Source organism: Varroa jacobsoni, unplaced genomic scaffold, assembly GCF_002532875.2.
Source record: "Varroa jacobsoni isolate VJ856 unplaced genomic scaffold, vjacob_1.0 contig01722, whole genome shotgun sequence".
Taxonomy (NCBI): Eukaryota; Metazoa; Arthropoda; class Arachnida; order Mesostigmata; family Varroidae; genus Varroa; species Varroa jacobsoni.
This window is the reverse complement of record NW_019214679.1, coordinates 1-72,089: the sequence shown is the minus strand read 5'-3', so window position 1 is coordinate 72,089 and position 72,089 is coordinate 1. Positions and strand designations below refer to the sequence as shown.

Here is a 72,089-nt window from a genome sequence, read left to right as displayed (position 1 = left end):
GTCGGAAAAATGAATTAAACCAGGCAAATTTAGGGCTTATATGGCCAACCGAAGTATACCAATCCCGTGTATGCCGTTAGAATGAAATCTGAAGTGTACTGCATCGATGTTTGCTATGGGGATGTTCATGTGCGGTACATAAGCTGTCAAGCATTATCTCGAATGGCCGGCTTCCACCATGGAGCGAAATGTGTCTATGCCTATGTACAAACCTTACATGCCACATGCCATCAAGTTACCCCCCCCCCCCCCCCTGTTGTATAATAGGAATATTTAGTATGAAAACGGAACCCTTAAGGTAGACAACAAATCGAGTTTGGTCATTTTCTGATTTGAGGCTGTTCGAATATTTAGCGGGTTTGTTTAAGAATTCAATTGAAAAAAGCGTCGGTGAAGACCTATGAATACAAAACGTGGTCGATCTTCTAACGCTATATCTATCCGCTAATATTCCTAGCCAACAAGTATTTGCTCCAATATATATCAAAAGCACTACACGTTTTCTAGCTAGACTATTCGACCGTACGGACTATTACAAACGTAGACCTACTGGGTCTAATACCTCATACTAGTAGGTCCGTTTTTCCCCGACATGTCTACTAGCGCAAAGCCTTCCGTATTCGACGTTTTTGAGACTGATTGTCATTAAAGATCGTCGTTTCTTAAAGACCCTTGAAGTTCGAAGCGTATCGAATCAGTTTAGGCGGATTGCTTCACAAGTAAAACCCGCGCAAACTAATCTCGTTGTTTGACAATAACGAAAGTGAACTGGTCGTCATAAGAAGCAAAATAAACAAATCGAACAATAGTTTATATAAAAAAGACACGTATATAAAATTCATCCGGACTTGAACTTTCTGACGCCATTGGATGGGCGTGATACATATTACGAAAAGATTATGCACGAGCACGCACGATTGCGTGATTGTAACAGGGAATGAAAGTATTCTCTGCTTAAATTTAAGTAGTAAATTTGGCGAGTAAAGGCTCTTCTAAGATTATGGCTTGACAAATCGGGTGTACGTTTCGAGAATGTGTATGTCTATATTGTTAGGTCGGGTCCCTGGTCGGGAACGGAATGGCCAAAAATAGTTACACCCTCTGTTTAATTTCTAAACGTACTGTGTTAAGTACTCTTATCCGTAGGCAGAGACTGTGTCCATACCATTGGATGAATAACGGTCCGTCGTCGTTGACTGACGTCCAGAGATGAAATACATTTTACGATAGCTATAGATGCTTACGACATCTAGCTTGTAATAACAACGGATCGTTCGGCTCAGAGTCTTTTTTCTGCCGTACGTGAGGTGTACGTGGGCATGGTAGTCCTCGTGACTTTTGTCTTAAGCCTTTCCTATATATATACATTTAGACCGTATAGATTATATATATATATACACATATAATCTATACGGTCTATGGTTGTGTTTGTAATTTGGACGCTAAGAACGTCGCTGATTAGCATAAAACCATACGACCCGTGTCATGCTTTTACCGTTGTAACTGGTTGAAGGTTGAAGCTGGTCTATCGTCTTATACATCGTCTGCAGTGGTTGCACTGATATTTTCGATGGATGCTTGAAACGATTCGCCTTATCGTACCGTTTGCGTAAAATCAGTTGATGAGGTTAGTTATGCTGGCAAGCGTTGTATAGATATCGCCATATACTCTTCACGGTATTATACGCCTCTGACCCTTGAATATTTTTCTCTATTGATAACAGTTCTCACTCAAAAAGGGGAAAAAGGCCCTACTTTTTTAAAAAATAGTTTTTCTCACACAGTTTCACAGCTCACAGCGAACAATGGTGAACTGTGCTAGCTAAGGAATAAATAATCTCACAGCTGAAGCCGGCGTGGAGTTAGATGCATAGTATTTAAGAGAAGACTTGCTAAAAATTATTATCGTTATCATACTCGTTATTGCTATTTGCGTGTTTCGTTTTGGTACAACTAATAAGCAGCGTGCTGGGTTTCACCGCGAAAGACAACAAAAGTTCTGTTTTTGCCTCCTCCCTATATCTTATCGTCGTATTTCCTAGGCGCTAGAGAGGTAAGGACGACAAACGTGAGGCGCTACAAGAAGATACTGCGGCAAAGTCCCGGGTGCAATTACTTTACTGCACTAGTCTAAATACAACTTATATAGCTAGCATATCGGACGAAATTACGAGTTTTGTTATTTTATGTACACAGATAATCTACAGCAAACCTGAGGGGTTGGACTGTTCATGAGGCACACTGCTGCCACGCTCAAATGATCGAAGATCGACATGATTGAGCCCATCTAGAACTGAATTAAGATGGTAGAATCCTAAAGTCGCTTATCTAAAGCTAAAAGGCTTATCGCAATTTTGGTGTACCTTTGACACATTAAAAATTCATGATTATTAATAAAGTTCAGGACGTGTTTTAACTCATGCTTCAGAGATCACAAAGGCGTATTTAAATCCTACTGATGTCATGTGCCTTACTGGGACAAGTTCACAACAACAGATTTTTATAGAAAAATAATAGCGATGAAAGATTTTTATAGAAAAGCGATGTTTACTCGACTCCCCCTCTATTATCATATACCTATTTATTTAATATAACAGATCAGCAAAAGCTTTTCAGTCATAGGATCACGCATCCAGCGTGTCTTACGTCGAACCAGATGCTGGTGTTCCTTGTCAAGAGAACGTACATTCTCGTTTAGAGAATATCATCTGTAAGGAACCGGTGGCGCTTCGTGGGGGCAGGAGGCGCTGATAGTTAGCGGGCGCGTTATTCCATCCTATTTTCTGGCAGCTATATTCACATACCAAATGGCCAGTATCACAACACAGATTTGGCTTAAAAACAGTAAGATTTCTGAGGACACGGAGCTGCCGCCTATTGAAAGATACCGACTTTCCTGTTTTTTTTTTGCTTTTCTTCCTGTTTTCATATAATTGGGGTTCGCTAGGTAACACGGGGAAAGAACCTCCCCCTACACCGAATACTGGGAGTGATAATGGCAAAGTAGTCGCCACAGCTAAAGAAGCACGGCCGTGATGCTTTCTTGTCCTGAAATAACTCGGCAGGACCCAGTAGTGACGTTGTGCGGATAGGCAGTGAGTTTATGCAGCCTTTTGTTGTCATGGTATCGTGGCAGCTAAGCATTTTGCCAGTTGAGTAGATGCTGCCTTTGGATGGCAGGAGGGGAGAAATTTCAATAAAGACGAACGTTTGACGGGGAAATAAAGCTAATATCGCTTTTATTGGATAGCAGAGCTGCGTACGCCACACATCTAGACAAAAAGCGTGAGTGACAATTAAAGATTATTTAGCTCGCGTATAATGTTTAATATAACCTGCGGCGTCGAGGGTGCAAGCATAACTTTGATTCACATGCGCTGGTTACAGTTTACGTCTTGAGCAGTATCTTAAGAGAACCAAGTAAATTTTGATTGAACGTCTTGAACTTTATTGAACTTCCGCACATAATCAGTAGGTTCGAGGTTACTTCTCAAGAATGACTCGTCTAACTTCGGCCTACCCTTAAACATTTACTGTCGACAAATATTCTTTATCGGTTTAACAGAGTTTGCAAATGGGGTATGCCGTGAATGCCGGCTAGACGAAAACGCTTCGCCAACAGGTATCATACACAGATGGAGCCGTTTTGTACATCTGTTCAACCTGACCGTAGTTTTCTTATATAGAGCTCTGAAAGGCACTCATGTCAAATGAAATGTTTCTAATCTGTTACTATTACTTAATGAATCGCTAGAAGGTGATGAGATATTGGTTTATTATAATAAAACGTCCTTCTCCTATAACCGCAGAACATTGAAAGACAAGCTTTTTGACCGCGAGATCAACTAACATCAATCATATCTTTGTTTACCTAAGGCTTACAAAAACTTCGCACCTTTGTGATCTTGTACTGTGCAAGATAATTTGCTCTCTTCACACCCTGTATAGTCCCTATAAGCACTCTGTACACGCCGGCCAGATTAAGCAACATGTTGCGGATTGGCCAGACCTTACTGCGCTACACCAACCGGCCGTCCTGCTCCTGAGATCTACTAGCCTCTCCATTCAGTTGGCAGCAAGTATCCACAATGGGGGTCTTCACGCGAGGAATGGGGTCGTTACGATCAATGGGGCCCGGTTTGCTCGTCCGGCGCACTGTCATTGCGCGCACTGTGTTGAGCTTTTGATCATATATCATCTAAGGTGAACACGATGAGGGCTCACCATCCTTTACATATACATGGCCTGCCCTTTGAACACAGGCCGTTATCGAACCAAAAGGTGGGTCCCTTTTCCGGTTCTCGCGCAAGAAGCAAACTTAACCGTGTGCAACGGCAGGAGCGTAAGTACGGATGATGGCTTTAGATGAACTTTCCCTTTCGCAAATTAGGAGGATATGGATTAGTGGCAAAGAACTTGTTCGCTTAATGAATGCTCTAGGCAGAGTGATTGAGAAGATCTACTGGGTAATTCTCATGGCTAGATATAGACGCTATATATAGGTGTGGGTTGAACTGCTTAAGGTTATCTAACAGTGTCTTTTACTGGTGAATTTTTTATATCAGTAAGCAAAAACGTAAAAAACGTCTAGCTAGAAATTCTCTTTACGCGGAATTGATGAGAGCTGCGTCGCTGAAACTGATTATGCTTTGACTAGGTGATTGATATATTTTATAATGGTAAATAACCAGTAGGTTTACTCCTCTTAGCTAGAGATATAAATTCTAATAGAATATAGTAATAAGAACTACCGACAATTTTCTGATTATCCTCTGTGTTTATTTTAACTCATTTTTCTTCTATGAAACCGACAGTGCCTTATTGTGAAGCTCGGTTGTTCGTTTCTCCGCAAACTTAAAGCTGCACCAGACAAAAAATACACAAAAGGAAGTCATGTCTGAAACTCAAAAGATGATTTTGCCTTCTCTTTTTTCTCACGTTGCTTTCAGTCTTATTAATGCACACTTACAAGCCTGCCTTTCCACCGTCGCTAGCTGGCCAAAGGATATCAGGATTCATTGTTTATATATCGAATGCGTGTACCATAGCACGTTTATGAACTATTCGAATGTACTTGAATAAGGTTTTTATAGCTAGCAGCGATAGTACATCTCTCTCGTACAAAATCCACCCAAAGAAAGATCCTGACAGCCTCTTTAACCCTATGTTTGTGTGTTCCTATTCCGGCTAACACTGGCTGGGATATGTTCGATGTCTGAGACAAACGCATGTGGGTAGATTGGGCCGGAAAAAAATGGACGATTTACATCAGAGTCGACTTAATCAACCAATATGCTGACCACGTGCTCCCAAAGCTGCCAGTAGGGGAATCTATCTACGTTTAGTAGGCAAAAAAATAAAAAAAAATAGACACAATTTTAACAAATGCATACAAAAAGTGAACTTACAACATTTTTAAAATAACTTGCAAACGTTAATACAAACTATAATTTTATTTTAAAATATATAATACTTAAATTATTATTATTACTTAAATTAAACTTATTAAAAAATTTCAACTGGTTAATATCTATATTTACCGCCTCGAGTGAAAAAGATATTATCACAATCATGCAGCTTTGTTTCCGATTTATGGAATGGCATAATAATTTAGGAATATCGTGAAATCCTCCACTCAGTCCTACGGCGCCAACTTACCACTGAACGTGTCCGAAAAGCGATAGTGTTCTTCTGTAGTGCATACTTGTCTTGCCGGCCGATCAAGTTCCAGTTGCAATAACGTTTGCCTCATTGGAAGATATACGTGTGCTCTGAATTTATCTGAAGTTCTTTCAGCTTCTCTACAAAAAACCGAAGATAAAATACCGTATCTAGATGAACGCGTGTGCATTTTCCTTTTGAAGCTTTGACGAATGCGGGATGCAAACGAAGGAAAGAGATCTAGTTGAAACGGGTGAATTCCTGAGTACAGCGGCTCTCGAAGCAGGTCATCCTAATCGACACTTTTCAGCTTAAGAATGCCCTCTTCTTCTTGCTGTATTGTCCGGCCAATATAATATGATGGTTTAGCCTAGCCCATTGATCCTGCCACTGCCATCGATGAAATATGCCGCCGCGTAGATAAGGTCTATAGTTTGTCTAGAGAACGAAGCAAATCGGGCCCTGTCGACTCCGAGGCTTCGGTGGCAACGATGGCAACAGTAGTACCGTTGACTTAAGGCAATAGCTCATACCAGCGGAAAGTGGAAAAAATAAATGTGGCTCAAAGATGGATACGGGAACAGACGGAGCGTGGCTGCAGTAATACAATAATCATTGTTTACAGATCTGAGTCAAACATACGATGGAGAACGAATTCATATAATATCATGAGAAATGAAACGCTGCGTTTCACGCTTCTGGGAGCATCTGTTAAACTAGATTGTATCAACATGGGTTTTAGATCATAGATTTACTTCAGTGTAAAAAAAAAAATACACCGTAGGTAGAATGTTGTGTGGGGCAGAATTGTCTGCTCCGCTCTACAGTGTAGACCAGGACAACGCCCAACTCCTAGATATTGTAATGGTGTATGGAGTATTGCAATACACTATGACGGTATTGCTTCTCATGTTGTTTTGTCAACATAATCGCTATCTGTTTTGGGTTTCTCGTACAATGTTTGGTTACAACATAGGCCATTTAGGCTTTCGCATCTGTGTGTGTGCACTGCAGCAAAAAGGCAATGACATTTCTTGGTTAGATGCGGCGCATTCAAGCTAGAGAAGGACTACGTTCAATGTTTCGAACTCGTCAATAGTCCTTGCCAACTCCTGTTTAATGAGGAACAATTGTTAGGTAAATCTGAATAATCCTACTACACGTAAATAAAGCAGTCACCGTACCAAGTGCTCAAAATATCCTAGAATGCGTTAGTTACTTTTTTTGACATATAAATAAAGTATTGATCCCTTAAACCCAAACAAGAAACGTTTCCTATCATTTCAACAAACTGATCCTAATAGCCATTGTGAAAATGAAAGGGAAATTTTATGCAAGCTGTGTACATTTTCTATTCTGTGTTTCGTTTAAATGAGTTCAATTGGCCGCTTATAGGTAAGGCTCGGCCTAATATTTTTTCCATTAGAATATATGATTTTCCTATTATGTAATTGATGCATTATTTAAATGATCTTTTATATAATAGCCCTTGCAACAATAGCGCTTTCGAAACGAACAGATGGCATATATATATACCTTATATATATATATAGTATATGTATATAATCTTTCAATAGGTTTCATTATTTCACGTCATCCGTGCAGCAAATCGTAGCTTAAGATTTTTCAAAAGGTGACAAATGCTTACGTCTGCTTTACTGCGGCAGTAAGCGAATGACAAAGACAGCCGTTCCAACCGAGCGGAAGGCCCGCTACGAAAACGCAAAGCTGGCCATACGCACGCGGTGCCTAGAAAGATGATTAATAGTGTTATGAATATCTAATGTTATGGCATTTATATGTCTCTATCTTTCTTCAAGCGTTCCCAGTTGTTTTAAAAAAGCCTAATTTTATGTATACTCAAGGCACCGCATTGGACTCCGACGCTGTCGCTGGCCCCCGTTTCGTCGTCGGCTGTTTAGCTTTTGTCACACGGTATACCCTCAGGCGTAGTTGTCTGTACCGCGTACGGTATCATCGGCCGATACGTATGGCCGCATATTTGTCGGGGCGTACGCGTAGTACTGTCACGTCTGCTAGTACCGACAAAACAAAAGGGTTAGCGACTTCTTATCATGACGATCGCGGACTGCTTTCTATGCATCTAGTTAATGTTATAGAGATAGAAGCTGTCGTAAGAAATCTGAGTATGCCAAAAGGGAATAGGACACGCATTGTTGGAATGCACAAACTGTGGACCTACTACCTGGATGGCAAACTGCTTTGTCAATGAAAAGCCGACGACGTGACTTTTATAGTCGACCCAACATGCTTCTCCCACGAGAACTTTTAAAGGTGCACTGTCCTGAATATGTCTATTTGTTACCCACCTACGAACATGTTGTGTAACATTGAACCCATGTAATGCGCTCATAGAAAAAAGATGATTCGATCTTTGTTATACTATGGGAAGTCTTGAATTTACATCGGCCGTTTTCGTTGGACAGAGAACTAGGCCAAGGACATCATCATCGCAGGCTTATCGTTCCATTGCACGTGGCAAGTTTGAACTTAACGTCTATTTACTGCACAACAGCCGAATAAGGACTATTGATTTAACGCTTAATAACCATTGTTTGACTTCTCTGGAAACACAGTTTCGAAAAGGACCACGGAACAAAACAACGACCAACCTTATGTCTCAATCAATCAAGGCGATCAATAGTTCTGCAGTAAATAATAACAACGTACTTATCATAAGGTAACTTACAAGATCGCATACGGCCAAATTCGGTCACCGAAAGGCCGAATGCCACACAGTTCCCATAGATTCAAATCAAATAGCGCCCCCAAATGGCTTTCTGCCATTTTCACTCAGCCAACAGCAACAAGGCTCTATTGTGTTCATAGAAAACCAATAACATCGACTATTTGTACGTAGTACTCAGAACTCAGACCCGGGCATCACATTGTGGTCACTGTCAACAGTGCTCTATCCGTGTTCGCGTCAGATCAACTGTCCATTCGAAGGTCCGCCGCCATTACGGCCTATGAATATCATAGCCTATGTATATATATATATACATGCTCTGTATTGGCGACCAGCCAAGCGTCCCCGACGTGATCGGGCTCCACCACGCCTGCCGATGGAGTATCCCGTATTAGAGTTATAGTGTATCATATACCGACCGGAAATAGCTTATCGAAAACCAATGGCTTGTGGAAGAATGCATTAAGACTACGACAATAGCATAAAGGCGGTTACACAAGGCCACGAAGGCCTCCTGTAGTCGCTTAAAAATGGCTACGGCAGTAAGACAGACAGGCCGTACATGCATGGTCCGACCTATGGAAGCATGGAGAGGGAGGAGGAGTCGAACGTGAAAATGGCCGCTGCCCTAATGAACTGTTAACTTGCTTACTTGCTTGCATATATTTTTGTAGAAGGACAGAAGGCAATATAATTGCTAGATTGAATTAAGACGGAGTCGACTTCCGGCCGCGAGAATGCGACGTACCTTCATTCTAGCCCTCTCCTAGTCTTTCTCTCTCCCAGCTTCCTCCCGGATCGGACGGGTGCTTCGTATGTTCAGGAGCAACTGTAGTTCGCTGATGACAGGTGTCGCCAAATCTATGGTAGGCACGCCTGTAATTAGTCCACAGTAAAAATAATACACGCTATAATAATGGAAGCATGAAGGGATCCGATATATAGGGCGGATGCATCTGGGTGTTAGTGGAGATAATGAAGATAAGCCTGTTTTGTAATCATTGCAGTTTATCTCATCAACGAAAGACTCATTCGCGCTGATCAACAAGATGGCCTTCTGTTAATACGGATTTGATCTTTGGCTATGCAGTTGTAACCGCTTGCGTATTCAGTTCTTGCTACTGTTTGCTGTCGAATATAGATGTTACCTGGCTCAATCGTTTGTCCGACGAGGGTCCTAGTACTGATACGTTGTGCCTTAAAAAACTTCTAAGAATAGTGTGCGAACACAAGTGTACGGCTAAGTTATATGTACACTTCATAGATTGTGAGGTTTGCTGTGTCAAACACAATTTTCAGTATATGAGGCATACATTCATCGAGAATGGAAGCCTATACTAGGAAAGCAAGCAAAGAGTGTTTTGTTGCTTGTTAATCGCCATGGTAAGTGACCTACTTAATCGTAGTAATATTGGATAAGACACAGGACTTGGTAAAAGTATGTCGAAAAGGGCTAAAATGAAGAAGTATAAACCGGCAACCTGTGCATGGATATCTCAGCTGAAATAGTCGTACCAATCCTGATTGTTTTCTAAGCGACCGAAACGTTTCTTTATTAAAAAAAAAATGAATAACAAATTTATTAAAAATTGTATCTCAGCTCACTTCATAAAAACTTTATCGGAGATCATTAAATAATTTTCCAGTTTTTAGTGAATCTACAAACAATTTTTCTACTGTCGGTAGGATTTTATTTCACTAAAACTACCTAACCTTCTAAATTTGTTGAAGAAAACAAACACGACGTTTTCGGAAACTTGGAATCGTATTTGTGGCCCATGAAGCTGCATCTCATTTCCGCCGACCTTTGAAATGCTCTCGCCCTTAATAGGAAAATATCACTCGAAGACCTACCCTAGCCCGCTCCGCAAGATCATTGAAGAGCGCCTACATTGAGCTTTTGTAGTAAGCTTCGTTCATTGGTTCCAAATCCGGATCACATAGCTGGTTTCTTACTCTCCGACTCTGTCGTGCCGTGAGCGACATTGAGGAGATATGAGATATCGACAATCAATAGCCTTCCTTGTCAAAGACTCTTGCTCATGTCACTCGTTCATGGCACAATCACGGTAGAGAAGCAGACGCAACAGTGGCACCAAACGGCCGGAAATTCGAATAGCCTGCCTGGTCCTATGGACAAAGGATGGCGGCAGATATCGGCATGAGCAGCCTGTATGTGGTTCCGAAACTTCATCACTTTCGACAAGAATGGAAATGGCATGAACTGTACAAGAGTGGAAGAAGTAACTAATAAGCAGAGGGCGAGTGAGAACCAATACGATGTCTAGGCAGCCGTCATGTTTCTGTTGTTTTTCACGCACGTACATGCAAACTTCGACTGAATAGCTCTGTTGTTCGAGCTGGAACATCATTGTAGACCCACCGAAGTAAGCTGAGCTCTATCAACGGATTCGGAAGTATATAAGCACATGTGCAGACCTAAATTACGCTTGTTTTGACGATAATTTTAACCCGAGCTAATGGCTGAGCAAGCTATTGATGGGTGCTATTCTTGTCGTAAAATGTTTGTTTAACGGATATATATATATATATATATATATATATATATACGTATTTAGCAAAAATAAAATGTCTACCAGCCAGAAATGTTAACTAGCGAGGCATGGTCATTTGCAAAGGTTAGAGTATGTACTGACAGACAAGTACATGTACATAGAACAATTTCAGAAACTTTCCATTTTAAGTTAACGTAAGTGAAACAAATAACCTGGATTATTTGCTAGTTCTAGGTAAAACATGCCTCGCCCGAATCTATACTTGTTGAAATGACATACATTTAACATACGTATATATAGCCCGAAACATTTTTCATCTAATCCATAATATGAACGAAGTGAGTCAGTTTGTCCTTAGTTATCATCAAAAATAGTGTTACAAAGCCACACTCGTACTTATAAATAAAATGCCAATCTCTTCTAATGGAACCTTCCTTCAGGTTATTAATGGCGTTAGGTTCATTTCGAAAACGACGTCCAGACTAGTCTCGAGGTCAGAAAAATCGATATTCAGGCACTATTTGTCGTCCGCGCCGCCCCAAAAGGCAAACGTTCCTGTGGCTCGAATTGAAGCACCTTTTTCCCTATATTATTTAAATGAACAAGACTGGATGACGTTTTACGGTAATTTCTCAAACGAACAAACCACTTCTTGATGAAACTGCTAAATTTAGCGGGAGAATCAAGGATCGCTCCGCTAGAGCACTTGGGGTTATTATTTTAAGACGTTATTCAACATCGTGGGATTGTATGGGGCCGGCAATATTTTGTATTATGTAGCGACAATATGAGAGGCGAGAAAAAGGTGAAAGCTTTGGAACCTTGTGCAAAACTAGACTCAAACACGGGAACGAGGTGTAGGGTCACCGCATAAATAGAGAGTAACATACGTAAGAAGTTGGTTAAAAAGTCAACTTGCATTATACTAACAGTTGACTACCATAGTGACAACGTTTTGCTAATAGCAAGATACAAAACGACTATAGTAGAGGGACAATATGTGATCACAAATTGCTATGCCTAGCTTGCTTATCAAGCAATTATTTCCGTGTATAATGATTATTACTTAGCAAATTATCAGCCACTAACTATTACATAGAGCAATAGTTTTACCACCCACTCACTGGTAAGTCCCTTTCAAGTTAATGCAATGCGAGTCGTTAGTAAATCTCAGCTGGAGTTCTTCGAGCGATAGGATTAACTTGTTGTGTTTCAACTATAACATAGTATCCTCTGTAACTTTTAAATTCTTAACTAACTGAAAAGGGCATCTACGATAAACTATTATAACAGTAGACATCACCACAATTATCGTATATTGAAATACTGACGCAGTTCTCAAAAGGTCTTGCCAATACATCTATATACATAGATATCGCACAGCATATTTAGTCGTTCTTTCTATAAACCGAAAGAAGCAGCTAGCCCCGCTGCACTGCCTGTACGTTCGCGAGACCCTTATAATCACTCAGAAGCTGTTTGCGTGTTTATTGTCAGTGATTTCACGCCACTATAAATCGGCGATTCTCAGGTCGTGTTGCTTGACATTTACCTACACGATGACACATATGTTTAACGTCGTCATGGTCGTTGTCGTACTCGAGAAATTCACGCGAGGCAAATCGACTACCCTACTAGGCTTTGCCATTGCTGTAGCAATAGGACATGGTACTCGAACTCAAGCCTTGTTCATTGCTGATCAGAGAGACGGCTCTTGGTTGAGGCCATATCGTCCACGACGCGCCTTATCGACGTTGAACTAGCTTTGTACTCTTTTCTCATTGCTGTGCCCCCTCGATGCTCACCCCTTTGTCCCCTGTCTTTACGTTCTACCCTCTATTGTTCACGCCAAAATCCAATTTAACATACGGCTCGATCGACCTAAAGCAACAACAACAACAACAGAAAACCCAACTTGGTGGATTCGGGCTTATTCATTCGTAGGATACGACCCATTAGTAGATTTTATGGCGTACCGTTGCAGCGGACAGCAGCGGCGGCCATGCTAATGGTGAGGGTACGTATCGCTAACCACTAGCCGAAAGCCCCCAGCGAACAAAAAGAATCGTGAACTATGGGCATAAAGAAAACATGAAGCACAATAAAGAGCTCCATCGAAGAGTGCGAAGAGCGTGACGAAGGGGGGCTGGGAAAGGCGACCATTGAATTTTAAAGGTGTACAGATGGCTTCGGGTCTCGAAATGGTCAGGAATATTAAGCACCAGGGGAGCGCCGAGTGGGAACTTGAACAAGGACCTGGAAATGAGCTGGTCAAGTTCGAACAGGGCAGCTCCGTATATGATGTATCCGGCGCTCTGGAAACACATGGCGCTTATTCAAAGCATGCAAGTAGTGTTTACATTAAATGTGTAAGTTGTATGCAGTTTTACCGATGCAGAACTTGCGTGAATGGCGTTTAAGTGCGATGCTATATATAGACTTTAGCTGGCAATGTAAAGGTCATGAAAAAGAAGGTAAACGATGCGTACGTTGCAGTTCAGTTGATACAAACAGGACAGCGGCAACAGTCACATATAGGCGATTTTGAATAGTTGTAGTGAACGAAATAAACAGAAAAGTAATAAGCTAGGTAGCAATCTGCTTATGCGATCAGCGCAGATCGGGCCCCGATTGCGTCGGTCAGCCTTTAGGCCACACACGAAACACTAAGGCTATATGCATTAGTTCCATTGCGCAGTTGCCCTATGTGTTTGTAATGCAAAAACGGTTTGTGTTTACAAATCAAAACACTGGTTCCCCACCTACTTACCAATCGAATTATCGCTAGCTAGCTAACTGTAATTTTCATTTCTCAGGGCAAAATCTATGTTAAGGAACACGCAGGACTGATTACGTACTCCTTAACATCTCTTAACAGGTGTTAGTTTAGTTTGCTCCGATACTGCCTGTAAGCAGCGTTTTCCTGTTTAAATTTCTTCCAATTGACCGTACGCAAATTTCCATACCTAGTTTGCCATGTACGAAGTATCCGATCGGTGAGCGTGTTTGCTACAAAAGAGATAACAAACTTCTCTTGTACTCAAAGGGTTACATCATATATAGAGCTATGGATACTTCAGAGTTGGTGGAAGGAGACAGGTAGCGCAGACTGGTGTCTTTGCCAGTCAGTGGCTTCAGTTCCGCCGCCAACTATATACAATAACTATAATAACTACACAACATGGATAATGAAGTCCATAACTCTATTAAGATTAGCAGTTGAACTAATAAATTCTACTACCTAAAAATTGAATTAAAAAATGAAATAAGTTCAAGGGTAGAATACGCTACACTTCCGGACCAAATCTCTGGCTAAAAAGGGTCCGGAGTTGCTGCTGCTGCTGCTGCCGCCGCTTCAGGCTCCACAAACTATATAATAACTATATAACTTAAGTGTACCATATTTTATATGAAGAAAATTAGTTTAAAACTATAATTGTTCAAGGATAGATTTTGTTACGCCATTGACATGCTATTGAAATCTTTGTATTTTTACCATGAAAGCACACGTACTACACAAATATATCCAGAAATCAATTTGGTCGCTCACGATAAAAAATGCAAATTCAACAAACTAACGCTATCTAAACGTACTTTAATCGTTACAGGTCGACATAGCTTATAACGCATTTGTTGAAGGAATTGATTAGACTGAGGTGGTTGCTTGAAGACGTCAACCCCGTACTAGACATAGAGCAACAAAGAACGAAAAAAAAAAAGTATCAAAGAAAACACCTGCAAATCCCTAACAATTGTGTTTGTACATAATACGCTCCCGCCAAGAGCAAGACGCCATTCTGAACAAAATCTTAATTAATTTTATTGTGATTTCGAACACTTGCTCAATACAAAATCTGCTTTTTCTAAAAATTTCAATAAGTAGTAATAGTAATTTAAAATAAATTACAATTATTATATTTCATTTTTATTGCTTGTGCCAGCTGAAATGAAAGCTCAATTTTTTGCCAGTTCTCTTAATTATCCATAACTTTCGCCATGATCTAAGCAAGTCCAGTTTAAACATAGCACACCCGGGCTAAAATCATCCTAGTATTGCTTGAAACTGGACTAGAATACAAAAGCACGGTAATATTCGCCAGAAAAGTCTAATTCAATAAATATAAATGCAGTTGTTTCACGCGTCCCGGCAATATATATATATATGGACATAGGCCTTCAAGGTCAAACATGTTCGAGCGGAAACCAGCTGAGAGAAGGTATTTGGACCACGACGTTGTGCGCCTGGTTCATCCTAGATAAATAACAGTACGGGACCCCCCTTTGTCTACTTCTGGCATTTTCTTTCGCCTGGCCTCAGAACATTGTTACGATAGAATTGTACAGGGTGCTCTAAAAAACAGAGTTTGACGAGAAACTCTGTCTTTTATTAACATACAGTTAATATTTAAAGTGAGGAAAATTCTTAGAGAACTTTGCCTGCTACAGTAGCTATTCAAAGGTATTGTTGATAACATTATATTATATATAGATATTATAAGGTACTGCTGATAACAGTAAGCTATGATTCAGCTCGACTTCGGCTTAAAGATAGATTCTTACAGCCAAGTAGTTGTTACCAGTCATCGTACGGTTGGTAGCAGTGTAGACGTTCTTTTTTTTTTTTGCGACACCCTGTATATAAGTGCCGCTTGGTCGTCACTCGAGTTATGAACATAGCATCTTGTTAGCGTCTGCTGGGACGCATTGCGGTCAGCGTCTAATACTGAATTATTCACACTGCACTGATACAGTAACCGGTCATTGTCGTGACTTTCGTTGCTCACCGAACGTTGCTAACTGAAAACCGAGCGCCAAGGGACAGACAATGGTGGAAAGTTACACGTTTCTAAGGTGCTGACAAAGCATACACATAAAACAAAAAAATACTGCTGTTAGAGCTTGATTATATGATCGTAAAGGGAACTATACGTTTATCATTTCCATAAGCAAGCCGTGATATATTGTAAGCAATTTAGTCGAAGAAGGTTGATCTAGCAGGTATTTACATGCCGGCCTACCTCTAATTAGTTATCGAAGTAGGTCAATTTGCATGGGACGGTAGGGCATCTATTTATGTTGATTGCTCCATGGATATTCAACGCTTGTTTTCGAATCATTTTAATAAAAAAAAAAAATTATATAAGGTCAAGACCTAGATATTTGGAAATGTCTAAATGGGTTCAACTTCGTTGAATGCATAAGCATAAGACGCTCGTACGTACATTGAGTACAACTTTTAATCGGCTCGCACGTTTCGCCCTGGACTCACTATACGATATACTATCAGTGTCTCGAGCGCCTCAGGATTCCTCATCGTAGATGGATGAATTCAATGAAATAGATAGAACGTTTTACTAGGTCCTACTGGACCAAACGTGCTAATTTTTTCACCAGAATTGCCAGACAAGCTGGCCAAGAAGCCAACGGCCACGCCCAAAAGAATTCTATGCAAAGGACCTTCAGTTGGAAGACTACGCGAGCGACGAACAGAAATCTTCGTTCGTGAACAAGCTCGACAGAATGCTGTCTCTGCACCGACGTCCACCATCGGAGAAGAAGATCGTCACGCAAAACAGTAACAGGTGTTATATGCGACGACCATTGAATTCTGCCTCCTGCTCGTGGTCTTCATCTGCGACGAAGCATCGCCGTGCATTATGTATACTCTGCTGTAAGATGTTAATACCGTTCTAGCAAGGTTCCGAGAGAATGAAGCAGTTTCGCCATTAAGCCTTATGCTGACAGCTAACAGCGTACTTCGCCGTTTAAGAGTCAGGACCAACGCACGATAATAAATGGTAAACACCTAAGTATAAAAGAGAAAAATTATGATCACTGGGTACAGTTACTGGCCAGTTTAGTGATCGGTGATTGGAGCAAACTATACGAGTTGATAACTTCTACTTCAAGTCAAATCTGCGCTTAAAAATATAGCTATTAGATTGATATTGCGGTAAAATCTGTACTTTGTAGTTACTTACGATAAAATAGAGCGACTTAGACACTCATCTGTCTCTTTTTCAATTTGTTGTCAAAAATTTAAGGCAGAACTTCAGAGCTGCAGTTTGCGCCCATCTGCCTCACGTTGCCACTACGTACCCAGCGTGATTTTAGTAGTCTAAATTAGTTTAAAAAACCGTCAAGAATCTATTGAACCCATAAAGCGAAAAAGTAAATACGTTTTGCGAGCGTCTGTATTTAAAAACGCTTTACTAAAAGCAACCGAAAAGTAATAATAACAACAATATTCAAGGTATTTTAAGTCTGGAACTTAATGAGGAAAACTAAGACAGGCTACAAACAATTTAATACGAAACAAATGAACAATAGACAACTTTGCTAGCATTAGATGCTGTTAAATGAAGTGTGTGAATACATCCTATACTGTCTGGGCTTCTTGTTAGTTCTAGGGAACTTACTCTAGAAAGAACTTACTTACAGGCAGCAATGTTTATGCTGCAGTTATGCACTAGTGCTAAATAAATGGCAGTCTCAAGCAATCATTTGAATAATTCCGGTAGCTTGTAAGGTAATTTTTATTATGAATTAATGTTTAGCATGAATTTTTACTTGCAATAAGGGAAGTATAAATAAAATCATGTCTTTTTCTACCACTCCCAAAATCAGTCTTCATCAAATATCAAGATCTGTTCATTTGATAAAGCGAATAAACGACTATGTTTTATAAACCTGAAGTCCTCAATGACCACTTAAAGTTATGTCTACAGCTTTTCGCCGCTTCTAAGTGCAGCTCTCTTCAACTTTTCACTTGATCACAATCTCATAAGCACTCAAAAGTCAATTCGTACTTTTTGCTTCGACTGCCTGACCTAGCTTTTGGCACAACGGTGCCGCGCTGCGGTCTCTTTACAGCTCACTTTTTCCATACGGATCGTTCTAATGGTTTTCCTTTTCTGCCGCACCTTCTTCCGATACAGTTACGGACGGCCAAGTCGTCCTTTTAGGACAGCCAACCGACTGGCTGCCCGCTTTATTGGTCCTAAAACAGCGGACCTCACCTTCTGCAGGTAACACTATGGGAGAACGTTGAACGCAGAACTGCGCGGCCCTAGAGGTTATATTGCGAACAATGTTAAAGCCCTCGGTCGCTTGTGCGACTGACACGGGATCAGATCGATCCGTGTAGCAATCCCGACGGTGGAGTTCAAATGAACCGAACTGGTATGTACGGTCGATCGGGCCCCTGCTGGTAAGGGACGAATGCTTTACGATGGAGTTGAAAAGGATCAGTGCTGTTCCGGCAAGTATCTGGAAGCAGGTTCATGGCCTAAACTGTTGCCTGACAGGTAGCCATGTTAGTGCAATTAGCAGATCGGCGTTGGGGATGTCAGTTGGTAGCTGGGACAAACAGACACCAAATAGCGGTATGCGTGAGGGTGTTGTTGAAATTCTGCTATTCCGTATTGTGTGTATACAAGTGTGCGTGTATAAGATGTTCAGTCTGACGTATATGGACATGCAGTTGATAGATCTGGAAGTTTCTACATACAACGTACGAGACCGTTATTTCGATGGTTTTTGAAGAGGTTGTACAGGCTGTCAGGGTAAACGGAGACGATGGCCCAGACGGTTCGAAGTTGTATGTTATAAAAAACACTATTTTTTTGAGAGGCGATATGTGAATATATGAAGAGCTAGAAAGTTCGGTAGTGATATTTATTAGGTTGACGTCGAATCGTTGGCATCTGAATGACCTTTTGCTGTGGCCGACCTTATGTATGGTCAACCGCTTGTATATGATTATTGCCAACCTTTTCTGGGTATTGAATGCCTTCTATGTTCGACCCAGGCATTAGCTGATGCCTTGTTATGGCAACGGCACTGCGATAACACTGATACATGTGTGAAATCTCTGAATACGTTTTGACGACGCCTTTTTTTTTGCTGCCTCTTACCCATGACAGGAACACCTCAAAGTCCCCCATACACCCTGCTTCCCTGGGTCGCTATAGTTGGCGCATCATAATTAGGACGGTTTAATTCTTACTAATTTCTTTGTCGCTCGAGTTTGCTCAAATGTCCGCTCGCGTAGTAAGAGTGACTCTTTTAGACTCCTGAGTGATTACCATGCTTTTAATCATTTGCCAAAATTAGAATTTGAACCAGCGATGGCCGTATGTTGACACTTAACGTAACACGCACACATAGCTAAGTATAACAGTAGTTATTATGAGCTTGGTCAACTGACACAAAGTGACTGTTTAGTAGGTACAATACAATGTCGTGCAGTGAGTCGAAACGCCAGGCCGTGCTATTTGGAGAAGTTGTTTGAAGGCAAATTACATATCGTTGGAGAGACTGAAGATCAGTCTTAATTTTATAGAATAAGGACGACACATGATTACAACTTAATGAAAGAACATTGCCTTCTCGAGGCAAGACGCGCGGATAACTAATGTTTACACGTAACTAGTTGATAAGCAGTATTTGGTACAAAACAAAAAGCGTTGAAGACACAGTAAGACGTCACATTGATACCAGATTACATGTCTAGCCTTATTGTAATGTGGTTGTAACGTATTGGCATTGTAAGCTTCGAGACACGTGAACGGGTCTGGGTTCTAACTCAGGCGTAAATGCATTTTTTTTTTGTACTGAGAGCCTGCTGTCCGAGCAACGCTAGCCTCAAACGTGAAACTCAAAGAATGCACCTTTACATGCTACTCGATGAGCGTCGAATGAACAAGATTTAAGGAAAACAAACGAGAAGTGAGCTATAAACCGAATATCTTGTAGTCGAGAGATACTGGCCAGCCATCTCTCCGAGCCCTCCAACTGATTTCGTCTATTGACTTCCGTTCCGTGCACTGACTAAATGTTTTGAGCTTCATGTCTGGCACCGCCATTGGGCATTTCGCCCAACGGCTGGCTCCTGCCAGCGTCATATCAAGCGTGTGCCTACAACCAGCTTTGAACATAGAACAGCAGCTATCTCTAAGAAAGCCCAGTGCTCCACCACGAAGGTTCGAATTCCTGCTTAACCTAGTTCCACCGTTTCGTCAAATTAACGGAGGATATAAGGGACAATTGAGGAAAATGGACATCTGGGACGACAATTTTCGATCGTCACAAGAAAATTTTTGTGACGTAAATTAACGAAAATTCTTTCCGGAAAACATCACCTCAAGGGAAACTCGGAGAGTGGATATCGAGCTTACTTTTTTTGGGGCCCTTAATTGGCTTCTAAATTTATTTTAACTATGTGGTCCACAATCGATATAACTAGACGATGTTAGGATATGAATTGTAAGCGATTGATGGTCAAAAATTACGATGTGTAGGAATGGCTGTTTCGAAAAGATGCTACTAATAATTAGTCATTGAAGAAAAACGTGAAGGCTAAAAAAATCGCATTGCCTTGTGTGTTATTGTTATTTGTCTGCATTTTGTATATCCATAGCCTTATTGTATTAGCGAAGCCTCCTATTAAACTCTACCATTAGGTAAAGCTACGTGACGCAGAAACGCGTTACGTAGAGCAGGCGAGCTGCAGTCTGAAGCTTATTTCCAAAATATCATTGCTTAGGCATAAATCAAATGATACACGTAAACACAGACTATTATTGCCTGTATATTAAAGTGTTTACTGTTTTTAAATATAACTAGCAGGACAAAAAGCTGCAATGAACCGCATAAACTGCCTTAAAATAAAAAAGGGGTTGTAGAGTTTTTAAGGGGGCATCGTTAGCCTACGTATCTAGATAATCACCATTCGAGATTTCAAATTGGTCCGCTACGTGCTTGTAGTTATACAGCTTGAAAAGATGGATTACTCATATGTTCTTTAGGACGGACAAAGTAGGAGCTCAAATCCTCGTTAAATAGCCATATTTAAAAGCTCAGATAAGAATCCGCGATAAGGCATCCTCTGCCACATTCGACAAAAGCAATTTCAAAGAAAACAACGGCTAATAATGGGAAAAATGGCTTCCGCGTTTGCCAAAGCTTACTGATGTCGAAATAATGTTTTCACGAAATGCAGCTTCACAAAAGTAACTTTCGAAACATACATGGCTAAGTTGCTATAAAACTGTTATATTACACTGCACACCTTAAAAGTCTTCAAACAAGAACGATTTCCCCTCAAACAGCATTGCTCTTATTATAATTCCGCATCAATTTTTGAATGTTTTTATTTATTCTGATATAGAAATGCCACACTCTTATACTAAAATCGTCACACTGTCAGTAAGTTACCAAAATAATTTTCTACATCCCTTGTCGTTATCATTATAGTTAGCTCAGCGTTATCGCAGTGTCCTTCACAGGTATGTCCTCTTGACTACATATGTGTTGCTATATATTCAGTAGGAAAGAAAAGGACCGTTTGCTAGATGATATAGAGGACAGACGCCCAGGCACAGATCGAGGTTCTGTTAGAGAAAAACAGCAAAAAGTTTGTGCGCCAGAAGAAGCAATTATTTCGATTCGCCTTCACTTTTGTTTTCCTCTGGGAGAACCTGCCGAATCATCGATCACGTCAGCGTGCTCATTCCTCGTAGGCTAAAAACATAGAGGTTTCGCGCATTCTCTAAAGCGACTGCGAAGAAGAGCGCGAACCGGGGGCTTTAGCTGGGTCCGGACGAAGGAGAAAGATGGGAAATCTGCAGAAACCCGGACTTTGAGATTCGCGACTCGTGACTGTAAGTACAACTAAGTCTTCTTCTGTGTCCAGGTTTAGAGTTCTTAGTGCGGCGTACGTGTCTTCATCGGTTTTGTGAATATTTCACACACGAAGATAGCTCTCTAGCAGGCTGACGAGCTCGTGGCTCTTGACTGTCGGCCTTCTCGCCGCCCATGGTTATCGTCTTCGAGATCTTCGTACCATTTCGTGCCAACCGTTCGATGAAGCCTAGACTGACTTTTGCCAGAGTACACAGGACAGGCCCGCAACTCCGTCGTATGGTCCTTGAGGGATCGACTATAGAGGTTGTACAGGGGGCCCTAACTAAATGCACGCGATGGAGGGGCGAACGACCACAGGCTAGAAACAGAAATGAAACTGAGTCCCGATTTCCCGTTAGAATGGCTTTTTTTACTTGTCAATGATATTCACGTTCGAATTTAATTCTTTGACAGATAATACTTTAGAAATCGGTTGATTATGGTGCTCTGCTATGTAGGACGTTAGGCCGATAAAATAACCTGTCTACAACAATACATCAACTTGATTAAACTAAAATAAAATTAATCATACGATCGATTCCGTGGTTTGGGCACTTTCGGCTTAAACTTACAACGGCTCTGATAACTAATTACTTTAACGCAGCAGCAACAACGGCAGTAGACAACGCTCCTACCATATTCGAGATTCAGAGTGGAGCGTCACGTAAAATCGATAGCAGAGTACCTGTCGCGTTTAGCCATGAACATCCACGCACGCCGCTTTCACCCACCTTTTTGGCCAATACCGTCTAATTCGGCTTTTCTATTCACCTATATAACCGGCTAATGTCCTACCTATTGACCAAATGCTATCCCTAGCTGAGGCTTGCACAATACCCTTAACTACACAAGACTACATACGAACGTATACCAACCCACATTTACTCTCTCTCTCTCTCTCTCTCTCTCTCTCTATATATATATATATATATATATATATATATATATATATATATATAGTTTTGGCGAAATACTTGTTACAGCGAGCACGCGTTGATTCTAAAAGAAAGGTAGTTCCTTCTAAAATAAACAGCGGACTTACCGTGGTGAAAAACATGGCGTCATTTTCGGGATTTAGGCAAAGATCACCTACGATCCTATGTGTTCACGTAAAACAAACTACACTGACATTCAAAACTTTCTTCTTTGGGGGAAATCGACAAGCTACATTGGTTAGTACGCACGAAAGCTAAGCATCGCGTTCTCTGTTTCTTCCAAAAATCTGAAAAAGATTCCAATGACGCAAATCGGAAGACCCTCATCGGAGTTTAGATTTCAAAGGTTTAAATATTAATCAAACTGGTTCAAAAACCATTTTTGGTACACTTAGATTGTATATATATATATATATATATATATATATATATATATATATATACTCGCATTTTTATAAAAAAAAATTGGTATGGTTTTACGCGTGACACTAATTCTCGTAAATATTTTTTTTTGGTTTCGGTCTGAATACTTTTGAACAACTTCTCAGCCGTATTCGGTTGAGTTTTTTCTAGAAGCTTTAAATTTTTATTAGGCCTAGATTCAACGCTGGAGCTGAATAACTCATGATTATTTCAATATTTATACCGAAGGCCTTGACGTAGAAATTAGGATCTGTTTTAAAAAAAAAATCGTAGAATCCTGTTGGAACACATGCGGATCGTAGCGTCCGCCGTATGTTTTGATTATTTTATGCTATTAAAGGTAGACGTATTGACACGTGAATCACTAGTACTATGATATAGTATATTCTTGTTTTGTATTCCTCTATTTGAAGTGTAGAACCGCCCATTCTTCAATAGATAACTTTAAATCAAGTATTTCGGCCCTCTAATGCAAGTCTGGCGAGGTTTACTGTGTAGTACGTTTGTTTCAAAAACTAATTAGAGATCCGTATATTTTTACATCATCCGCATATATTTTTTCGGATAGGATGGTGGCAGTACGTAGCCTAAAGTATTTTGTTACAGTATATAGGTCAAAGGGCTTCGTACAGCATCTTGGGGACGTCCTAAAATCAGTCTCTAAATACTGACAATTTCCATAGGCTTTAGAAATTTTACCATTGTTGAGAAAGTCGTTGAGTGAAGTTAATAAAGTACTCTAAGGCGCACAAAAAGGCCACCAACTTCGAGTGTGTGACGAGTCCGAATACAGATTGGAAGTCAAAGTATGTAGCATTGAAACACCAAGAGTTGTTGCGCTTGCCTGCCCGAGTCGAATCGAGCATTTCACAAGTATAGTGTTGTATCGTGATCTATAAGCAAACTGTGCATCCGATATCAGACCTTGTGCAGCCGGTATTTTTCTATATGACTTAAGCTGTAATACTTTTCAAGACTTTGCACGCCACGGACGTTAACCCTATCGGCCTCCTATAGGAGGATTCGACATTTTAGCTTTTTTTTCTTATGAACAGAGCATACGATAACTGTTCTAAAGACTTCTGGGACAGTTTCTTCATCGAGCGACTTTCGAAAAACCCATAAAATTGGGGCGCACATTGATGGTTCAAACTTCTTCATTACAATAGACGGCGGTCCGTCTGGCGTTTCGCGCCTCATCGACTGTAGCTTCTTCAGGTGTTGCCAGATGTTTATTGGACATACATCGACATCGTCCACAGCATTCTAACCGGCTCCTCCTGGAGTGGTAGGTGGACCCCTTGAGTTTGGCTGCCACATGCTGTTGATTCTTAGACAGTCTCTTCGAGGTGCTTTTTAGGATTCCGGCCTTTTCTTTACCGTCTGTGGTGGGAGCGCTATACGCTTGGCGTGTTGCTACCAGAGAGTACCTTACTACGATTTTCTGCAAACATAGCTGTGGATGCTTTTAACGTTCGGCCTGCGTAGTAGTATCGCGTGGTCTCTCGTAACGCGTTGCCTTGGCGATTTCCTGCAAGAGATAGCTGACTGTATATTTTTTTATGTGTTTGCAAGGGGTTGATCTGGTATTGTGATCTATCCAAATATAGGAAGCTGTAAGTTTTTTCATCGGCATCACCCTTTTCATTAGACCCTGCACATATGCCACTGAATCTAAAGTCTATGTTGGATAGGTATTTTCCGCAAGTGCACTATCGAACCGCAAAATACAGTGGTTTGATTTTTAAGGACCTGATTGAGTCTTTACTTCCGAAAAAGATTCATCCTGGTACAGTACAACATCCAGTATGGAAACGGCTCTCTAATCATAGCGGGTGTGTCCTGTTAGAAATTATGCAAGGCTCTATGGAGCGCAGAGCTCGACTAAGATATTCCAATCTTTTTACAGCTGATTGAAACCGATTCATGAGGCTTTGTAGCTCGTTCATGTTTCTAGAATGTTTTTGTCGGCGAAAAGTGGACCGATATCAAAACTTTGTTCTGCAACGAAGTAACATTTACATGATACACGATTACTTATGTTATCTATGGTTATCTATGAACTTGAAACGCAGTATTTTGACAACGACGAGTAAGTAGTTTAACTTGTGAAATGAATATGCGCTTAACGTCAAGAACAGTTGTACAGGTCTGAACATGATCATCAGGGATGGTGTTTCTGTACATAAAGTATCTGTTTTCTAATTTTAGTCATAAAAATCGGGGTCTGCATAGCTCAGCTAGTATGTATATATATATATCTATATATATATATATATGGTTGATATAAGATAATATATATTTACTTGGCACGGTTGGTATATAATATACTAAATATATGGTGGGTTACAAAAACATTCACACCAGCACACACACAGTGTCGTTGGCGCGACTCGAACCAGGACCCGTCACTTCCGTGCCGGTCTGTAGCATTCAAGTTGGCTCTTCGTATGTGAAAGTATGATATATGAGTGCTGCAGTATTGTCGTCACACGTTGGGATCGTAGTGATTTCAGTAGGAAAATAATGGCCAGCAGACGAAAATACTAGTTAACAAGACAAACTAATAAACAGTCAAATTGACAGGACGAACTACTTTAGCGGTTTAAATTAGGTAGCGCCATTAAAGGGAAAAATGGTTAATTAAAGAAGTAAACGATATCTTCGGCAAAATTAACGCAGAAAAAGAACCACCTGATATTATACATCAGTTTGAGGTGAAGCACCCTTTTCGCCAATCGATATTTGGCGAAACGGAAATTATCTCCCTTTTACAAAGTTGTAAGAACAACACCAGACTACGTAGATGTACAGTGGCAGGCTGGGTCGACACGTACACGTAGGGCATGCCTGGGACAATTTGGAAACGAGATGAGGCTACGGCCTTGCGATGTAATGGGAAATGCCGCCGATCTGGGCACTTGACAACTGACTACACGTCACGTTGCCCAGTAGAGTCGAACCAACGCCATCAGTCCCATATTCAGCCCAGGGCTGTGCAGTCAAGCCCAATTTGCTTTCAGTTCGCACATATATTTTTCAGCGGTCATTACCGAGTGTGGCAACGAGGGCCTCTTGGTAACATCTTCGCTGACACTTTCCGAGGGAGCATTGTCGACACGGTTAACAATCATTTTTAACGATAGCATTACAATTAATAGCGAATATTATTACTTACTCGAAGGGTATGCAACTAAGCGGCACGGCTGATTTAGCTGCTTCTCGTGTATTGATTTCATTTGAAACCACTTTTAGACCTGCACGTCGTGCACGGGCCCTTGTTCGCATAGCACTCGACGGATACTAATTGACAGGTCACTTGCTGCCTGTCGGATCCATTCTGTTTATGCACGTCGTACTCAACAGGCTTAGGGTCGCTTGGTCCTCAATGCTCGTCCCATTAGGTTTACAAATACGATTCTGGTTTTTACGTAATATGGGTTCTACTTATAGCTACGCGAGCAACTGAGAGGTCTGATTACCCCATTAGTTGACGCGTTATCGAAAAACGCTCAGAATTAAAAAGGACTGAGTTAGATATTCGCGAATAAAGTCATTTGACGAAGTTAGCAAGGGTTAAAGGGTCAAAGGTATTGTTATGAGATCATGTTAATTAGGTTTTTCACACATAGCTTATGTCACCGCAATTGAACGTTTGTACTTCGAGCTCGAACGGAAACAGGGTTAGCCAATATGTCGCTTAGCTCGCGTCGGAGGATCAATCTATTCGCAACGACATAATGTAAGTCATGTTTTCCAAATGCTCCCACTCCTTCACACTTATTGCTCCGGTATAACAAGTACTGATTACATCCATGTTTTACAGCAGAACGTTCATTAATTACACACGCTCTTATCAAACGACATCGTTGTTACCGTTATTTTCTGCCACGTGCTGCCCAGCTGGCAGATAAAAATTTGAATAGTTCATCGTCAGTGCCCCCCTGGAAACGTGTTAAGGGAAATATTTATGGTACCTAAAAATTCTTGTATCAAGGCCAACCACGCTAATAGAATAAACTCCTGGAGCCCGTTTAGAGCGACGCTTTCTTCAGAAGGTTTCGCCTTGTATGTATAGGGATGGTCAATGCGGGAGTTGTAAAAACGGATCCTCAGCAGAAGTCATGCTCGATTATACCGCTTTGCCGAGAGGCTAAGTTTTGTCAACTTTTACGGTTAGAATCATATCGGTAATTACCTAGTTACGATACACTCGTTCATCCTACAGCTACTTGTTCCCGCAATGGACCTATGCGGCTCTGCTCGATCACGTCGACGTATCTGGGTTAGGAAGAGATTGTACCTTTTCCCCTTACAACCTACCATATGCGCCTCGTCCTTGCTTATAGGAACATACTTGGAACTTAGTCAGAAGGCGAGACGGCCGCCAAACACCACGAAAGGTCGCGTTCTGCGAGGGAGGACAAAAATTCAGGGGTATAACTGAAGACGGTAATAATAAGAATTGAATATATTGTTAGGAAAACGTATAGTCTTGTAAACTTCACTCACTTTATAATAGTATTAGTAATAATAATGACAATAAGAAGAAGAAGAACGTTGGAAATGTGACATGACTGAAATCGAGGCACAAATCAGAACACGCGCGAAAGGCAAAGGTCCCCTTGGAATAGAGGTTACTTAGGAGAGCGTCAATTCTTAGCCTGGCTGGTTTATTATTTCTTCGGAGCAGTTAGTCCAACGGACGTCCACTGGACGCTGGTCCTTTCTTTCGGGAGGCACGGGCCTAGTTAATGAAGTCGAACTTTTACGTCCGGTGCTGCTGCTGCTGCTGCTGTTAAGTATTGTTTTCAGTAGGTGGTTGTTTCCGCCACGAAGCAAAGTGTGTCTGCACGCGAGTTAGGCCTGGCTGAGATTCAGTCCGTACAACGGTAGGTAAAACGAGAATTTTACGACGAGGACCATAAAAATAATGAAAAATGACAGGATATGAAAACCCAAACACAAAATGTCGATCACTCTCAACTTTTCTTAAATCGAACAACGACAATACAGTAGGAAGATTTGTGCAGATACTCGTCGTCGTCGTCATGGCAATTCTGGTATCTAGCAAAAAAATAACGTGTAGGTACTTTATGGAAATGTTTATCAATCAGCTTACGTTGTTGCTACGTTCGTCCCAAAATAGCGTTTCCCTGCAGAAGTTACAGCTATTTTTTGATAAAAATTTAATTTATCAGCAAAAAGGGATCTGTAATCTTTTCCAATCTATTAAATAGCTTATTCTTTGACTTTTCCAAGAAGCGCTTACGGAAGATCTATGGAATGAAACGGAGCCGCGGCGAAGTGCTCAATTTGATATTAAGCTCTCAGAAAATCGGTCGAGTGGATAACGGAACATGACGCCATGATTAAGGTATCGATTGTATCTTATGTTCAGTTTTCGGATCACTCCGTACATTTTGGATTGGGTTTTTCGGCGGCGGCGGCGGCGGCGGTGGCGGTGGGTAATTTTGAAAAGAAAAAGGACCTTCGCAATAATTTTAGAATATTTCAATGTTATAAAATATAATCTGACATGCGTCATTAATCTCTAGCAGACTTACCCAATGATACATGTATCAAAATTATAGTCAATATAGAACTAGGTCTTAGCAGTAATATCTAGTTCGACGTATGGACTATGTAACTTGACAGGGTTTCAACCTTGCGATGGTGGAAAATATACACCATATGCACGATGTGGCTGTGTTTTAGCGGCACTTATTAAGTTATACTTCATATGTTAAACACTTTATTTCTAAAAATCACAACATATTATATATAAAACTTCTCTGATGCAGCTTACGTTTTCCGTTGAGTTTTCTAATAATTCTACTTCACCTATTCATCTAGACAGGGGCGTTATAGAATCTTCTTTGTGGAACATGTATGTGAGCGTTCGGGAGCTAATCAATTGTAGCTTTAGTACTACATTGAATATGTATGAAAGGCAACGGTTAGTTACAAGGACAAACAGCAAAAGTGGGTTGTGGAAAAAAAGTCAAATGAGAATTACTGATTGACGTTTTGTTGTGCGGAACTTCGTGCATAATGAAGTGGGTTACCACAATGTGAAGAAGACACTCAGCGCAAGCCATTAATAGCCATTGAAACAACAGCTTGACTGCCCAGACTGCAGCATTAATGAAGCTAGATCAACATATTTTAAGGTTAGGTATATGCATTACACTGTACTAGTTTAGGTGCACCTATTAACCACCGGTCCTTACTTATATCGTGTACGAGAAATCTACCGGTGCAAATGCTTAGCAACGTGATGGACCGCCAACGTAACTGATCTTACCGTGGCGGCCCATCGCCTGACTCCTTACATGATGAACTAGGGAAGGAATTCAGGCCGTACGTAAAAACAGCAATTTTTCCGAAGAGCGTCAGAAACTTCGGTCGCTTCTTGTTAGGCAACCAACTACGATATCTAATGAAGTTCTTCATATCTAATTGCTGGTTTGAACGAACTATCGGAGCCTATTGTGAAACCTATCAAATGCATGACGGGAAGTTCCATTGACGGTCCACGTCAATGGTTAGCTATCTGGCAAGTGGCTGTGGTGGCATATCTGAATTGCTATTTAAAGCAAGTTAGAAATTGTAATGAGATCGGCTACTTTGTTTATTAGCAGCCTTCCAGTAAAACACCCTGGTGTCCAGATTGCAAATAGCCGCATCATTGCTTTGTTATGGAATTACTGTTTACACATTTGAGTGGCGCAATAATGATTTGATTGAACAAAGATTTCATTTTACTGAGAAACAAATGCATTCTTGGGCGACTGATCTGCTCGGCGCTTCGTTTCGTGAACAGACGCAACGTTATTCACACCTAAAAACATCTTTTTTTGATCAAGAGCGGTGATTTTGACCAGATATACATCGTCGGTAGGCAGACAGCACCAATTGATTTATTATCGTACGCCCGAACTATTCCTATCAAATAACAGAGATTATAGAATCGACATGTGGTCGCTTAATGGCATACTCGCTAAAATGTTCACTGCACCTTCGTTTCTTTTTGTAGTGACGAGCTAGCGTACTCGGATTTTCCAGCAAAGACCAATATGATAAATGGCCTTACGCCAATAGATGCTTCAGCTTCGCAGACGAAAACAAAGTAGAGTTGGCATTTACGCGGCAAACCCTAACCCTAGTGTGTATCATTGCAGAAAGCATGCACCGCTTCGACGATGAGGTAGGGAACAGGAAGTACCTGGGGGATTTGCTAAACAAGATTTCCCACCGCGGCCTCGTAAAACGTATCGAGTCGAACGCTAAATACCGAGTTTCTTTTAACAGGATCACTTACGCCCAGAGGATGATCAACGCTACCACTGTTGCAGGTAGGGTGCTGCCAAACACTTTTACGGGCGCGAATATTTACTGAACTTTTAGTGCTATTTAAGGTTTCCGCTGTAGCTTATTTTGAAATAGAGCCTAATAGTATATCGTCTTATTTGCATCAAAGGGTGTCTAGGTTGATCTGTATGTGTGTTTCTACGTGTGCCTGCGTATGGCCTCATTGATATTTGCATATTGACGCTGTACAAAGGTATTGGTAGGAAGCGCGTCAAAGATTTATCTTTCAATAGAAAGTTTTATTTCTTAGATGGGACATAGATGCAACGTTAGATTTTTGTGGCGTTCAATGAAAGATATACACGTCATCGTCGTTGCGCCAACTGTCAGCTTTTAGCAATACGAAAATAAGCATTGCTAGGCGCCTGGGGCTGTACTGCGCAGTTGGCTATACGGGATCCAATTGTACTGTTCAGTCGCAGCCACTATTAGACAGGTTTTGAATTTGCGCGGGCAAAATGATGAAATACTTTATCTTTTTGTAGAACAAAGTCGTCCAAGTCAGTGAAACGTCACGATAATTTAAAGCGAGTAACGTAGTAGTCGTTTTTCAGGATTCTACACAGAAAAACAGTATCCGTTTTTTACCAGGACAACATTATTTTGTTATCCGCTTAGCAATATGGTGCTACTTACGAGTTATACATTGCAGCCCATCGCATTAAATCTCATAAACCAATTAAACGCGACAAACTTTCATAGCACATGTAAAAACTCATTAATGAAATTCATTTGCAAGGTACACTAAATAATTAGGACAGAGCGTCTCTGGGAACAGGCGAATAGACGGTGGAAGACGTTGACGCTGTCGTCTTTTTTGAGCCAGGCCTGATCTCGACCCGAGTTGAATATAATGCAGTATGAAGACGCCGATTGATACAATCTTGTGTCTTAGTTTTGGCACCGCATGGAATTACTTCTTTCAAAGTGAACTAAATGCATCGAATCTGCATCCAGTGCTGTCTTTAAATATTTCTCTAGGAGAGCAACGCATTTACGGCAATGTGTCTTGACTCGGGCCACTCATATGGCCTTAAGAACAGCAGGCCAACCTGTTGACACTGCGCTATCACGAGGATGCTTAGGAAAACATTGGCGACTTAGCATTTAATTACAATCGCTGATGAATGAGCTTTCCGGATGGAAGAAAATCAAGAAACAAATTGCTGCTTCGAGCTTCGCCGCGTTAAGTATGTACGTAATATAACACAATATGTGCAAATGAAAAATCGCAGATAAATGCAGGCCGACGTTCGTCTCACGTAGTTCGCGTCATGTGTACTCATATTTTGAAGTAACAGCTACAATTATTTTACCCAACAGGATAATAAGGCTAATCCAATGTATCTTAGGCCTGCGACTTCTAGTACGCGGAAGAAACTCGATTTATTCGAAATTAAGTACCTGTCAGATCCAAAGTTGCTGCAAAGGGACCGCTTCTGCAACTCATTTTCGAGCCGTGAGAAACAAGTTCTACTCACTCTTCTCGTGCGTGATCGTTACTTCGAAGATCGTCGACAACTCCAACCTTAGGTGAGATCAGGTGAGAACGCTAAAAGATCTCAGTGGATTTACAAAAACAGGCCTGCTTATGATTATCGAGAGTTCGCCAAGGCATTTGCGGTAGCGATATCTATGTCAGCGACTAGGGATGCTTGTCTGAGATAGAAAACGAGAACGATACGCTCAAAAATGTTCTACCTCGGTAAGAAGACTAAGAGCGGTAGTGGGCTTATGGTGCGATATTTATTAGGCAAGATCCTGTACAAAAAAGACGGCTTGGCTGGAATGAAAGCTCTCGTGACGTCCACGTAAATAACACACTTGAATCACTGGTTGGAAAAATAGCGCAAAAACATAAATAACGACAACAGATCTATGTACCCTCTTCATAAAGCGTCTCGTCAGAGCGTTACGTTACATACTAGAACGCGAAGCTCGCTTATCGTTGACGATCGCACGTTTTCGAAAAGCAAATCCGTTCGACTCTCAACTTTCGAAGTACAAATCGTGTTATCTAACAAGATCTGAAGCCAGATGACATTCTGCTCTGTTAGCTTGACGAACCCGCGATCAAGATCAGGCACTTCACTCAAAATCACATTGTGGGCGTGCAGCCGAAGCCGTTGAGAGTCCAAATGCTTTACTGCCAAGCGCCCGATGCGTTTCTGTGGAATCACAGAGATTATAACATTAATTTGAGTTCTTTCAGATGTATATTTGCTGAGATACATTTGATTCGTATATTCTTTAAATCGCTTCGGGATAATCGTCAATTAATGAGGTGTATTTTCAGCGTACTTGGATTTCCGAGCAGAGATCGGTATATAAAATCGCAGTACGGATAATGAAGTAATATCATTATCTAAAATGCAGCAAAAGGCGTGTCATTGCAGAAGCCGTGCCCATCTCCGATGGCCTGGAACAGGACCAAAGGCACCTAGCTGAGTTGCTCTAGAAGATTATCATCTAGAATTACGAGGAACGCATCGACTCAGGCTTCTTAAATCAATGCCATTACTACAAAATCCAGTATAGTTTACGATATTGATATTATGGTGAATAGCGCACAGACATCTTAAAGCTGAACCCCGAAAAATGAGAATACGGTTACGTTTGAATGGCATCATTTGGCGAGAAACTTGGTCACATTTGATATATACTGTCGTAGATTGTTTTGTTGTTGATTACGACATCAAATAACATGAATGTATATTTAACGGAATTACGCGTCGTTTGAAGTCTAACATGGAGCGCTAAAATAATTATAGCCTCGTTCGCCATTGGTTTAACTTGCTTGAAACTGGAAGAAAATCCAGCCCTTACGGTGACTCACGATGCTTGAGAGACTGAGCGATGTGCGTTCGTCTAGGCAGAAATTAGTAATTACAAGAAAACGTCTGTCGCTTTACGCGTAACGAGCGTAGCGGGCAACACGCTACAGGTTAGATCTGACCATTGGACGCTCACTAAAGGCACGACTGTCAATTGCTATGCAAGCGATCTCATGGTTTTGTAAAGACGCCCCTCTATCTACGTTTCGCGTGTCGTCTTGCTTCAACACGTGTCGAAATATACTAGACGGAAAACCTAGAGCGCAGAAACATTTCAAATGTACATCCAACTGCAATAGAGGAAATCAGTTGTGATGGCGCCTACATAGGCACGCTGGTGGACGGTGACTGAAGTTCCGAGAATTCTTCACAAGGTTAGCCTATTTAGAACAGCGAATGCACACCGAACCGTTGTTTACTAAGTAACGACCGGGTACTGCACGTTAAGAGAACATTGGAATACATACTTCCTTATAACAGCCCCATAAGTTTTTAGCGGTAGCGTTCTTCCTATGAAATGCTTGCGGCACGCCAAATTGAAGTATAGTCTGTTATGCTTCTATGTAAGATGTGTTCATTTTAGCAGTGGTATCGGAAGCAAGTGACTATCGTCACTTTACCTGTATGGTAACTCTACGGGTAAGTTTAAGAAGGTTCTTATATAAACCCAATATTTCTCTTCTTGTTGGGCCTTCGCAATCGCTCCGAAACTCATTGAAACAACGTTACATAGAAGACGACAATTCTAGCATAACCGAATAAAGGCTGCTGACAAAAAAGAGAGTATCAGTGTCACCTGCAAAAGGTTTGGAATATACAATTCCGCTCAGTGTAATCTATTAAGTGTTGCCTTAATATTTAGTTAAAGTGTATCCATTTATTTCCGCTATTCTATCACATGGTATAATCAAACACTTATACATATGGATTTTAAGTATATACAAAATAAATCTTTGTACATACAAAGGTGTAAGGCATAACATGTAGCTGATAGTATTTGTCTTGTAGCTAAGCTCGTAATTAACTGCAAGTTTTCCATAGATACATAACTTGCACTAACCATGAAGCTTTTTTCTTTTAGGTTAGGTTAATCAGCTCACGGTTCTGTTCTAGCGGTTGTTAACTAATCGACCTTATTCCTCTCCCGTTTGTAAGCTGACTAGGTTCACGGATCGGTATACTGACATGTAGGTTTGAGCATTTAAAGAAAGCGTCGGCTTTCCATCGTCGTAAATTCTACATTTATTCAAAACAGGACAAGTTGCGTTTACGTTTTTTTTTTCCGAAAAACACAAAATTCCTCTACATATAGGCAAATCATTGTTTCATATTGCTAATGTCATCACTGATTATTTCTAGATAAACTGGAGAAAATAATTATTTCTACGGTATTGCAGAGGTATTTACGCACCGATATACATACGTATATAACGTGTGCCTAATACGAAGGCGATGGCCGACGAGCCTGTTCGCTCTCTGTCTCTTAAATACTACAGAAAACATGATGGCACGTATGGAAGGTAACTAACTGTATTTTATATCCTTTCTAGTCATGTACTATGACCAGTTAGGAAACTCCTCCGAGCAGATTCCTGGAGCTTCCAGATCGTATTCCATAATCGCAAAGATCGCAGTCTGGGTTGTGAAGCTGGTATAAGTGAAGTCTGAATCACATTGTACAAAGTGAAGATCGTATAAGCGTAGTTATGTGCACGAGCCGTTGTATCGACATAGGTGAGCCAAGATAAGGATCTTTCGATTTGCAATTCTAACTATGAGGATGAACTTAAGTGCTTAGCAACTGATACGAGTATGGTCAGGTCCACTGGACTTTCCCACGGGGCTATAATACAGGGAGCCACGATTGTTCGCCGTGCCCGAATAGTGTCTGATACAAATCTCCTCGTCTTTAGGCTTTTAATTGCGCCTGACCAGAAAAAGGTTGATAAACAACTCAATATGGAAGTATGTACAGCCTACGCCGTTGCCGATGGGTATCCTACAATGGCTAGATATAAAAGGAAGCGTAACCATCTAAATATGATCACTCACAAAGGCAGTTGTAGCAAATATTGTTTTAAGACGTGAATACATTGAATTTTATTACCTTATCATATATATATTAGGGTATTTGTGAGGATGCATGCGTCATAAACTAGGCTTGCAGAACGTTAAGTACCTGCCTTTGGGTATAAGCTAGGAATTAAATGTAACATCTAAGAAACAAGTTAGAGGCTTGTTATTACACAAGCGTAATTAAACTTAATTGTCGAACTACAGGTGAACGACTTATACTGCTTGAATAAGATGGTTCTGAATATGGTAGAATGCACCAATTAACATTTTCTTTGCGCCACGTATAAGCTATGCTCATGTTTAGCTTTAGTCGGGGGTGTAGCAGTCGTCGTGGGCGCACTATGGTTGACAAGTAACCATCTTAGTTACGAATGCCCTGTTTAAGTTATCTGCCCCGTTCGACAGTGCTCCTCACTTTGGTCTACCGTCGACAACGGCTATAAACTTTGTTATCTCCAGCATCGCGGTTGCACGAAAGGAACACTGTGGCGTTTGATGTGTCGCAGGCAAAGCGATAGAAAACTCACCCCCTCGCTTGCCTGATCATTCATACAATCTACCATGAAACCGATCTGAGCGAGCCACACAAGAACTGAGCGTCGCGTGAATATTATACCAGCATCGTCCTGTTCCTACTCCTTCTTTCCTTGTGAACATCTGGTGTCAAGAAATCTCTTAACGACGACGACAACGTCAATGAAGACGGTAACGGCGGACATAACGGTATGGCACCACCGATGATGCTTCCTAGAATCTATGCATTTACCATCGCGCGCCGCTTGTTCGCCCATACGGTCTATTATAGACGTTGTCAAAAACTCTATAACAAAGCGCCAAAGCATTAGGTCTATGAAGGGCGAAATCAATAGTTTTGATTAAAGAGAAGCTGTTATGTTTTCAAACGACAAAGTGAGCCATATTAATTAAATATGGAACACACAAATATTTTAAAAATTATATATATATATATTTGGGCGGAGCCATCTAACTTATTTTTTAAGTTTTTTTTTCAATTTAAAATTTAATTGAAACATTGAAAACCTGAATGAATCTAGGATACACGCATGTTCAGGCAAATAGGCCATTGATCTAAACTAAACGCTTAGAGTTTTACGCACGACACTGTCGTTAAACATGCCATCAAATGGCAACACGAAACTATGTCCATGCCCGGATTCGAACTTAGGCCACTACGTGTTTTTAAAATTAGCAGCCACAAACGTTACTCAATTGGCTATCATTGGGATCACCTGTTTAAAGCACATGAGCTAACAAGCAGTGCTTATGTTACCTTAGTCTCTACCTCCTGCCCCGCTCAAACTTAATCCAATCTCGACTAGTCCAGCCTTACCAAAGATGAAATCTGCTCAAGGGCCTGACGCAAGGCTGGGTCACGTAGAAGCATAGTGCCGGCCTGCTCACCTGCCTGCGCTGCGCTGCATTTCGGTGGAGGTGAGGCAGCCTCATTTCAGTGACGGGGATCACCATCAATGGCTTCCTACGCTAGAACGAAATAAGGGGCTGAAATAAGTCGCGAACGAGGACAAAAACGAGAACAAATCCCTGCTATTTAAATCAGAGGGCTCTCAGCCGAATTAGAACGTCTTTCTGCTCTTTCGAATCATTGAACTGACCTGAACTCTTAGTATAATAGTAAATAAGGCGACTATGCTTTGCATACGCAGCGTTTGGTTTTCGACCGGTTCCATTGCGGACTGGTGAACAGAAGATGGGGTTCCGCTCGTTCATGATTGCATCGGCTCATGGAACTTGACCCACGACTGGGTAAACATATACTTGACATGAAAAATGAAAATTAACAAAACACGGAGGTGAACCGTCTATGGATTACTACAATATCATAAATTAATGAAGGAGACTTTAGGATAGTAAAATAGGACGATAAAATGTTTTGAGCAGCTTCACACTGAAGAAACAAAGTAGGGTCGTTCAACGGTGAGGTAGGATTTTATTGGACAAAGAACAATCTACTTTGAATTCGATTCTTTGAGGGTAAGCCTGAAGCTGCCGTTACTGGACTGTAGGCTGATTTTATCGGTAACGTAGAATATAAGGTTTGGCGTTTGAGCTTCAAGTTCAAAACAAGGTTCCACAGCTGGGAAAGGTATTTGTTATTGAGCTAGTAGTACAGTAAATTATATATAAATACTGTGAAGGAAAGGAATAATCGCCCCCTAAACTATCGTACGTTGTTAGTATAGATTTTAGAAATGGCTTCCTTTGTTATTTGATTTAATTTCATCGTTATATGAACGTGCGTGGCTTGGCGCAAGACCGTATTTCATTTCGGTAAACAGAGATCTGAAAAAAAAAACTTGCTCAATTCAAGTAGAAGCCGTCAAACAAGCACACTTGGTTTTCTTTTGTGTTTGTACGTAAAGTTCGTACCAGCTTCTTTGAGACGACTTTGTAATTTACAGAGAACATGTTTGCAGCACGAAGTTCCTGCCACCGACCTTAGGATGGTCGCAACGGTTCGACGCCTTATGGCCTTAGGTTGCTGTGGCGTATAACGCAACGTCGAAATAGCAGCGAGTGGTGCAGTCAAAGAATTCTCCAAGGTATCGTCTTTAGGTATGCTATGTCTATGGACATGAGGGTTAGAAGCATACGATTTAACGAATTTCGCACGTATGAAGGCAGCGATGTACGACGGAATACGTGTATCAAAACCATTCCGTATCTTCGATCGAGGGATATATCAGAAGAGGCTAAGACTAAAGCGAATGCTACACCATTTAATTGCAGACGGTTTGAGTTATCGTTCTATACCGTCTAATTCAGACTGGTTTTCACTGATCATCCTATTCACAGTTTTCATACCTATCCCTGTATCATCTTTTTCCTACTTCTACACTTTTAATGTGATCTAAATTCATCCGATAAAAATCCGTGAGTATCCAATAGGTGTTCATGAATCGTACGAATGCTGTGTATTTCACACAAAATACCCAACACAACCTATAATGATGACAAAATATGTCAATGTGTAAGTTTTGCCACAAAGTGGCTCTAAAAAATCATTCTTGAACTTCTTCTTGATCTTTATAATACACGTAACACGAACTTATCGCGTGACCAAACTATATCTGGTAATTGTTGTCAATCAAACAAGTTCTTCAACTTATAAAAATGTATTATATATGCTCATATTTGAATTTAAAACGTCTATATCTTTGTAAAGTAAAGTTGTTCGAAATGTCAGGCTTCGCACACATTTTCTCAACTTACTGTTTAACACTTCTACAAACGTTTATAGTGTCTTTTTCCAAGGTATTTATTCGAGTGTATTGGGACTGTTCGACACATTTTCCTGGTGCATCTATAGACATTTAATCACTAGCAGGGTTGCGTCCTGTGGCTGGCCCGAACAAGTCGAGATGGGCTACAATAATTCTGAGACAACGTCATGGATTCTTCGTCCACTAAATGTCCTGTCCAAAGTAGTGTGAACCACGACGCTGAGTCCGCAGAAAACTTAGGAGGAAATAGGACTAACAGGACAAAGTGATTGGCAGTGCAACTATAGCATGGTTTACATAGCTTCATGTGAAGTAATACTCGTAAACGCATCTGCAGTGAGGCAATGCAGCGCGTTGTGTGGAAATATGGCTGGGCAGCGCTCGTGGGCAGAAGCGCGGGGAGCAGTTGGGCTGTTGAAGCCCATAATAATAGACCTCGTTTTTCTGATACACCGCCGTTTTATTAGACGACAGTCTATGACCATTTCTAAAGCCCAAATGGATTGTAGGATATGTGGTAACTACTAGTTCTCGTAGGTATCGATAAAGAAAAATTATGCGAAGGATACTACATGTCAGCTATCCAAGTGGACGTTAGGTCATCAAGTGCTCCTAGAATAGATTATTATACCGCATGCGATGCTTTATAAGTATCGCTTTTTGTGAGCATCGAAGATGTAAGTAGATCGCTTGTAGTTAAAAAAAAAAGTGTGATGTCCCAGTGTATTATCGATGTCCGGATATTAAACCTGGGTATCGAACAAGGTCTTGAATATGCTGAGTGGATCTATTATGGAATAATAACACCTGATTACGATCAAGTTCAGAATTTTCGCCATCGTTAGCATCCGTTAACACACAAAAATAATCGCTTGTTATATTAGAATCAGATTAATTAGTGTTTTTTTTTTTAATTTCTATTACCCTGGTGTTATTTCGTCGTTAATAGTAGCCGTAACAATAACGGTAATAGCAAATTGGGAAAAAATCAGACGGCTTCTTTATGTGCTTGACCTCAGGACAATACGACCCTGTTTATGAATAGTATTGTAAAATCCGCCTATTGACTTTTCGTCCATTTCATTAACGGTTAATTCACAGCGTCGATGAACTACAATGTATAGCGATTACGGACCAGTGCGGCAGTGGCCCAAAACGTAATGTAATGTTTCGAAATTGTTCTCACCCGGCCATAATTATTCGCATCTATACACTTGCCAACTGTGCACACAGCTGACTCCCTACTCTTTATCGGACGGGAGCTGAAGTATTTCAAACTTCGACTGCAGTTCGATATGGCCACCGTGATCACCAGCGTGCCATTGCTGATAACGTGGGATGACGTTGCAGCGGATGCTGTTGCCGTCAAAAATCAACCAATGACCACCGCTTGAAACGCCACCCTACCAGGCCGATCATCGCCGTAATTCCAGTCACGTACAACATCTAAACCAGGCGGCCACGCAGCTGTCAGCCATTGGCCGCCAGCTGCTTCCGCCCTGGTGATAATATTGCTCCTAAAATAGAATGGTAATTTAACCAACTTTCACATTTGTTCACTCACTGAGGCTTTGCGGAGGCTAAGCACGCGGGCAAGTCCTGCTATCGTTTGCGCAGGACTTACTGGCCCACGGACCAAACAAGTAGGACCATGTCGAATTGGCGATGGAATAAACTAGGTAGAAAACACGTAGATAAATAGGTAAATACAAGTCAGGCGATTCTCCGGTTGCAAAGACCTTGAGTCGAGTGTGGTCACTGAATTTCTCCGCGCGAGTACAAGCCCCACTTCGGGTCTGAATCTTGCGAAGGTTTCTAAAGGAAGGCGCTTTCTGCAGTCCACGCAGTCTGAAAACGTGCCGCACATTCCCAAGTAACTTCGTTTGAACTATACAAAAAGTAATTACTTCTTCATAGAGCAGTCATATGGTGGTCTGGGCAAACCGTGGCTTGAAATCCATGAACAGAGATAGAACAATGATGTGTGGTGCATCTGGAGACATCATCCAGTGACACCGATAAACAGTATAAAGTGTGGTATTAACACGATGTCTAATGGGATGCTAAACATGTTATTATCGAGCATGAAATAGTTCAGGTGCTAGAGACCGCTGTGTATGTTAAATAACTGCTAGCGAGCTAAACCGTTTGTACGAACAAAATTAGTAGTCAAGGGAATATCTCGGCACGATGTCAAGTAAGTTCCTAAACATGCCCCACTATCCGAGTTTCTTGAAAATCTATTTCCTTAACTTTTATTTAGAGTTCGAGAACGAAAGAAGGTTTAGCATCTGTGTAGAAAAATTTCCAAACAAAGCAGTGTATTCTTGTTATCCGCATAGGTTCGTTGTGTTTTGATGTCTAAAAAAGTAGCTTTCCAGATATGCCCTTTACCGTGACAAACATTTGTTAAGCCCAGCCTATATGCAAAAATACCTGAAATATAGCGGCAATAAAATCCATGTTTCGATTTCGAATTAAAAGTAAGGTTTTTTTAATCTTAGCAGGGTGCTGACAGTAACGTCGCGGAGCAACGACGGAGCTTGTTTGATACGCATTCCTACGAAATGAAGGCGTCTTTAATGTCAGGCTCTTGATCTCCATTACATTTCTGCTGGCACTTTTGTCCTTTTGGGATATATATCTGTTTACGCGCATAAAAATAATAAGAACGTCGAGGAATCGGGCATAGCTAGCGAATTTTGAAGCATATGCTAACGACCATAGGAAATGCCTGAAAATTCAGTAGATTGCATAAACGTTTTCTAATACAATTGAATTAAAAAACGATACGGGCCAACCAAGAGAGAAGAATCAGACGGTACTGGAAGAGGAATAGAAAAAGGATGACTTAATAGCACACGCAGCTCAGACACTGTAATAGCTGTTGTCGAAGGTCGACCCCCAGCTGCTTGAGGTACCGCATAACGCCTAGACAGGTACGCCTCTAATTGAGGTTTTTGAAGTGCTGATAACAGACAAATAAAGCGAGTTTTTTAAATATCAAGCTCAACACATAGCGACTGTCTACGGTGAGTACAAACGAAACTGTTGACTCTGTTGGAGCGCACAGCACGAAATATCTACTAATACGATAACTAGAACTGTTGTTATTGTGATTGTTATCACTAGCAGCGAACGTACCCCTTTCGAAGGAGTCACTTTTAACTCCTATTCCAGCGTCGCTTTTCTACTCCACGCAGTTTGTGTTTATTTAGGTGAACGTTGCAATTTCTTTTTGCTATCCGTTCCTCATACATCCTTAGACTCCCTAACTCCGTCGTCCAGCCAAGCGTCATTATCCATTCAGCCAGCAAAGCCACTGCCATGCTCAATGCTAACAGCAGTCTCAGCGGCGTTCGTCCATTTTTGAAACTCTGACTGGAGGGAGATAGCTTTCCATGCTCTTTCTGTCTTTGGCGACACTTGCCTTTTACTTTCTCCTTTTAAAGGTTTGAGGCAACGGAGAGATGGGACTTTCCTACCACTACTCCTTTTTCGCGGTGGCGGCTGCTGCGATGCCATTCTCTCTGCTGTGTCCGCTGGATGAAACGATGCAGCTGGAAAACAGCTGTTGCCAAACTTTCGGTCGAACAGCGTCGCCATTGTTGCCGTTCCCGCTGGTTCCCGCTAGCGGTGGACCTCTATGAAACTCGTCTGGCTGCCTGTGTCTTCTCTGCTTCTAATCATCTCGTTAACCACCCCCTCCTTCCCTTTCCTTATGCTTACCCCTTCATCCAGTCGTCGTCATACATCGTTTTTCGGAGACCGCCGGTTTCTTGCGCTTTTCGCGAATGTTAGCTACCTTTAGCGCGACAGAACCCTTTAGCCTGGGGGCCGGCCCTCGTTCGGCGCAGCCAGCCAAATGTTACCATTCTGCCGCACTTTTCCATACTTGTGTCTTTACGCCACCAAATGCAGCCGATAAGGTGTCTGTTTGACTGTGGGACAGACTATTCAAGCCCTAGGAAGAAGCCATCCACATATCGTAGGCCTATCACCGGGATCCGGAGGGCAGCCTAAAGGGTTCAAAGAAAGTCCAAAGAAGTACTCCAAAACCTAGCCAGCCGGAAAGACGAAGGTAACCAGCGAAACCAGTAAAAGGAAAGGTCGGTAAAGCCGGTTAGCATGTAAAAAAAGACCTTTTGTTTCCACTAGTACGTTTTGCAATCCATGTCTGACGCCTTGGATACAATCGTGGATCTTCGTGGAGTCGTCTTTTCTTACCTGCCTGCAAATGCCTTAATTTCTTTTTTCTTTCAATTTTGCGCTCAGCTCTAGTCTTGCTATTTCTTTTGGCGCCCTTTCCAAAGACAGCTGGTTACCGAGGCTATTGCCGCTTATTTGCTGTTTTTAACAAGCAGAAGCGACAAAGAGGGGACCCATATGAAAGGAGCTTTACTGAAATATGAATATAAACGAGGAGATCGGACCATTGATGATTTGAATATGCCTCTTATTAATCCACTACAGGAACTATCATTGTGGATGAGTCCTAACGTAAGGTCAAACAATCGTCACATTTTCTTTATTCGTCCTCTGTCATAGATGAACTGGTATCTCAATAATTGTCAGCACGATCGGATAGGGCTCTGTCTATGGGAGAAGGTCAACTTTAAAGTCGACTGTGTAGGGTTAGCTAACTTAATATGTCGGTTAGTCATTCACTATATAGGTAGATTTATTTCTGAAATTATATTATTAAAAAATAAGAAAATTAACTTCTGATTTTGCTGAATGCATATCCTGTCTAGTATTCGAATTGGCTAGTTAATTTCAACTTAGGAGATACTACAACATGTTCTAGATCAGTGAATCTTGAATCAGAACTTGACTGCTAATAAATGAGTAATGTTTTGGTATAAAGATCTGTAACTGATACAGAATCAAGTGTCTGACACTTTGTCATAAAGAACATTTATTGATATAATAATTCTGTTTGTGACGCTTTATTATAAATCATTTTTTCTAATATAATATGCAAAGATTTTTGCATAGCTCATAACCTAGATCAATAGCTAGCAGTCGATAAGGCGCTGGCCATTCCCGTTCATTGCGAAGCCGAGTGCGTTTGTCACAGTTAACAAGAAGTACGTAGCAACTGCTGGATATTTCCTGCATCTCACGCATCCGAGGGTTTTGCTCGCTATCAACCACGTCTACTGACAGGAATGAAATCGTTTAGGTGATAATCGACCTCGACGATACTTCAGGTGATTTCGGGGGGCATCTTTCTTTACGTGGGCTTTCTTACAAGCTCACACGCTCATTTTATATATACAGTGGTAGGATGAACCGAAATAATTAACGTAATTCAAACAAAATTCCCGAAATCAACTTCCCTTCAGAAGTGACTTTGCATTCGGTCGTCTCGTCCAGATCGCGGGCATGTGACCTTGCTTTTTAGGTGCGGTAGCTTTGTATAGAAGAAGCAATTCTGTATAGCACAACTCCTCCCTCTGCAGAGTTTGCTAGACGGTATATAAAGGCCAGTCCTGCTGATTGGTGAGTATTATGTGAAATGCACAATGTTTTGCGCACTACCCGTACTCTCTGGCTGTCATTGTCGCTGTCTTTGCTGCCCCTTCATCAGCAGGAATTTACCAAGGCCTGATTAAGTGTCACACAATCTCTCGGGGTCTCACGGCTGACTGCAAGCTCGTGGTCGATATCACTCTCTGTATATTGCTTCGTTTTTACTTCTCTCGTGACGGTTTTAATTGAGTCGATCATGAAGTATTATTAACTAAAATACCTGCGGCGCCCGATGCGGAGTCCTGGTTTGCTGAAGAATCTACATATTTGATGGGCCGTTCATGGTTAGATTCAACGACAGTTTCACTAAGTGTAAGCTTCGCTCTTCTAGTCTCCATCAGGACGTCCTGAGGATTTGTACCGCTACATTGAAGTGGTGCGGGATTTAGCCAAGTGAATTATCCTGAGAATTTGCATTATTTACCGCTATACAGCTGTTCCATCGGCGACGAATTTCAGGGACAACTGTTTAGCCTTGCCTCAAGGACATGTTAGAGCAAGCGACTCAACGCAAAGAGCTAGGGGGCTTGCATTTACTATTATCTACATCTTCACTGCAGTATCAAGGTACGTTTACGCCCAGATTAAAATCTAGACCACTTCAGTGTTCTTTCGGTTAGTAAGCAAGAACGTTAGTACTGTTTCATTTTGAGAAAAGCGATCAGATGGCAATGTGTTTACCAACGCTTCCCGACACGTCACTATATCGAAAGGCATAACATCGTCAATTGAGACTACCAACGCTGAATCGCATGAACGCCTATTTCGTTGAAGCCCTTGGCGATAAGGCTCTTTCAGCTTACTTTTTCCTCCATCCTCTGTTTGGTTTCGTGATGTTTACGTGACGAATGGAATCTTTTAGTTTCCCAAGATAACATCAGATTCGCTTGAATTTTCCGATGTACAAAAACAGACAAAGCATCACATTGAAGGTAGCACCAATCAAGTGAATTAGCAAAATTTCGGATAGTAGTGCAAACCATAATACCTGGGCGGATAACCTGAATTAGCATTAATAATTAATAAGCACTGATGGCACAGTAAAATGTCTTTAAGAGGGTATTATACTGCAATAGCATACATCTAGCAGTTAGCCGTCTCCGTGGCAGAAATTCGTATACCCTTTTTGAGTTCTTTTGCTAATTGGCATTTGTTCTTTATAAAGCATAAGGTAAATTAACTAAAATTAGTTTTTTTTTCGTAATCTAAAAGATGAGGCGGGAACTGCGTTGCTTTGAACCAGCGTAAAGGATTGATAGGGCTGTAATGGCAATTAGTGCCCTGCAGCACTTGTTCAAGGTGAAGATAAATTTAGTAGAAACTTTACGTCATTATAAAGGTACGTTTTCTTAGTTACACCAACGCAGAATTATTCTTCGGTCAGTTTTTCCTATTATATTCTAATAATGACTTATTCATTTTCTGCTGCAAGCGAGTTAGTTAGTAGTTTCAAGTTAGATTTGGGATTTAAGAGCGTATTTAGTGGTACCGCAGTAAAGACATTAACTTAATGTATACTACTAGTTAAGAGCAATCTATGATAGAAATAAGTCATTTTATAACGATTGTGGCGAAGTCGCTTATATCTATATATAAAATAAGCATGATGACTGAAAGCTAGGCTCCCCGGTGACACGGGAGAGGCTAACGTAAGCATCGCCTTGTCAGATTGTCCAGGTAAGTGTAGCCGTATCAATTTTGAGGAAAAAACGCAGCAGATTTTATCAAAATTAAATTTCAAAAATCATCCTTTAGTCGTATGGATGATATCGTATGATGATTCGTTCTCGCCGAGCTACAAAGAGAACCCTTCTCGATATCTGATACTCCTGTATGAGACGGCAGCTACATAAGTGTTTCTCTCCATGATTTTTTTTTCAGTTTTCACCTTCTGCCACTTTCGCTTGAACTTCCCCTTCGGAACAGAGATCTGAAAGAATATAAAACGAATGAATGCGTTATCAAAACGTGACAAGCAAATTAGCTACTGACGGTAACACGCAAACCAATGAAGACGTTGCCATCGCCACTGCTGTAAACCGCTGTTTTTACTATGATCGTGGACTCTTCCCAAAGAACTCTTCACTTTTTTGCCATTCGGTCCTCCTTTCGCTCGAGGGCGCGCTTGCTATCCATTTATTTATCTATTTCTCATTCAATCACTGCCTACAGAATACACCCAGAACAGCACATGCTCAGCTGTACCCCTCCCCCTGTACGCCTCTCTCCGCCATAGAGGCAGAGTTAGGTTAGTTCGCCCTTTCGGAGGACGACAACTCCACAGGCTGAATAGTTGAAATGTAGGCAGCGCTGCTGCAGCGATACTACAAAAACGCGTGTTTAGTGAACGACGATAGCCTTTACTACCGTTCGCGTTGTTGTGCTCGCCTATCGACCATACAGGGTCGGTGCACGAGGCTGCAGCTGGTGATTTGTAGTGTTGGCGCTGTAAAAGCAACGCTGTAGTCCTCCTCGCGTGCCGCTTCTTTAGCTTGTTTTCTTTTTTATCGAGGCGTGACAGACACCGTTGGTACAGTAACTGTGCCACATATCTGTCAATGAAGCCGCGCTGCACACTTTCATTCGGGCACTAGTCTAGTGGTCGTTCGCTTAGCAGGATTATGTAAAGCGAAATGAAACAGCAAATGCAGGCCGGTTAAAATAGGTCGGATTGGGTTAGGTTGCGTGCTAGACGGAAGCATAGAAGGGCCGGAGGTGCGGAGAAACAAGGCTCACAATATAACAAATCCATTCAGGCATTTTCCTAGCTGTAGCAGCAGCAGCACGCTTTCCAACAATACCCCAGCGACCCAACAGACCCTGTCCTCATTCGTATCCCCTATCTCTCTTAAAGAACCTGCACACGGCAACGAAATGACAAGGCCAGCAGGCGCTCGCAGACTGCACGGTACAATGACGTGAACTGAAAAGAAGAACACGGGCCCCGTGTGTGGTCGGTCACCTTCGAGGGATGTTCTTTTATGTTCTGATGTTACGGATTACGAGGTCTATGAGCAGGGAGAGAATTCCCAGAAATGGCGCTCTCGTTAGAGGGTAGAACGCAGATGAGGTAACCGACAGCTCATAGGTTTAGACAGCCAGAAAAACTAACGAGATAACGAACGGAATTAAGCGTTAACAAAAATTGTTAAATGTGTCGTGATACACTTTGAAGGCGGTAAAACCAGAAAGGCGTGGCGTACGCATTCTGTGCCTTTATCTGCGCCTGTACTGTTTCGCGAGAGAGTGACTAGGTGAGACATTTTTCGCAATGTTTAATTGCAGATACCGTCAACGATCGAGTTTTTTGAGCTATCGAAGGATGAAAAGAGCTTACATGTGGATATATGCTGAAATTCACAGAACGCTTAAAAGGTAGATAACTTAATTCATTCGGAGATGAATATAGCCCATAATGATGATAGCTATGTAAACTGATGTGATCTGATCAATTATAGTAAATAGTATCGATTAGATGGAGAGAAAAATTAAATTTCGTTTGAAAAAAACTTCAAAAAGCGAAGCATTTGTGATAGCTTCTCAGTGACGAGTCATGACGTCTTTAGCCGTCTCGGTAGTCTCAGTAATCTTTCAGATGGTTATAAATAGGCGAATATGTCGCCAAAATTAGGCCCAATGTGCATTTTCCCGTGATAACCTAACGGGTAGCGTACTTGCTTGGCAGTCTTCGAGATAGATACGTTTAGATCAGGTTTGAACCGGGGCATAGATATGGGCGGTTCGTTTCTGACAAAAAAGCCTAACGACGATACCGAACGTAAAACCCGAAACATAAAGGCCGTATATGCCTTAGTCAGTTAACCAAAAATAGATCAATACCCGACTGAAATAAAAATTTTTCCTCATTCGCGTCACTCTGAGCACATCTTTGGCTGAACAAGCCATAACCTTTTGAGAAACGGGACTTTTTTAACTTGAGTTTGTTGATTTGCCTCCTACAAATTTGCGTCCTTCTCTATCGCAATGCCCAGCTTGCCCGGATGAAGTCATACGGTGACTTAGATTGTTGAATTACGCTCGCCTATGCAAGCCCGCATTGCTAGGGCGGCGCTTAGAAACAGTAAACAAGTTCGAAACGCTTAGATGAGCTCGCGATGTGTTTGTATTAGATTGATATGTCAATAGCCACATTCAATTCATTGTCGGGGTGCCATATACTTTTGTGACGAGCCTATGAACAAATAAACCACGTCTGATAGATAAATCTGTACACGTTCAATAAGTAAGCACACCGCCGTATTGATATATAATTGAACGCCTATTTAGATTTAATCAGTTGTGTTTACATGGTAGAGAATGAGGCAAGAGGATAAAAAACAGCGAGAGAAAGGCTCGGAGTCATGGACAGGTGACGACAGTAAGCGGGGACGGCCAAACCGCTGGTAGACAGCTGAAGTGCAACAATAAAGTGCGATTATCGAGCCATAGCAGAAGACGTTTGGTAGACACGTAATTGTTTGGGATTAACAGCTCTCGAATGGAAATTTTCATAAAGATAAACACAGAATTGTAGATACTGAACGCGGTGCACGATATTCCCCTGTAGACTAGAGCCAGGTAACAAAACCGATCCGAAGATCGTTAGTTGTTTTGGAAACGAACAAATGCTCTTACAACTATCAGAAATTTTAAGCTGTATCAACTGTGTGAATGAGCAACTGATAGCGGTTTGTAGCAGTAACGTGATCATCACACAGTTTCATATCTTTCTATAATAAAAAAAAAAAAAAAAAAAAAAAGATTTTGGAAATGCTCGAGTAAAATCTGTGTGAAAGACAGGTGTTTTATACCGAGGAGCGTGAAGATCATACTTTCAAATGCCTAAATATGTAATTCGTGTAATTTTATAATCTAATAACGATGTATAGCTTAATCTTGGAGTGACAGGTGCGTCATTCGATATCGGATACGAAGTAAGAACTCCGGCGGGATGAAAGGCAGCCATTAGCGACAAATGACTCTGGGAGCCGATCAGATACTCTGAGTCGATTGCGCGTGTTGGCTTACGAATATTGATCTGAGACTTGTACAAATATGAATTATTTTGTAAATAACGATGACGTAATTGTCTGTCTGGCAACAGTATCATAGAGACAGGTCCCACTATTTCGCTGACTAGAGATCCGGTAATAAGGTTCCAATTTCAAGAAGCCTAAGATTTGGACTAAATTGGTTTGTACCGTATGTCCTTTGGAACCGCAAAATATCTGTAATAGACGAACAAATGTAGTACTACATGTAAAATCCTGCACATACACCTTAGTCTAGTTGAAAGGACAACGGCAAAAACAGAAAGGGTCATTGACTTCATGAAATTCGTTCAAGTATGTGAAAACACCCCGGAAGAGGAATGTGGCCTGTCATCTCCATTAGGGCCTGAAGTCCCTAAGGTACGAGCAAGGTTGCGGCTCTACCTATATTTTACTCTATATGCTATTGGTAACTGCCTTTCTCTAACCCACATTACACAGCTAAATATAGTAATAAAACCATTTACGTATAAATAATGAATCAGGCTTCCGAATAGAAAATATCTTTATTGCCGTATTATTATTGCCTGAAAACTCCGTTAAATGGATTATAATCGATATAATAGATTATACTAGAATCATTAAAATAGTGAGCTGTTTGCTGGACAAGAAAGGCAGTTTGTTTAGTCGTTAATGAGATGAAATAACAAAGAGAAAATAGCCAATGCTAGTATAGCAAATAATACACACCTTATATCACAAACAACGATTCAAGATATTAAGACCCAAATTGATTTCCCGATTTTTGCAAAAAATTCTTAGGCGAAATTTTTCATAAGAAAAAATTTCAAAAACGTTCCCCGAGCTTCTTAATAAGTTATCATCATAAAAGGGCAGTACTTTTTCCGGTTTTTGCCAATGACATGATCTTCTATGAAGAATCGCAGAGGATTCGTAGATCACCACTCAGAAGTTTTACAACAACCGCAGGACGTACTATAGAAAACGTTCACTAAGCCAGCAAAACAAAAAAGGCTACAAATTTCTCCAACTACAGCTATTGTTCCCAATGCTAGTATACCTTCTGCTGATGCCTGATTTTCTTAGGCGCTAAAGGCGCTATGCCACCTCTCACCTCATGCCTATATGAATTACCATCATTTACTAGTAGCCATTGGTACAATGGCCACCACTTTAGCTTCTGCTGCCGTCGCCACCGTTGCCCCTGCATGTTATTCCATTTGCCCATCCATCCATACAGTCGGGTAGCGGCGGTAGACCAGGTTAGTCATCCACTAACTATCATTACAACGCTATTCACACGCCCCCCATTTAGTAACAATAACAGCGCAGGCGGCACTCAAGGATAGCCAAAAACCCTGTGTTAAGGCGGTTATCGCTATCCGCTTTGCTCGTGAACAGTTCGTTGCATCCGTCCATCTATGGCTTGTCTACCCGTTATTTTCTCGTATCTTACCGGCAGGGATTCTATCGTTTTTTTCATGCGGAATCGGTCTGCAAAGCAGACGTCCGTTCTAAGTAGTTCCTGACTGACTAATTAGCTAATTAACTAGTTAGCTTCATGGCAAATCATAAAGTATAGTTTGTTGGTCCGACACTACGCGGTCTTCTTGCTAGATCCCCGTTACTGCCCAGTCAGCCAAAAACGATGCCGTTTATACTATTTTTGCTACGAATAAGACGGCAACTCTGTCAGTCTATCGCCTAATACAGACTATATAGTGGGTATAATAGCCGGTTTTGGGACTACAAGACCCAACTCGACATTGTGAAGAATAGAAAAGGACAAGCTTCATTTATCTAGCAATCTATGAATTATCAATCAATTCAATCTTTGCCTTACTCCCTCTTTAACTACGTAGGCACTTCGAATAACAGCTTTAGCGGCGACAACAGCAATATTCTGGACTAGTATAATCACAATAATAACGACGCCTTAGCTCCTCGTACGCATTATTCGTTGGGGTAATAACTGGGGACCACATTAGAAATCGTTTTGCGAGCGATGGCGATGGCGTTGGCGATAACGGTCGCAATGGCGACGGGTAAGGTGATTACCAGTACGGATCATTCCCTTTCGATCACCTTTAGCTAGCTAGCTAGCTAGCTAACCCCCAACGGCACGATGTACACGAATGCCCTTTTTTTCGCATTGGGCATATGGGAAGACACCGACAGGCAGGATAATGAAAGAGAGAATAAATCAACGCGTTCACTTCAATTTCAGACGGTGAAGCGGCTTATTTTTGTCTAACCTACAGGTACGTAGGTAACTATGAGGTAAAGGTATGTAGTGAAGGCAGGCTTCACATACTTTCATGATGGTTAGCCACCCAATAGCAAATGGCTGACGGTGCAACCCTCTAGGGATTTTCCTGGTAGGTGATGCCGCTGATGGTGACGCAGATTTACATCCTGGGGATATACTGGAGTAAACGAGACGCAGAGTTAAATTGTAATGGGTGAATGAAGGGCATCGCATTAGCCGTACGTCCAAATTGTTCGCCTCTTTTTGTTCTCTGAGTCTCCTTCCGACAGAACAGTCCCAGGCGGGTGCTGATTTCCACTCCACCCAGCCAGACTGTTCCCATTGACCCAATATCGCACCGATTTGCCGGCTTCTCCCATTTTTGCTTCAGGTATAATATGTGAAATCTAGTGTAGTAAATGCTCTGCCTGCTACGGCACCACTCAGATTTCGTGAACTATATATGTATGGAAGTTTTTTTTTAATTAGTTGATTTGTAACTATCAAAGAAGTAAGCTCTACCAAACAGGTCTGAGTAACTACTAGCGATATTGCGAGAATGGACTAGCATAACTACGGATCCCAATTTGTATGCGTTCACGTAGCTTAGTGTTTGCCCCTGGTGAAAGATTCATTGAAGCTCGCAATGAAATGTAAAAATTACAATAAGTTTGAACCACCATCCGTTGCTTTTGGCTATTTTTGAATATCTAAATTTGTTACGTATTACGGTATCGGGAGGCAGGGGATCTGAAAATTTCTGTCTGGACACGTAATTCCACAGCGGCACGTTGCAAATCGGATAGCAAGTAATTTGTAGAGGCTACTTCTTCCCTCAGCTGGGAGAATTTTCTGTTTGATTGCTGTAGCACACAACAAAATTAGCTGTTACATTGGTACTGAGACTACTCTTGCTCGTTACATGCGTAAAGATAGTAATCCTGATAAAAGGTGACGTGTTTGGCGTCGCAGGCAATCATTAGTACCTAACAGAATGCTCAGAGGTTCGCAGAGGTGCAAGAGCAGGCCAGCTTGATTTTTAGGGCCAGTACTTCTCAACGTGTTGAAACAGGCGACCTGACCTTGGCTTGCGAGAAGGTTTAACGTAGTTAGTTTGTGAGGAGTACGAACGCAAGTTTATGAACGGTCAAAGGTAATTTACAAGAACACACATAACTGTGGTGATGTCATCAAATATGCGAAGAGTTTTTACGAACTCAGATCGCGCTGGACGCATGCAGCCGTTTTTTCATTGTTACTGGTATAATCACATCCCAGCGCGAACGGTACAGCCGCGTTGCTCGTGCTCGAACGACCGTATATTTCGTACGCATGGCGGCGTTCTTTCTATTGCAAATGCAATGATACTATGGCCGCTATAAAACGATTTCTTCACATTTTCACTGGCTCTGTTTATTTTTTCGCCTCGCCCCAACGCACGATGCCCCTGCGAACCCTCTCTAACCGCAAGCTCTCTAATTTTTCCCCATGAATCTCTTTGGTTCGTTTGCATAACAAGAACTACACGAATCCAGCTATTTCTTACTGCCCCATCTCGATTCAAATCGACTGGCCAGTTATGGTCATTTACAGTCATTACGGGCTTCGCCTCTACTTCTGCTCGGTTTAGTGCCTCCTATCTCAATCGCTTCCAGGGGCCTCGGCCACGATACTCGAATAATATAACTTCATAGAGCTCTCTCCCCAATACTCCTTCGCAGTTTTTCCTTCATTTTACCACTACTACCGGGAGAGCGGATATCGTTTTCTATTCCATTTTGTGCATTGGTTCCTACGAAAAGTTACTAGCTATACGTAGCCCTTCCGTAGCTGTCCAGCCGGCGCGATCATCGTAGAACGCCTGATATGCCCACTGTACAGTAATGTTAGACGGGTGCTGGACGAGAGGCGACTGGGTACAGCATTTTTACCGAGATGCACACAACTGCATGCAGCCACTTATAATCACACACTTATTTATATCTCTCTATGTACATATATATACCAACACATACAGAGTCGCAACTATTTGAATATTTAGATCCTTTACTATTCGCCGACTTCGTGGACCCAGCTCACGATTCTTACGACCGCGGCGTTCAATCCCTAAACCCGATAAGTCACATTCTCAGCTCGGTCGCAGTAGAACACTACAGCAGACGAGTTTCACGTTCCTCTTGTTCGCCCTCTCGTCAGCTTCGCTTCATCGCAAATGTCCCTTCCCCATTTTCTCGCCCTTTTATTCACTTGCCCCTGCAGTTTCGTTCCTCTTGTAAGCAGCATTTATCTGTGGTGCGGCGTAAGTCTGTTCCTACGAGTTGGTCGGGTATTCGTCCAGAATATTACGTTTAAGGTCCGAACAGTTGTGCCCGCTCGAGCAGTGAACGGCAGCCGAACCAGCTTTCTGGAAAGGCTACGCCACCGAGGGCAAAACGGTGAGAGGAGGAATAGGCAGAGCCGTTTCCGTTTGCTTTTGACTCTCAGGAGATGGGAGTGGGCTTCGAGGCACGTCGCGCACTGATGACCATTTGCTCTTGGTTGGACCCTTCTGCTTCGAGTTATACGTCCGCAACCGCCGTTAGGCGTTACATCAGAGCTGACTGCTAGGCCCTATTACTATTGCCGCTGCTATCACCGCGACTACACTTCTAACGATGCAATGTATAGCTGGATGCTGCCGAATTGAGAATGTATTGTCAGTGTCGACGAGCTGAAGCTAACTTGGCCGTATAGAAACGATGTTTTACTAGTCCCTGTCGACCCTGGTCTCTTAACCGACAGTGACGCTGCTCTGCTCCGGCCGGCCAATGCCTTTGGTCTGAGTGCGCGTCCTGCATGACTCTTTCTATTGTTTACTCAAACCGCAGACGCAATACTCAGAAAACGACGACGTTACCAGCAAGTGTTATCTCCAGTAAGTTTTTCCCGTAAGAGACAAAGCAGCTCGTGTTTTCGTCACGAGAAACAAAGTATTATGGGAACCAACAGTAACAAAACCAATGGGGACTAGAAAAGGTAATGATCTATCAATAGCATTAGGGAAAATAAGAGAAGATTGGAAACTTGCTGGCCGAAACGCTCAACAAGATATCTAGGGAAAAAGACCTGAAATTCTGGCTGTACGGCTCAAATGAATGTTCTGACATTACGCGCAAAAAACGAACGAAATGTATAGCAAAGCGCATCTACGAACAACCTATACAGGGGCCACATGTGTCGGTATATGTACATTTATATGAACGTTAGTTTATCCCTATGAGTCGGACTATATCTGTATCAATGGCATGATGAACGTCGGCGTTCAGCGTCAGGCTTTTGGTGTACTACAGTCCTTGCACATTTGTGCTGACTCCTGTCACAGGCTAGTCGATGTCCCGAAGTATGGTTGTCTTTGAATAGAATGGAAGCGTTTGATAAAGACGCTAGTACGCGCGTGAAGACCACCTTGGGGCAGCACGATTCATTCTGTTCGATGGCTGTTTTACGCGCGTGTACATTTTAGTCATAGGACCAGACTGGAATTTATCGCAACGCTATGCAGAGCGTAAGGAGTATAGGAAGTAACGACAAAGTCGTTGCGGTCATTTTGCTTCGATACTGGGTCCGTCGAGATGCATCTGTATAGTATATTCAAGTAACTGAAGGTAATATACTCTCTCAGTCATGAAAAGATTGCGAATTCGATTGGTTCATTAAAGCGAAGCTTTTCACGGCTATAAGGGGTCACTTGCCAGTCTGGTTCGTTTAAAAACAGAAGGGACACGCAGTGTGTACTGCAATGTACACACGACATAAACTTGTGAGTCAGGAACAAAAAAACGTGTTTTTTCCCTCTGTGTCAGAGGCTTCTGTTTTCGTTTAGTAGTGATATAAATTGTTGACACTTTTCTGCAGCGCTGGCTATACGCTAGCGTCACGAAGGCAATATATTTCACTACATGCCATTCAAAAGGTAATCAACCAAAGTAGGTTTACTTGTACCTGAGTAAAACCAACAAGTTACTCGAAAAAGGTTTGAATTAATTTTCACAATGGGAATTATTAAAACAATGTTACGTAAGTGCATACTGTAGTCAATTTCAATAAATAGATCTTCGTTATTAATCATCTATTTCTAGAGGACCTTTTCTAATAAAATTTTTCTAAAGCTCAGGTTAAGCATTTATCACATTGTTATCTTATTGGATCTTTATGGCGGGAAACGTCACCCAGATAGGTTCGAAAGCAAAGAGATAATACCATCAGATACTTATAAGATCGGTGTGGATCGCACCGCGAAAGGCTCAAAAGTAGCCTAAAGTTCCGAGTCAGTCGCTTTTGTTGTTTCGTCCTAGCATATTTTGCGGCACCCAACATATTGCCTGTCTCACCTCGCTATGCAGCATCTGTTGTTTGCTTGTCTAAATGTCATCTGGAATAACTGTTCGCATCTCGGGCCACAGCTGAGCTCGAAGTTGTCTTCACTCTTGTAACCCATGCTCGTATTGTTAGGGCTTGACACAGGAAACCGAGATGGCTAGAAATCGAAATCGAGGTCTACCTTTTCCCAATGAAGCAAGCCGTCCTGTCATCGAGTGGCGGGAATAGGACGAAACATGTACTCTTCTCATCATTTGCCGCAATCCCTACTGAACTTGGTAACGACTGCCTCTGCACAGCAGCCGCTGCTGCAATTATTGCTACATTCGCTAATTGTCACTGCGTGACCCGGAGACGATGGGGTCGCGCGTACACTGAGCCTCAAAGGCGAGTATTACAAAAATAGTTCATTTAGCGATAAACATCTGTAATCGACACTAGATGGTTAACTGAACACCGCAGTCACCGTAGAATTTTATACGTACACTTTACAAATTATATAGGAAAACGGCATCAAGCTATATATATATATATATTACTAACGATTCTTTTTGAAAAATACCAGGTAAAGATGTGATGCCTAGCATGTGTATGGAGTCGTGCTGTTTTGTACGTGTACAGCGTTTTCGTTGCTGCCCACGAAACGGTAAAATTATGTAAATTCTGTCGTTGTGTTAGGTGTAATTTTTAGACCGTCGTGTACATTATGGCTTGCGGTAACGGCGTACGGGATTTCTTGCACCAGATGCTTCCATGATAATAAACTCGTTACGTTTACGTATTGGATGCGTAGGAGCTACTCAGAAGCAAACCTCTACCTTCCTAATGGTAACGCGAACTTGAAAATGCGCCTGGCTTCGGATAACATATGGCAGTTATTTCTAACCATATTATTACAAAAATCCATATAGTGCTAACACGAAAAGCAATGACGTGTGACAAACATATTCGCTCTGATCTTCATCGTTAATCAGATGAAGAGAGACAGCTTTGAAAGCTGTCTGAATGCTACATACCTCAAAAAAGTACCATTCATGCTAGGGTCGTTGCTGATTAACGCCGACTGGTTTTTCTTGGGCACCTGGTCAAACTCTATGTACAATGATATACCCATGTGAGCTGCGTTTTAAATCACAAGGGTAAAAACATCAAACAAAAAAAAGAAAGGTGTGTAATTTAGTAGCTACTGAAAATTTGCTATCACGATCACTTGAAATAGGCCTTTTCAAGTATCGGCTAATCAGCACTTGCACAGCTGTCTTGGGACACCCATTATATGTTAGACGGTAAATGGAATATCATCAAAACGAGATCTAGTTTTCGTTTGCGCTATATTAACATTATAAAATATATTCTGTTACAGTAAAGGAAAATTGCCGCGTTCCGCATCTGCTGAAGCCAAACAGACGATCTTTGCTCGATAAATCATGCAACTGTATGTTATTCTGGATGAACGTGCCTCGTTAACTAAATAGCCAAATTCAGTGAAGTGAGTTCGGGTAACGCTGGGCACTTAGCGTAGTACGCAATTTACCGTTTATCGAAGTTTCATCCCATAAACATAATGAGATCTCCTCTGTCCGGTTTACTTTGTCCCACCAACTTCTGCCTGCGTCAACCCATATAATTCGATAAAACAATATTAAAATCTGTCTTCAATGCATGCGAGTAATAAACGATTTTATTATACCGGGACTAACGAGCGATATCACTAGAAGTTTTACATAATACATACGTGTGTCAAAGCTAACTGTTCACCACGATGTAGACTACCGTGTCGATAAGCAGCTAATGGTAGAGAAATAACTTAAAAACGTTCTAACTGCAGGCGTATCGATATATACCTTTCTGAATGACATTGGATTTTGGGCTAGTTACTTGGCTGTGTTTTTTACTTACTTTCAAAATTACAGAAGTACCTAAAGATTGCAATATATTTTCTGTATTGAAATGTTCCACTTCAGTGAAAAACTCATCGCCATAGTCCATAAAAGTACCCATAAAAATGTATCGTTCGAGTCGGTTTTCTGAACTTGGTTAACTTAGTGGTTAGTAGTTACAGAAGTTGAAGAAAATGCAAGCAACGAGTTCATTGCAGAACGAGCATTGCGGATTCAGTCCCTACAAAAGTGTTCTAAGTACGGGAGTACTTTTAAATCAATTCACAGTATTGGCTCAGATAAAGATAAAGCGATGATATAGTTTAGCGAGCTCGTTTAAATGAAGCTCAGTAGATACGTACTTTTTATCTTATTTTAAACGATAGTAGTAATTCTCCTAATAACTTACACTATTCAAATTTAAACTAGCACTTACTGAACGACAATAGGCAGCTGATTGTAGGATTGACTCGCATTTCCGGTATAGTAGGACGTTATTGATGATCACCACTGGAGCAACACAGGTAGATACTCGCCGAATTGCATGACATTGATAATTGTATAGTTTTTTTTTTTTTTTGCAGGTCGTTAACTCGTACTAAATTGTACGTTTTTGATCCTCCTAACCTCGTTCCATACAAGTAACGAATTTTAATATAACAGATACTACATTTGTTAATAAAACTATTATTATTACTTTTATATGTATTCTCTTTCGAAAATTCGCTTCAACTTACTCGGGGTGACGCGGCAAAATGCTCTGACCGAATACGCTTCTGCCGTACCTAAACGGTAGGTACCGATTTCATTTGGATTGTGAACCAATCTTTCCAATCTTGTTTACTTTTGCATGCAGGAGGCAAATATGTTATCTCCCGTTCTTGTTACAAATTTGCCCTTTTACCTACACTTGGATCTTTTTTATCTTCTGTGCAATAGCAACGTGAGTGGAACGACAAAGACCGTCGAAGAGCAAAGCCTACCGCATAGATGCGACATCAATGTAGATCTTTCAGCCAGGAAGCCTTCGTGTGCAATTGAGAGTGGTCCAATGGAGCAGGGAATGCTAGGTCTGCGACGACGTGAGAAAAAATCGGCTACTCCGACTTGATTTGGGGTAGAGGAATCATTTTTGCTGGAAGAACACGACAGACAACCGAATCCTGTGTAAACGAGGGCTATATCTGAGAATAGCAACAGTAACAGCGACGAGCCTCAAACTGGCCAGAGCCTAATTCTTTGCTTATAGTTCATGGAAACGATGTACAGTGATAGTAATAATAATGAACAGTGTCGTATATACCAATAATCATAATTGGAAAATAAAAATCAGAATCTAGATTACGTCTCATCACGCAAGTTACCTAGATGTTTTCGATGAGGGGATCGAAATGGCCTACTTTTGCCTATGTGAGTAAGCCCCCCTGTGTACATTTTCTGCATTCCCTATTCTATTTACGCGACTCATTGTTATCCTTGCTATGCCACTTAAAGTTTTTTAGGCACGCAGCTGTTTCACTAGAATGAAACGAATCACTTTTCAGCAGATCGGCCTGTTTAGTCTGCCCGTTCAGGACGGGTATAGAAGCCGTCGTTACCTGCCCGTTCTGGACCTGTACGAGCACGCGCGTACTTCATGTCCAATGGGCTTTGTTGCCAGTCATATCACCCTGCTATCCTGTTTTTCTGCTTATAATGCATACAGGATGGATGACAATGACGCATTATCGTCCCTTCGCTAGTATTGAGTTGCTAACTACTGTCATCCTCCCATGAAACAATGCTGTCACGTTTCTGCTATTTAACTACCGTCCAATATTAAGGCGATGTTGAGGGTCACGAGTCCACGAGGCTTTGGGAGAATAGGGGGGAAAAAGACCCGATAGGAAGAGGGCATAATAAATGCAAGTCTTGATCTAATGACGAGGTTGATCTTTTCAATCCGGTTATGCATGGAAGTCGCATGTGCAATATGACTCATGTCTGTGAGGGGTGGCGGGCCAAGGGGAAAAAGAAAACCGAAACGTATCACAAAATGCGCGCCAGTCTCTTGCTGGCAACTGGTGCAAGAGTAGTGATGTATGATTGATATCAAATATTTGAAGTTGTATAGGCACTTATCATATATTAAAACCCATTAGCATAAAGTGGGTAAGTCCGAGGAAAAGCGAAAGGGAGAAAATTGTGAGAGGACATCATACCTCGGCACAGAACTGTGACGATGAAACAGCATTTGAAGAACGGTGCAATATCGGAGATGTGGGCGTTCAAGGGGAACTAAGCCTATCGGGCGTTTGTCCGTATGAAGGCTTTATAAAATTTTGGCTACGAATTCCCCCTGGTTTCTCGACTTTAAATAGTGGTTTTCTAGAAACTACTACAAGTGCGATGATGAAAATATGGATTGACAGGGTCATATAGAGATGCAGAGAGAACGTAGCTACGTAGTAACTTTTTTCATTGGTATGCGTTAAATTACTAACGTTTTTCTTTATTTTTTTTTTTTGCTCAAATTGAATTGGATTTGTGTTAAGATAATAGTCTACTGAAATTGGCATATAATAATAGGTAAAAACATCGGGTACTGAAAAGTGTTTTTGAAAAATAACAACTCATTACCATGTGCATGCTTCAGCTCGCATGACATATCTATGCGTAAAATTAGGCAAGCGACAGATTTCAACTTTTGTTTTGTATTACAATTGTGTTGAATTTAGAATTATCATTTAGTGTTTAAAGCTGAAACCTGCTTTTTATCCAAGGCCTCGCGCATACGTCGTCTAAGGACAGTGGTCGACTTAGCATTGATTTGCTGCTCCGCGCAGCATCTTAAGACATACCTCTCAGTTATCGTATTATCAAGCACTTTCAGTTGTCGAACTTCTCATCAGCGCCGCGCTTCTTTAACCTCATTATCCATTCAGATCACTAGTATGCTGTACGCCAGACTCCATGTACACCTCTAGTGTCTACATATTTGTGTAAGAGCCAGATACCCTTCTCGCTATTACGATAGCGGCACTGATACGACGGGTTTACGTCTCACCTGAGCTACTACGTCACCGCTTGGCACGCAAATATTTCTCCATGCCCACGATGTTCCATATTCTGTGACAGCAGCCGTAGTAACAACAACGGGCAGCAATAGCAGTAAGACTAGGGCTTGGTCTGTCAAACTGCGATGTAGCTGCAGTACTCGGGACAGGAAGCGGGTAATAGGGGCGACGATCTTCAGTCTTCTTTTATAAAGTGAATGAAATTGCTAGTCTTTGCGCTTATGAATTCCCGTGGAGAGCAATTACATGCACCAGCTAAGCTCCGCCACATTCGTCATAGAGATAAGAGAATGCAGAAACAGAAAGAGAGGGAATTCCCATACCGTTGGCACGTCAGATTTACGTGGCCGTTGAGGATGTTGATGGCCCTGGGCGTGAAGGTGTTGGTAGGCTGAAGCTATGGGCAGCTTCGGTGGCACAATTTCGTGGCCCGCTTCTGTTTTCGGCAGTCCTGACGCTGCTAGGACCGCTACGAATGACTGCATAAATACGTCATGGCGGCGGGTTCGGGGACCTGAACATTAGCACCCGCCAGCCATTGTCGATGGCAACTAGTCATCCTGGTTAGCCTGGCGAAAGCTGCGACAGGGATTCAAGGCGCAAATGGCGCTGAAGATGAATCCATTGGAAGCAAAAAGAAAAGGGAGGCCAAACTTCGGCCAGCGAGGAGGAATAGACAGCGAGAGACTCAATACTCCGCATTTGAGTAACTTTGTTCACTTATGATTCCAAGAGGAGAAGAGTTGACAAGCAGCCTAGCGGACATCGAAGACCGTTGTTATTATCGTTTAAAGGACAAACAACCGAGGTCGACTAGGACTTCGTATCATTAACTCTGCTCGGTAGAAGCATTGACAACAGTAACGATGTCGGCAGGTGCGCGTAGGTTCTGTTAGTATCCTTTACGGCCTACGAATGGTCTTTCATCTGTTATATTTGCATCTCCGAGGGTCGATCCCAGGTCGTTTGCCGAGTGCAATCCGTAATTATATTATTGCATAACACTGGCGGCGGTGGTGGCTACGACGGCACTAAAGACGTGAGTCGGACGTGCACAGGCTCTCTTGGCACTTTCAACTAGCTGCAGTGTACGTACGATAACATCATTGTAACAGATACTTCCAACAGGTGCCAAACAACAGCATTCTTATGACGGCAATCGTAATGCATGTATATATATATATTATATGCATGTACGTTCTGGTTGATTTTTCAATGACAATTACAGTTTCTAGTTGATACAGCCATCAAAACGACCTTCATTTCAAACAAATTCGAGCAGTCCTCTTTCTAGATTCCTAAAGCGGCACACATTTTTAAGAAAGGCTACACAAAGTACGATATCGTCAGCTGCCAGGAGAATACCAGCACCCAGGACCATCCTTATGACCTTATGTTAATATTTTTATCCCTCTAAATTCCCGTTCAGTTCGACGAACATGATCCACCTTTCAAAGGCCAAAACACCCGGAATTTAATATAAATTATGGCCAAGTTTACGCCAGCTCTTTGATAACATGGTGACAAGTGTGTAACTCTGCGATGGCCGTAGCCGATTCTCAGATGTGTCGTAGGACCTAGCTAAACGAATGTCATTAAAATCGGACACTCTGTAACTCGGCGCTCAAGAAAAACTAGATACGATTTCAAACGCGATCCAACGCTCTCGTTATCGGTGGATGTGTGACAGCAGAGAGCGCCTCATAGCCTCCCCCACGTTATCTAGGGCGCCGAAGTGATTATTAAGTTATTTAAGTAAATCAATTATTTAGCAGAGTATTTTCTCGATCAATAGCCTCACAGGTGTTGTTACGATGGAGGAGAAACACGCTGATTAAATATCAGATGGGTTAATGGACGTACTAACGAGCCTGGTCAGTCGGAACTGCGATCGGTAGGATCGCCGGAACATCGTTCTGTATGTAGAGGAGATTTTGACTAATTCTGGCGTTTGACCAAATATATCGAACACTCGTGTAAGACTACAGTGTTCTTTCCTTGCACCCGCCGATCACTTCGTTACGGTTATGTATATATAAGTAATACGTATATACTTCATTTGAACTTGCATGACGTTTGAAGTGTCCACATCACACTGAGATGTTTGATCGAGTACCGGCAAAGAAAAATAGATTTATCATGTTAGTGAATTACAAATAGGCCTACGAATGTGCATGAGAACGGTTCTCCTACTTCGCTAGTGATTGTGTCTCCGATCAATCCTGCTAACCTCCGTGCATGCACTGAAAGCTGAATGAATACTGTATAGTTCAATAGCAATAGAAGTTAGCCGTCTGCAGTAGAGTTTTCAGCGACGACAACTAGAGATGCCTCTTGTCGACTATCGACTCAAGCGTCAGCTGCACCCCCGACAACTGAGGATCCTATCATTCCATCCAACACAGGGACAAAGATTTTTCACATACATAACTGATAGGGATATCGCGCGCCCGCACTCTTCGTAGCTCTTTTGCTGCGAGTAATAAATATGCAACATAACATCATCAATAATATATTCCCTGAAACATACGCAGTGCAACATACTATGGCGACGTACATACCAGCCCTGTGAGAGCAGATCAGCGTCGTATGTTGATTATCGGCCTAACTTGCCATAGGAGAGGAAAAGGATCGACGGCTTTGCTGTAGCAAGACGCCGCCGCCGCCGCCGCCGCCGCCGACGACCCAGGTTCGTGTTCAGCAACAACTGTCACATATTGAACAGGGCTAAGCATAGGTTCGTCTAACGAGTTGTTGTGGTCAGTGCGAAAAACCTGCCAAAGGAATGCCGTCGAAGGCGGCAAAAAACTGAGTGCCAATACGCTAACATCCATAAGCAACATGTACTGTACAGCCATTTTGATGGCTTACTATTATTTAATCTAGAAGAAGAATAAGGGGCGAACTAAGTTAATAAGTGAATTTGACAGGCAACAGTGAGGCTGGTTATAATTAGACCTTTTTTTGGGTAGAGGGAGACTATATTTATGCATATAAGCGTTTCACTGATTAAAACACCCTTAGTCAATAGAAGTCCTTTGAGTTGACAGTTGAAGGGAGTGAATTCGTGAAGTTCGAGTTTTTCTTATTAGTTGATTGGTAGATATAGCTGGATTTATTGTATAGTCGAAATATCGTGGTGTATTTGTGTACTGCGCGCTGAGAATCATGTCAGTAAGTTTATTGCCGAAGTTTATGAAAAGTTAAAAAGCTCATGGTCGATCCTAATCGATTGTCCCGGCTTCATAGCACGCTATGTTGGTCATTGAAAACTTACTAATCAACTTTCAATGTGGTTAGAATCAGCACTTAGGGTGGAGTTTCAACTAGAAAATATCGGCTGATCTAAATGACTACACTGATAATATATAGTTTGACGATAAGTTTTTTTTAAATCACACGATTTTTGTAAAAAAAAGTACACGCCCCTCGTAAACCCTGTTGAATCCCTTTATTTTGCGGCGGCATACTCGAACACTGAAAAAGATTTGACGGAGAGAAATGTGATGAGCAACGAAAAAAAAAAGGCCAGCCTTAATTTTATCTGAAATATATTACTAAAAGTACTTAAGTTGTGCCTACTAAGATACTCGTTCAAGGTTACGTTATAACTGAAAATTCTGTGCTTGACGTGCTTGAATCTAGACAAGCAATACATTGCCCTCGAGCTCGAAATTTGAAAATAACTGTTCTGTGTCTTACGTCATGTGTTGGCATTAAATACCGCCTGTCACGGCCGGCCATTTTAAGCACGAATCGAAATGATACCGGCTTTCAGACATACACTGCCACGTCTTTTTAAGCTTTATAAGCAGGTATGATATCCCTGATTTACTCTGAAATTACCGCACGTTTGTACTGCCCGAACTATAGGTACTTAATAGTTCAACCGTTTTTGGTAGCATTTCGTGACCGCCGGAGGAGGTAATCTTGGCCAAGAAATACTACCCCGACACATGGCATGTATCTGCAAGGACACAACTCTCCAAGCTCAGATAACGATGCTCTATGATAGTCCACTTCTCGTTGAATTAACTCCAGATAGACTAAGAAAGCTACTTAAATTTGTCCATAGGGTAACGATTATCGGTAACATATTTTTAACACACGACAAAAACAACTGAGAGTGAAACAAAGCCTGAACTCTCTGTGCGGCGTTTCGGTCGAACTGAAAATTCTCCTTCGAAGTACCACTTAAATATCTGTCGAAAGGGCTACAGGGCTGAACATTTTCTATATCTTGATCGAGTAACGACAGTTTACTGTTCACGTGAATAGTAAACAGCAGATCGAACCGTGTCAGAGTAGAATCTGTAGTACGAGCAGCCGACCCACGCTAATGCAAGATGAAGATTATCATCATAAGATTATTACTATTATCAATACATCAGCGAACTTATAAATATCAGGGTGAGTTTGGAAAAATTACATTTTTTTTTTAAATAAAAACAAAAAAAAACTAATCTAACTGATCACCCCGAGGAAGCAATAGGTTTAACTAAACCATGGGTAAATGCAGATTGGAGCATCCATCGATAAAAAACCTGATACATTTCAATTCAGTTGATTAACAAAGAGAAATCAAATGTACAATGCAATAAATGGCAAAAATTGAATGTATTTTATTTAATGTACTACAAATATATCCAGTTGAATGGGGTTAGCGTTACCGCAGCAGTTATATTATGCCGTACCACCCATTCTTTCCTTTAACAGTTACACGTATATCTTCCTAGTATCTCCCCAAGGTAAGCTTGCTCGGTTTATTCATCGTACAACATCGAAAACGGTCCCCAAGTAACCATTTGCCTAAAATCCCTCTCACGTTTGAAGTCTCATCTATCAGATGGGCCCAGCGGCTTGCAGTCCGACTGGCTTCCTTAGCTTATATTTTGTTCGCTATGCACCCTGCTGTCTTAAGCGTTGTTCCTTTTTTTGTTTCGGCCTTTCTTTCTTTCTCTGTAAGCCTTATATAGCTCACCGTAAACAGCTAGTTCTATCAGCGACGTATGTCTAACGATATCTTCTATTGCTTCTACTTATTTTCTTGTATATCTAATCTAGGCTTATAGTGGTTGCCCTAGACCGTCGTTCCTAAAGTTGTCACATTCTAGTCCCAAGTCGATCTAGCTCGCCAAGCAGTGTCTGACCAATTCTGTCGTTTGCTATGGACGAATACGTTAATTTGATAACGAATTGCAAGCATCGCCCGGATGAACACTCGAAAAAAGGAACGAGCACTGCCGGGTTTGGGGGCAACAAAAGCAGGGAACCCCAGACAAGTTCTAACTTCACTTAGATCCGAAACATTAACTGTGGGGGCGGAACCGGCAGAAGCAAAAAGAGCCATACAGGGATCCTTTGGACCCTCTCTACGAAACCGAAAAAGCTACGAGGATTCATTTTGCTCCTGCTTCAATAATTAGGGCAAACTTTTCGATAAAGAGGGGCATCAAAAGTAAATCCGAACGGCAATCTTGAAACTAGCGACCGCTTGGGGGGTTTCTGGCACATTATAAACTTGACATTGCTGGAACATCATTGAAGCAAGCGGGACCATTTTCATAGTAGCTTTCGGTTAGCTCTACTGTCCCCATGAGTACCACTAAAAAACTGAAACCTCTCTACCTTTATGACTACAGAACGGTTAACCGACATCGGGGGCCCTCTAAGGACAGGTCTTTCATCAGCATAAATTACGCAACACAGCAGCAGATGGGTGGCGGGCGGACTGAGGGGTTTCATTCCATCAAGGAACAACCGATGGAAGTTCCAAAAACCTCCCTAACTAGCAGTACAGCTCTGTTTTGAATTTCATTTCGCTGCATGGCCAAATTGTAGGTGGCTGATTATGAAGAATGCCTGAAAAAATAACAAAAACGATAGCCAAGTTCATTCTGAGATTCGTTTTCGACAGGAGACTGTGAAAACCCTATTATCTTCCGCTATCTGTTTTTTGCCCAGAAATTGAGACGTCTGGCCCTAAAAATAGCTTGCGCAATTTTCCTACGTAGTATGCCAGCAGTACACTGTAGGAATTAACCAATTCGAGTTAGTTCAGGACTAAAACGGGGGGTATCGAGAGACTGGTGTCGTATTGATTGTAGCAGTTTGAATCGACAAAGCTGAGGGGCACAATATAGCTGAAGAAGTCGTTTTCGAAAAGCTTACAAATCGAATTGTTGCTCTATCCGTTCACAGAAAGCGTGACCACGTCTATTGATACGCAGGAAGGGCTGAGGTCAGAAAGGTGCACCTGTTGTTGTTGTGCTCTGTTAACTGAGCAAACTCATCAGATCAGATAACTTTGTGTTCCAATTTCAGTTGGTAACGTCGTTTGACAAAAGCAAATAAAAAAAAAGTCAAAAGTTCAAGACAGGCAAAGATGAACGGCCACTGCTCTAATATGTCGGGCGAAGAACAAGTTAAAGGATCTCAAAGCCATTTTCTAACTGTCCAAATCAGCCGACGAAAAGGAGAACGGGAAATTAATTATGTAATTGATACTGGCGATCCGGATTTTGCCTGTCTCTTTAAATAGACTTTAGCAGATATTGATGATCCATCGGTCATATTTCTATGAAGCATTAGGGAACTACGGTGACAATTGATCTAGGCAAATTACGGAAACAATAGATAAATAGGATTTTTGAGCATTCGCGACACGGACATTGTTGTACACAGTTATTATTGCGGGCTTACACATCATGTACTATCTAAATATGTACTTTTCTTCTTTAAACTTTCATAATTTATACTTTATATATATATATATATATATACTTTACTGCTAGTGAACTCCTAACATTAGCGCTGATATACCCATAGATGTTCCTCTCTTCCATTCTTCGTACGGCTTTTGTAGGAGAAGCAGAAAGAGGGGAGTAGTTATTGTATCAAGCATTTGGGAGTACACCTCGAATTCGAATGCTATTTTGCCTATTAGCCAAATATAAATATGTTTTAGAGACTTCAAGCTCGCCCACGCAGTTGTTACTTGTGACCGTGAAGGTGGGCGTCTGTGAATTGCATAGTCTTAAAGTTACGGCAGCGTTCCTTGTTCAAGATATAACGGCTAGCAGCCGGTTATGTGAGTTTTCTGCCACAACCTGTTACTGTATGTATGCTAGACTTGTACGGCCGTTGTAACCAATCATTATATTTCAGCAATGTCGTCTGCAACAACAACGCATGATATATATCACATATTAATTTGTTAATCAGTCGTCATGCCGCAACGGCACGGGCTGTTCTATCTATCCATTGTTGCTTATTGGTTTCATGAATAGCCACAAGTACGTAAATTTCACCAATAATTTCATTAGGACGATAACTGCGATTATTTAGAAATATTTCGTTATTAGCAAGTGCATTCGTGCTTTGTTTTAGTACGAGACCCATATGAAAAAAGGTTAATATTTTTGGCACTATTTCGAATGTTTGAGACGATTGGATAGCGTCATCTGAACGCGGGCCGTTAATTTCTGATTGTAAACGTATTAGAAGTAAAATGTTATAGTAAGTAGAATGTTTATTGTCCCAAACAATAGCCAGCCCTGTATGTTTTTACCTTAAACTAAAGGCCTACATTCTTCAGAAAAAAGGACACCTCCATATAATTTCAATTTATCCTTACCTACTCGCCAGCTGCAGGCAACAGAAAGGAACAACACGGCTGCAGTCTGCCTGCCGCCGCTGTAATGTAGCATAATACGAATAGGCTCAGCATACTTTACACTACATTCGTAGTCGATTTCAAGGGAGAAGAGCGTATCGGCAGCTCCGTCTGACGGGGGTTCGCGAATATAGTCTTCTTATATACATACGTTGTAACCTGAGGTAATATTCTGTCCAAAATAATCAGATTGGTGGCTATCGAAAAACGAAATGAGGAAATGCCACAACACTTCCGAACGTAAACCGCGAAATATTTATTTTTAGATTGGCGTCTAGCAGTCTTCTGATGTCGTCTTGCAAGTATTACCGTCGCTGCTGTCGTCGTTGTCGCTGCAACGGCGTGTATCATGACGCACATTTTACTTCCTCACGCGGCGGCAAATTCAAAGGAAGCACTAGAAACTCATTCTGCACGTTTCGCTCTCTTCAGAATAAGTCACTTTTACGTTTCGCTGTCTCTTGTCCTGATGTTTGCGCCAGCGGCAGACTTCCACCTCGTCTTGTCCGGCGTTTCTGTTCTGATTTGCACCAAGCATCTCGAGTAAATCCAGCCCTGAACTTTTTTCATTTATATTCCCGTTTCGCGTCTTTCAGTTTACCTCCCAACAGTCGTACAACCAAACAAACTAGACTCCCGACAAGACGCAGCAATTCCCTCAGTTGCGTGCAGGACTCTTCTATTTTCTACAGTTAGCGATGCAGTTGACTTGCACGACGCTCCGTGCGGCGCTTGTGTTCCAGAGTGCTGCGACCTGCAGCTTCTTCGCTATGACGGCTCTATGGATAGTGGTATAATGCATATAGCGTCTCGACAGAAGTGTAGCCGGCATCCTTTCTCCCATTTCTGCGCCTTGCACCTCTTGAATTAACCGTCAGGATCATCATTAATCTCCCAGCCTTGAGGAACTCTCCGACCAAATACCGACGCGAGCAATGTTCAGACAATCCGAACATCATCTACCTACATACACCGAAACGTACATACACGCACAATCATACAAACAGTGGCTACAGAGTCTGACGGTGTTATGTAATAAGACGTGAAGGGGCAAGAACACTATGCCGAACATACAGAAACATTAAATGAAGTTACATTTGTGTATATTTTGATGACGGTGGGCTTAAACAAGTGACGGAAGGATAAAGCTGAGGGATTTAAGCGATATATGCCTTAAATACTTAGCTATTGCTATATAGCGCATCGTTTTTTAAAGTTAGTCCATCTAATGTTTTTCGTAATAATCCTACTCTTCATTTCGTAATGATCTATAGAAACATTGCTCTTTAGTAGTAAGATTAGTACCACACTTATAATTTCATACAGATTTGACCTACCTCCATGTTGCAAACTTGGAAAAGTGAAAGGCCTCTCTGGGTCTATTATTGATCTCCCGGGGCCCTATCCTCTTACTTTCCGTTCAAAGCGCACCCAATGTGTAACCGACCCAGCGAGTTCATTTCGCTATAGCATTGGCTTACTTGTCTATGAAGCGTGTCTGTGTACAAGCGTGCAGAGTTGAACCTACATTGCATATTATAAATATGACCAGCGCATAGACTGCAACTTTCGGATGCATTACTAGCAATTTCAGCTCCACTTCTCGATTACTGAATTCAGTTTCACTATCAAAGAAGTCGGCAGCCGTACGGGAACAGCAATGATGGCAGCAGTTTCACTGAACGAGCTTTGGGACTCTGAGACCAATTCGATTGGTAGAGCATAGAGCAGTACCAAGCCTTTCATTTCATTCCATGCTACAATTTGTTCAGGTGCCTTCTCACATTGCTGGAGGTACAGGAGCTTCAATCTTGTATGCCACACATGTTTGAGATCGGCAGGGGAAGTATGACAATGAAAAGGTATGGTAGATTGAGTTCTTCTGCCGCAATGTGAATGGTACTGGTGGTTAGTGGAGTCTCAGTGTCCAACTTGTTTTTTTTTCCACATTTGCCTAGCCGGCTTCAGTAACTCGACTGAAATAGACGACCTCAAGAGTTCCTGGCGTACCATCTACCTTTTATTGAGGAGCGGAGAGCCGAAAAGACCTGAAGAATGAGCAGACTTGAAGAAACGAACTACAATGGGGTATATCAGTAGTGAGGAATAGCAGCTAAAACACATATCCGATATAGCTAAAAGGAAAAATAATCTGAATCACAGGTGCAGTGTCTTACGGGTGCCGGTTCCGTAGAGAGAGTCTATTGTTGAGGCTGTCAACTATTATTTTCCGGACCACTAAGTAAACGTCTTCATAGAGCTTTAAGTATATATTAGATAGTTCAGTTCCACAATCATGATGAGGTATCGCGATATTGTTAGTACGAAAGCTTTTGCGGTAGATGAGAAATTGACAGGAGGAATCTGTCAGCTCAGAACCGATTCTGTCGGATTTTCAAATGAGGTTGCATGAGATTTTCCAAATTAAAAATGCAATTTTTATCTGACTATTAACATATCAAGACAAAAAAACGTTTATTATTGATTTTAAATTGACATATTGCTCATACATCTTCACGCTGCTTACTGTAATAATAATAACATAAAATGCAAATTAGTTTTTCATGATTTTTATTAAAAACAGCTGTGCTGAAGTCCTTGCAGATTTTTGGCAACGGTGGTGAGTTTGGCAAGTCTTTTATGTTTTTTTTTGCTTTAGACGAATCTCGACGGAAGCTAATATTAAATAGCAGGCATTAATAATAATAGTGTCAAAAAAATCATAACAAGTATCTGAGGGTACGCTAATAGTCGAAATATCCTTTACTCCATTTGTTTATTAGTAGCGTACTCTGAATATGCAATATAAGTTTTTTGAAAGTCTGGCAGTCAACAGACTCTTTGACGGTCACTAGTTGACGGACTCTTCGAGTGTCAACTCTGGCCAAAGGCATATAGGACGTTGTTTCAGAAGTTTAACTACTACGCAAACATCAAAGGTAATCGTTACGAGTCAAATATCCTATTCAACTTTTCATCTGAAACCCATGTCCTCTGTTGCCCTAACGAAATCTATTAATTAGGTGATGAGCTCTCTGGCAGCATTAACGTAAACATTTTTTTCAAGCCAAAAACAGACGCAACACCTAACGCACAACTGAGATGCAGACTCTTTAATATTGTCGCAAAAGAACCATACGAACTCGACCATTCATCGAATCCTCGTAGCAGAACATCTGCTGTTGATTTCAATAGCTGGAGGCTTAAGAATAAAGGAGCAAAGTGGGCGCCAGGTCTCAGCCATCTTCGAAGAGAGCGAGAGTCCGAATCGCTTGGCTGCGCAACAAACGTTGCCAAAATTCTGTCTTCTGTGCATAAAGAGATTTAGGATTTAATCCGGATATCGCTATTGGCACCGATGAAGTACGTAACTGCCACTATCCGAGATTCTGATCGAAATATTAGTATTTAACAGCTCTAACTTAGTGCAACATTTAGCTCCCCTGGAAATCAACTAATGTAGCATTTGGTATTACAGCAATCAACCGTCGTATTGAATCTATTATAAAGCAACAAGAGAAGAAACGGACAACAAAATTAAACAAAATAGGTATATATTAAATGTAGTCTGTCTTCCTTCGTCAAGCCCTGACGTATTTGTCGTACATCTAACATTGTTATATTGCTGTCATGCGATCATGGCCTAAAGTTCCTTCCATGCTGATAATGTTACTCGGCAAACAATGTTGAAGCACCGCAGGGTCTCAGGCCGGCTGAGTCTGTAGTAGACTGCTTTAGAAAGACCGAGTTGGTGTTTTGCGATTCTGTTAGGACCCTTTAGAGCATGTTATTTTTTAAGCGTACTTTTTCGGGTACGATAGCTGAAGTTGCTACATCTCCATAATC

General features: G+C 41.5%; 1 long non-coding RNA gene across 2 annotated transcripts; it reads left to right on the top strand.

Annotated features, from left to right (window-relative positions):
- The first annotated feature begins 46,321 nt into the window (after positions 1–46,321).
- On the top strand, positions 46,322–58,851 carry LOC111272168 (uncharacterized). Of its 2 annotated transcripts, none has more exons than XR_002687346.2 (4): positions 46,322–47,267; positions 55,765–56,460; positions 56,996–58,304; positions 58,452–58,851. It is a non-coding gene; the product is annotated as an uncharacterized LOC111272168 (long non-coding RNA). The 2 variants fall into 2 exon arrangements; XR_002687347.2 differs by having other exon boundaries at positions 46,322–47,388.
- The last annotated feature ends 13,238 nt before the right edge of the window (positions 58,852–72,089 follow it).